Source organism: Bidens hawaiensis, unplaced genomic scaffold, assembly GCF_021521415.1.
Source record: "Bidens hawaiensis isolate Kalapana, Puna unplaced genomic scaffold, B.hawaiensis_p1.1 tig00019659_1, whole genome shotgun sequence".
NCBI classification, from domain to species: domain Eukaryota; kingdom Viridiplantae; phylum Streptophyta; class Magnoliopsida; order Asterales; family Asteraceae; genus Bidens; species Bidens hawaiensis.
In genome coordinates this window covers 45,144-117,232 of record NW_027505014.1, presented here as the reverse complement: position 1 = coordinate 117,232, position 72,089 = coordinate 45,144, and the positions used below count along the sequence as shown (strand labels likewise).

General features: G+C 39.3%; 6 protein-coding genes and 2 pseudogenes across 6 annotated transcripts; 5 read left to right on the top strand and 3 right to left on the bottom strand.

Annotated features, from left to right (window-relative positions):
- Positions 1 to 13,406: 13,406 nt before the first annotated feature.
- LOC143609902 (uncharacterized) lies at positions 13,407 to 15,167 on the top strand. The gene is made up of 2 exons (XM_077084524.1): positions 13,407 to 13,626; positions 13,845 to 15,167. Exons 1-2 carry the CDS (start codon positions 13,407 to 13,409, stop codon positions 14,624 to 14,626), a joined length of 1,002 nt encoding a protein of 333 aa, XP_076940639.1. The 3' UTR covers positions 14,627 to 15,167.
- Positions 15,168 to 16,573: 1,406 nt separating this feature from the next.
- LOC143609894 (uncharacterized) lies at positions 16,574 to 18,048 on the top strand. The gene is made up of 2 exons (XM_077084519.1): positions 16,574 to 17,053; positions 17,267 to 18,048. Exons 1-2 carry the CDS (start codon positions 16,768 to 16,770, stop codon positions 18,046 to 18,048), a joined length of 1,068 nt encoding a protein of 355 aa, XP_076940634.1. The 5' UTR covers positions 16,574 to 16,767.
- A 14,377-nt stretch (positions 18,049 to 32,425) lies between these two features.
- On the top strand, positions 32,426 to 33,720 carry LOC143609901 (uncharacterized). The gene is made up of 2 exons (XM_077084523.1): positions 32,426 to 32,723; positions 32,939 to 33,720. Exons 1-2 carry the CDS (start codon positions 32,438 to 32,440, stop codon positions 33,718 to 33,720), a joined length of 1,068 nt encoding a protein of 355 aa, XP_076940638.1. The 5' UTR covers positions 32,426 to 32,437.
- A 679-nt stretch (positions 33,721 to 34,399) lies between these two features.
- On the bottom strand, positions 34,400 to 38,291 carry LOC143609891 (internal alternative NAD(P)H-ubiquinone oxidoreductase A1, mitochondrial-like; annotated as a pseudogene).
- Positions 38,292 to 42,714: 4,423 nt separating this feature from the next.
- LOC143609895 (uncharacterized) lies at positions 42,715 to 44,189 on the top strand. Its single transcript, XM_077084520.1, has 2 exons — positions 42,715 to 43,194; positions 43,408 to 44,189. The coding sequence occupies exons 1-2, from the start codon at positions 42,909 to 42,911 to the stop codon at positions 44,187 to 44,189; spliced, it is 1,068 nt and encodes a 355-aa protein (XP_076940635.1). The 5' UTR covers positions 42,715 to 42,908.
- Positions 44,190 to 56,150: 11,961 nt separating this feature from the next.
- On the top strand, positions 56,151 to 57,370 carry LOC143609899 (uncharacterized). The gene is made up of 2 exons (XM_077084522.1): positions 56,151 to 56,373; positions 56,589 to 57,370. The coding sequence occupies exons 1-2, from the start codon at positions 56,151 to 56,153 to the stop codon at positions 57,368 to 57,370; spliced, it is 1,005 nt and encodes a 334-aa protein (XP_076940637.1).
- Positions 57,371 to 58,049: 679 nt separating this feature from the next.
- LOC143609897 (internal alternative NAD(P)H-ubiquinone oxidoreductase A1, mitochondrial-like) lies at positions 58,050 to 61,941 on the bottom strand (annotated as a pseudogene).
- A 3,707-nt stretch (positions 61,942 to 65,648) lies between these two features.
- LOC143609898 (endonuclease 1-like) lies at positions 65,649 to 69,665 on the bottom strand. The gene is made up of 9 exons (XM_077084521.1): positions 69,498 to 69,665; positions 69,226 to 69,406; positions 68,983 to 69,090; positions 68,055 to 68,110; positions 67,894 to 67,977; positions 67,463 to 67,558; positions 67,136 to 67,200; positions 66,927 to 67,000; positions 65,649 to 65,779 (listed from the first exon to the last, which is right to left on the bottom strand). Exons 1-9 carry the CDS (start codon positions 69,636 to 69,638, stop codon positions 65,649 to 65,651), a joined length of 936 nt encoding a protein of 311 aa, XP_076940636.1. The 5' UTR covers positions 69,639 to 69,665.
- Positions 69,666 to 72,089: the final 2,424 nt, after the last annotated feature.

Sequence of the window (72,089 nt, the reverse complement as noted above, 5' to 3'; positions counted from 1 at the left end):
ACTAAATGAAAGTGCCGGTCCTAACCGCACAAATCATGAGAGGAAACCGAACCTATTGACAACCGCGCGTCGAGCGGTTAACTTACTCAAAATACTTTAGAAAATTTCGAACAAAAGGATGAGGAAAACCTCCACGCAGGTCAGATATAGGTAAAGTTTAGCCATCCTACTAAGTGCAAGTGACGGTCTTACCCGCACAATCACGAACGAGGAAGCAAAACTTCAACCTATTATCTACCACGTTCAAAGGTTAACTTATTCTAAACACTTAGCAAATTTCAAAGGAAAAGATGAGGAAAACTTCCACGCAGGTCAGATATAGGTAAAGTTTAGCCATCCTACTAAGTGCAAGTGACGGTCTTATCCGCACAATCATGAAAGAGGACGCAAAACTTTAACTTATTATCTACCACGTTGAAAAGTTAAATTATCTAAGTACTAAAGAAATTGCTAAGTTAAATCAGAATATGCGTGAAATAAACAAGGCAAGGGATTGGCAAATAATCTTTATTCCATCGAAATTCAATTATTACAAAGATTGCTGGGTACATACCCGCATACAAAAGAAGCTATACAAAAATAAAAATCTACTCTAATGGTGGAAAGGGATCTTCAAGATCAAGCCTTAGGACCACTACCACTTGGACCCGCACCATCAGTAGAGTGTGGCGGTTCAAGGAAAGCTTTAAGGATAGCTAGCCCATCATCAGCAGCGGCAACTTCGTTTACCTTCTCCACCACCGGATGCGGGAAGGCGGCATACTGATTCACTGCTTAGTCGTATACAGCTTCAGTATCCACATCAAATAAAGGGAAGTTGGAAGGCGGGATGCCTTTCTCAACGAACCCTAGACCAAGCAGGAAGCCGGCCTTTTCCCCATCCTCATGAGAAGCGTTAAGGGCTGCGCTCATAGCATCGTCATAAGACGTATCCGTGAAGACCCGATGCACAACCTACAAAAAAAGAAAAAATACAAGTATCAAAACATTTTCTATTTACAAAGAAAAGCGTAAAGACATTATGAAGTTAAGCTTACCTGAGACAACGCTTCTCGAAGAAGCCATTCCTTGGCAACCAGAGCTTCTTGGAGGGTGGCTTGAGCTTGGTTACGGGCGTGTTCGGCTTCACTTTTGTTGAGGTTGGCAAGCAACACTTCTTTAGCCGCAGCCTCTTCAACGCCCTTTAGTTTCCGCTCAGTCTGGTCAAGCACCCCCCTCTGGTCCAGGATCTCTTGGAGCTTCTTCGCGTCTTCCATCGCCAAGGCATCATGAGCCTGTTGGAGCGCCTCTAGTTTAGCTTTAAGTTCCTCATTCTCGAGGCGTAGAGGCTCAGCAACAGCTTCAGCCTTGGTGGCCCTTTCAGTTGCGTTCCGAGCAGTTTCCTTAGTCAGCCGAAGCTGTTCGTTAACAGCTTGGGCAGCCTTGGAACGGGCCTCGAGACGGGCCTGAACTTCAACTTCAAGGGCCTTGAACGCCTTCTCCTTCTCCGCAGCAGCCGCGGAGAGCCTCCTATTCTCCTACCGGACAGCCCGCGCCTGAGCTACTCCTTGGATACGAGCTGCTTTTAACTTGTCGTTTTCACGACAAAGCAGCTCGACGCGCGGCTGCATCCGGGCCAGGAGAACCCGAAGCTCATTGGTTAGCCTACCCTCCTGGTAGCTAGCCATGGCTTCCCCCAACGCACCACTGGGAGCTGTGTGACGAGCCCACTCCACGCACTCCACAGGTGTGCGAAGGGTTGTTCCTCGGCGGATGTTCCATCATGGAACATACACTTCATTGGAATCCGACACTGCAAAAAACAAAAAGCAGTTAGGAAAAGATGATATATAAAAAAAAAAAAAAAAAAAGAGGCCAAAAGAACCCTACGCACCTGTAGGGTCAACAACAGGCCGATAGCCGCCAAACCCATCACCTGAACCCAAGGGAAATCCGTCCAAGAGGTCAGGTAGATGGGAAGGAGGCAGAGGTTGGCGAGAAGCCCCATGCATACCTGAAGGATCGGCCGTCGTTGCCGATGACGGAGGAGGCATGGTGAAGGCCGCCGCGGTGGTAGAAACCAACGGAGGTGAACTCACCGTAGGTGAACTCACAACCGTGGTCGCCGCTGCAGAGTCCGCAGAAAAAGTAACCGCCGGCTCAGTGAAAGATGCGGTAAATATGGCACTGACAGCCGGCGGTGATGTCATCGTAGTTGGAACAGTTGGCTCAACTGGGTGAGCAACTGAACCAACGGAAGCAGGCGCAGCCGCCTTGGTCGTCGCCTCAGGTAGGCTGACCAAGCCTACCGTCATGGGTCCGGAGGTACTCCTCCCCGCTCCACCCTGGAATGCGGTAGCATCCACGCCTGCAAAAAGAAGATAAGTATTAATGATGGAAAGCTATGAAGTTAAAAATAAAGTTTGTACTTACGGGTTTTCTTGAGCCTAAAAGTGCGGACAGGCGGGGATGAACCCGATGGAGCCGGCCTCTTCACGCCGCTCACCGTTGTCATCCTGGGCTCTCCGGAGGTGACAGTCGTCGCAGCCTCCGGAGCAGTGGTCTTATCACCACCGGGGTTCCCCGCCACCTCCTCGCTCTCGGTCTCTGAATCAGACCGAGGCACTGGATCGGCAGTGGAGGCCACCTTCGCCTTCCCCTTCCCGCCGGCAGCCTTCTTCTTCCGCACCAACGAAGGACCATCTGCGGATTCCTCATCAGAACACAAGATTAGAGGAATTCCAGCAGAGGTTTCAGCATTGAGGGGTCGAGGGTTGAATAACGCCTTACCTGGCCGCCTGGCGCTCAGGATCTCGTGGCCTGGCGGGTAGACCTCCACGAACCGATCCACCGTCTGTTCAAGGATGGGCAACTCGTTCTCGTCTAGAGCACGAGTACCCATCCGAGCGGGACTATCGGCCTCCAGCGGATACAGGAGCGACTGCAAGTCATTCCCCTCTGAAATAAAAGGAAAACAGTTAGAAGACAAACCTATATAAACAAAGAAGACAGAGCGTACCGTAAGGGACAGAGTTCAAACCGTATTCAAGGACGATCGGGATCTTTTGCGTATCCGCATCCTTCTACACCCGGCTCATCCCGAGCATCACCATCCCGGACTCCGCAAAGCGGTAAACCGGAGATTGGACTCGGGATATCTTTGAGAACCATTCCGCCTCCTGGTAGTTGGAGGCGTGAAGGCTGGGGAGTGCTTGCCATTCTTGAACTTCATGGCAAGGGGGATGGCGCGAGCGGAGATAAAAAAGAACTCCCGCTTCCATGAACGAAGACTGCGCTCGGTTGCGCAAATCTTCAAACCCTTGATCCGGGTTATCAGAGTATACCACCCCTTGATGCACCTCCAGGAGTAGAAGGTCATCAGGCGGTCGACGAAGGGCTCAACGCCCAGAATACGGCACACCCACTAGAAGTGGCGAATCTTCGCGATCGCCATCGGGTGCACCTCGGTCAGGTGTACACCGTGCCTCTCTAGGACACGGTACACAAACTTTGTCAGAGGGAACCTAAGATTCCCATAGACAAAGAATGCGGCATATACCCCGATCTTGCCTCTGGGGGCATCATACACCGTCTGATGAGGTTCAGGAAACTCAGGCTCGAGAGACTCGAGCATGAACTTCCTGACGATGTACTGATATAGATCGACAGGCAGAGCACACTGGCACTCGCCAGCAGTACTCTTGTCATCCTTGTCGGACGTGGATGACGGGTGCTCGGCGTACACCCCAGCCTCCTGGGCTGTAGCCTCAAGATCGTGAGCAGAAGACATCTTGCAGGTATGAAAAAGAGAACGATTTCAAGAGAATGCTCGACTGAAAAGGTGAGTATTCGCCGGAAATCGTTTTGAAGATGAAGAGAAGAGTGAAAGTGTGGATTACAAAGGACCCTCTCCCCCTTTATATACTAATCGCAATTAATGCGATGAATTTAATGCGGAAGAGAGAGAAATCGCAGGTGCAATGAAACTATGACACGTAGCAAAAAGCAAGCTGGCAACAGCTGTTGAAAGGACGCGTGCCAGTAATTTCGCGGCCACGCGCCCGAAATTCGCGCCCACGCGCCTGAAAAAGCGTCTGGAATGACCATATACTGTCACGTCGCCATAACTTCCTGCACGTCCTGACACTGTCAGAAGAAACCGTCGGACGACGTTTCAATAGTTTGAACTGTTCTTATCCTTTCACCAACTCTTCGAATTTCAAAATTTCAAAAAGATTCAAAAGCGGGAAAATACCCCTTACCTTGGCAACCAAGTAACTGTAAGACAGGTGCGAGTACAGTGTTAAGGCAAAACCCTTCACATACTTAGCACCTGCAGGGAATTGAAGCCAAGAATACCTCGGCGACCAAGTAACTATAAGACGGGTACGGGTACAGTGTTAAGGCAAAACCCTTCACATACTTAGCACCCGCAGGGAATTGACGCCAGGAATACCTTGGCAACCAAGTAACTGTAAGACAGGTGCGAGTACAGTGTTAAGGCAAAACCCTTCACATACTTAGCACCCGCAGGGAATTGACGCCAGGAATACCTTGGAAGTAAAGTAACCGTAAGACGAGTGCGGGTACAGTGTCAAGGCAAAACCCTTCACATACCTAGCGCTCCGCAGGGAATTGAAACCAAGAAGGATCTTCTGGGCAATGCTTGCGGAAACGGGAATAACATCCCCGCATAGCGGGAACGTCGAGAACTACATTGTTTGAAGCTCCAAGATGGAATTGGTGGTTTTAACATAATTGATTACTATGTTCAAAACTACCAAAACCTCATGGAGAATCCACACAAGTGGGACTCAACGCTCCTGACTTGCGAGGAGGTTACAGACCTACCCGCATCATACCCAAAGATCAAGCAGGAAAGTCGGGAATTTCTGCAAGTGACATAAGGACTTCCGTGGGAATAATCCCCATGGAAAACCTTAAAACCAAAACCCCTTTTCAAAAACCCTTTGCTTAAGTCCAAAAGTTCACCTCACTCATTAAACCCTCATGAGAAGAACATTGGACTGGGGGGACTTGAAGAGGTAGGTCCCAGCAGAGCCCAGTTGGACCCACAGGACTCACCTTGAAGAGAGACGTCTGCGCAGAAACCAACTGGATCCGCAGGACCCACCATGCTCAGAGACGTGACGTCCTTACGCGCAGTACGCAAGCTGTTCCCGCAGGAAATGCCTCCCAATGGTGAAGTACTCTGTCTGTTCCCGCAGCTGCGGATACAAGCCATCAGGGAAGGCCACCCGCGCAGCAAGGCTACACGCACAAGGCACTTAGCTCTCAATAATTCAGTAGTCACCTGAAGGAATGAGCAAAGCCGGGAACAATCCCGCACAAAGGCGGGAGGGGGAATACTCCCGCCCAAATGAGCCAGTCCGTACGATACTGGAAGATCTTTTGTACTGTACCTGACGAGGTATGGGCAAAAGATCTGACCAGAGATACGACAGCCCATTGACAACAGTATGGCGAGCAGCATGCTCTTGTACTGTATGTCACTATTAGCAGCTACCTACTCACCAACTCCTGTCATACCACGTGCATAGCCTGCAGTTGGTGGAAAAGGAATAGTACACAGCAGGCCTGGTCACTGTCAGCCGCTGCCTACCCACCAACTGCCAGCATGGCACGTGCGTAGGCCACAGTTGGTAGAACAGGAATACTATTCAGCCGGCTATACCCTCTTGGAAACCTACCTTCGGCTATAAATACCCCAAATGGTATGATCATCTGATCTTATCTTGTATCTTACATCTTATACCTGATATCTGCTCTAGCAATCTCTTAATATACATTTATATTCAAGAGCAATCTAGTCTGATTCTCACGCCGGAGGGTGGTCACAAGGAGGAACCCCCCCTTCTCAGTGACGAGCTTACGGTGTCTGTTTTGCAGGTTATCAGAAGAACCATCTTTGCCGGATCTAACCCCTCGTGGGAAACATCTATTTAACCCCCAGATTATCTGTAATCTGCCCGGGGTCGATTAGTGTTTCTTCAATCGGTAAAGGATTAATATTTAACATTGTGTTTATTTTAAATATAACAAAATTTGATGAACATACCAACGTAATAAGTTCAAACTAGGAGTGTTCATGGTTTGGTTCGAAACCGCGAAACCGCCCAAACCGGCCATCGGTTTGGTTTCGCGGTTGGTTTTTTTTCTTTACTCTTGGTCGGTTGGTTTGAAAATTTCCAAACCGTAGTGAACGGTTTGGTTTACGGTTTGAACCGAAAACCAACCGCATAAAACCGGACCGTTGATTTATTTATTTATATGTATTTTTGAAATATTTCATAATATATATATATATATATATATATATGTATATAAATTTATAACTAGACACATAGTATTTTGTATTATATATATGTGTGTATATACACATATACACTACTAAATATTGACAAATATTGATAAACAAAAAAAAGTGAGCTAAGCCCAAATTGAAAATGCAAGAAACATTAATGGCCTTTTATTTTGTTAAATGAGATCATGAAAAGGTAAAAATTAGTTGTTTGTTAAATTATATAAATCATTGTGAGTTGTGTAATATTTACATATCATGAATTATTTTGAACACATTGTATAAAGATCGAACAAGACCAAACCGCGAAACCAAACCGGAACCAAACAGTTATTAACGGTTCGGTTTGGTTCGGTTTTATAGTTCCTCGGTTTTGGTTTACAAAAATCAAAAACCGTTACTAACGGTTCGGTTCACGGTTTGACATAAAAACCGCAAAAACCGGACCGTGAACACCCCTAGTTTAAACTTATAAATATAAATTTAAGTAAGTGTATAGATAAATAAGTTTTTTATTTTTCACAAAATATAAGATAATTATAAATTTCAAATAAATAGAAAGTAAATATAAATTAACAATTTTTAAAACAGAAACATTTGAAATGAAGTATCAGGATATTTTGTTTAACAGTATTTTTTTCATAGATTGTGATAAATATTATATATATATATATATTTTTACTATTTAATTTTTTAATATTTTATCAGACTAAATTATTAGCCTATAAACTAAAATGATGGTTTTTATTCTCTTCAATCTACTTTTTCTTTTAAATAATTATAATATTTAACAAACTATATTTTAAACATTAAAATTGGGCAAGTGTCGGCTTTACATGTTTTATTTGTCAGTTAAATGATTTCAACTTTGCTTTCGATATTTTACGGCCCGTCTTTACAATGACCAAAACTTTTTTCATAATTTAAAGATATCCTATCGTTGTATACTTTTATATCCGCATTTCAACGTTTGATACCGCGTCTTTAAAATATTTTTTTGGCTTACTAATTTATGTTTACGAATTTGTGTTGGCTCTGCTGATATACACTAACCGAAACTGTGTTGGTTCGCGGCTGTAACATGTCGTTTTTTTGTACCACATATGATAATTTGTTGTAAATTGGCATTTACGTGTTTATTTCTTTTGTTTAGTTCTGATGTCGTAATCTGATACAGACACTGACTTCACGTCGATTCACAGCACATTCGTGATTTTACATTTTTACGTATTTTTTTGTTCGATTTAATGGCCCCGTCGCGAAACGCGAGGTCCTAAAACCTAGTTGTTATTAATTAATTTAAGATAAGTTTTAAAAAGGTAAGGTTTAACATAAGAATTACAAGTGACACAATTTGTAGTTTGTATTAGAGAGTATAATAATGTATGTATGTTTAAAACATTAAGCTAAATTTATAATAATTAGCTATAAGTTATAATAACTTATGGTTGATATGTAAGTCTTATTAACTTATATTAAGATTGATGACTTGAGGTTAACCATCTAACAGTATATTTTTAATTTACAAGAATTGCTCTTACATATAAATTTTAGAACTTTTCTCAATGTGTAAACTCAAAAAAAATTATCTTTTAACGAACATGAAACATGAAAATTAGGCATTTTTTAATCTTAAATTCTTTTTGTGACATGATAACTAACTAAGTTGTGTAATTTATATTTATCTTGTTTATGAATCGGCGCAAAATGTCACAATTAAATGTCAAGTAATTTTGACTCTTTTCTTAGGACGACAACGAGGCGAACCAAAGTACGAGAATTCAACGAAGACCACCGTCCATTAGTTATCCAAATTGGATAATGTAATTTTGCATGGGTAGGTAGTTAGTTACTTACCAGTTAAGATAGCTAAAACAATATTAACTGGGTCAAGCTGATCCACTAATGTGTGAGTGACTTAAATAATATGCACACTTATAAAAAAAAGTATGTTATTTGTAATATTACCGTTGGATGGTTGGTTTGATTTGTTTTAAGGTTTTTGCATCATCGTTGGACTTTTTGTATTAGCCGGTAGGTGGTTGTTGGAGTTTTTATATTAAATATATAAAATTATCAATCATAATCATGTTGGTGTTACTTCGTTTTTAGTTTTTTAGTTAGAAAGGAAATCCATCAAACTAACTATAGACAATTTTGTCACACAGTGATAACAACTTAATCTTTGACTATGTGTAATGGTTTTAACTATTTGTTTAGTTAAACTGACACCTAGACGTCATGTAGACAAAAATAAATTCACTAAAATCCCTTTTAAATCAAATGTAATGGTTTTAACTAATTTATTTACTCAATCATTTTGTTATTTACCTAATGTTTAATTATTTGATGAACATAACATTTTTTATGAGCAAATAAACATAACATAGATGATGCATATTTTGTTATAATAATAAGTATTCATAGATGTAATTATTTTCGTGTAGGAAAAATCTTTCTCTATCACACAGCATCATTCTCACACAGACATATTTTAATAAGTTACTTGATTTCTCAACCAAGTAATATAAAAGTTCTAGAAATACGGTCTATTAATTATTACATTAAATCACATATATCATACCAAGTTAAAAAAACGACAAAAAATTTACGTAATATTATTCTAATAAATCACAATGGCTTGGTTGTAACTTCCAATAAAGCGAGACCCACGCATTTTCAATTAGACATTGGCGCCGCTAAAGGAATGGCGAGCAAAGACTTTAGCAATGAAATAACCAAACATGTAATGGTTTTAACAAAGTATTTAAAAGCCATGTCACCATTTAACGTCTTGTTTTTGTACCACTACGTGTAGTCTACAAAAATATAAATGTCAAACTAACTAGTCATTTGACCAACTTAAATCAGTTATATTTTTATGTTGATAAAAATAGTCGAAGGATAATATGATCAACTCAATCTAAAAATACAAATATCTAAAACTACATGATGTCGTTGAATTTATCTTTAAATTTATCCTATAATACTGTGCCATGCAGTACTAACTGGACACTCTCTAAAACCACCGCTGAAGCCGCTTGAGCCTGTTGTGGTTCAGGCGAACAGTGGCTTCAGCGAATATTCTGATTTCTTTTGTTTTTTCTTAATATAACACAATAATATAACTAAAAAAACTAATGTATATAATAAAAAAACATTAAACATTCTAAAAACATAAAAAAAATAAATAAAAAAAGATTAAACATCCTAAAAACATAAAAAAAATTACAAATTCATTCCCTATCTCCGCCGCTTCTTGATCTTCGCCTTTGTTCTTGGTTTACTTTGATTTCCTTTAGAACAAGCGCATGCTCTTGTTCGAATAGCCCTTGACGCATGGGATCAAGGTGCTTTAGTCATTGGTAAGAAAGTCTAACTTCCTAAACCTTTCTTTTGAAACTTTCACCTCGGCCGCCATCTCGATACTACTCGATATATTGTGGACGTCTTCGACAAATTCCGGATTGACCTCAGTACTTGTAGATGATTGTTTTCCCCGGTCCCTTCCAAGTGGACGATGTAGGACTTGTGGTTGATCTTCATGGTCAACCACGTTTAGGTCGATCCCTACATGAGCATCAGAGTTACTAGATGAGACCTGTGCACCGGTCGAAGTAGTTTTCATACGCTTTGGCATTAAGCCACCATCATCGTCTGATGCAAGTAACTCGACTCATTTCGAGCACGACTTGAGTATTTGTCACAAGTAGTCCTCATCCCACGTTTTTAACGTTCCGTACTTGTTGAACACTTCGGCTTTCCATTCGTCGCATGTAAATTTGTAGACCTGAAGATCATCACTCTTGCTCACAATCGACGACTGTTTCTGTTATGTAAATTTGTAAAAAGTCCGACAATTTGCGAGTTTCGGACCATCTTCCGATATAATATTTTTGGTACGGTCTATACTTCCCACCATTGTGTAGAATAGCTCTCACACTTTACCCCAAAATATACGGTGCTTTTGATAGCCCGCTATAATTAAATAAAGATTAACAAATGTTTAAAATATATTTTAAAATTTTATACAAAACAAAAAGGTTAAATAAAATTCCGGCATGTCTATCTTTGGATATTTTAACACAAGCATGAAACAAAGCCGTTTTCTCTTCTTTGGTCAAAGGAGTTGTTTTTCTTTTTGGAACGACCACCTTGATCGCTCTGCTCGAGCCTCCCACTCCTCCTTGGTTCTCCTTTTTTGGGTCTAGTTTGCCCTTGGCAGCCTCCTTACGAATCTCTTGTGTCTCCTGAACAAAAAAGTCAGAACGATCCGACAGTTGACTCATGTTATGCTCCATCTCAGTGGTGCCAAACACGTAGTCGCCGCCTTGACCGAAAGACATATCCAGTCGGTAACACCCATCCTATTGATCCATATTTTTGAAAAAAGGAAGATGGGTAATATGATATTTTTTTGAAGCAGTGTAGAGAGAATTGAAAGTGTTGGTAATTTTTTAAAGTTAATGAGGTTTATATAGTAAATAATTAAAAAAAAGGTTGTTTTTTTTAAAGTTCCTTTCAAGCCCAACGGTCAAAACACGCCCCTCTAGACCCAACGTTCACTTTAGCCCACGCAAGCCAGCTCGCGGCTGCGCTTGTGGGAGGGCGTTGCAGTGTGCGTGGCCTACGTGGCTCACGCAAGCCGCTTACGTGCGACAACACATAAACTAAGGTATATGGTCAAAATGGCAAGATACCATCATTGGAAGCAACATTTTCCAAGCAAATAGTAAACACATGAATTTCATGAACATGTCGTGCTATTCAATTGGTTCCGTCTTTGGTGATATTTTGCCATGAACTAAAAAGCGTAACAAATGCCATTAAAAAGTTGATTTATATCATCAAATAGTGCCAAAAAACACCGTGATTTTTTGCTTGAAAATTCCTAAAATGTGTGCTAGTTTATAATTTTTGATATACATTAATTTGTGACTTGACAAATGGTGCGATTATTTCAAAATGTTAGGCCATTTAGATAAATTGTTTGATCAAAGTAACTATTTCTTATACTTTCTTAATAAACAAGTGAATCCATTCTTAGTCGTAGAGTTGGTGAATTTTTTTTTATTTTTTATTTTTAAATTTACATTAAAAAGTATACCTATTATGTATATAGCTAGAATAGATTCTTAAGAATCAAGTTTATTTATGACCCTCAACATTCTTTATAGTTTATTCCTTTATATTTATACTTCAATACTTTTCTTATTTATAATCATTGATACTTGGAAGAAAGATTTATAAGAGTAGAGTAACATAATAAGAGACACATATTTATTTCTTAAACGACCCACATAAGAGAAAACAAACGTTACATTGCGTAGGTCTTAAACCGGACCGGTGGGGTTCTGGACTTCTGGTGGTCCAAGATTGGTGTGGGTTGGGCGTCAGACAAAAGTCGGTTTAGGCCTAACTTCTTTTTAGTGTATGGGCCTATACGGATTGGAGCCTTAGAGGTCATCACTCATCAGAATCAGATTCGCTATTGAAATATTGGGCCTAGGCTTTGCATAAATGGAGTGGTACATTCACAACAACGGGCCATCAAACAAGGCCTTGTACAGGTGTATAAGTACAGGTGTACAACTGAATTCACTAAAAAAGAAAACCGAATATTCTGTAAAATAACTATCCATAAAATGTTAAAACGATCAGCTTTTCTTTCACAAAATATCCATAAAAAAATTGTTTGTATATTGATGAGAGTTTGGCACAAATCCATTATCAAAACCCTTAATCTAAATTTCTTACAACTATTTCTTATAACTTTTTGCGGCACAACTTTTTACCCGCTTACATGCCTCTATATTGTAATCGAATCCTTTTATTATAATATAAAAATTTTGCTTAATGAAATAACAATTGACTGAACAATAGATAAGTCTCTTTCAAATTCCAATCTTGTCACAACTTTTGTGCGACAAGTTCCTTCAAATTTCTTTTAAAACCTGTGGCTGTTGTCTTTTCAATCACATAACTTCGAGTATCAATATTTTATTAACCTTAGTCCCATTTTGGATATGGTTTGATTCACTATGGGTGAACCGCGGCACGAAGGAAGGCTCAAAGTAATGATATCAACCCCTTAGTCCACCGTTGCTCTAGTTCGTTTTCTGATAATCCCAATTTGGGTTTGTCATCTTTCTTGAGTGGTTTATCGGGATTCATCTTACAAGAAGTGAGTTATGAATTGTTTCTTAAATTTGATCACTATTAATTAAATCCCATATAAAACGTTTTAAGAGTCTAAATTAGTGAGTTAATTTAATGTTAACAATTTTTTATTTTTATTTTTTATACACCTTTAGCCTTATTTAAGTGTAGAATAAGATTTTATTTATTTTTTTCTTTTCATATGATTAACGTTCAAGCCTTGCAATTGTAAAAAAAAAATGTGTGTAATTCATGAATATAGTTTAAAAGTGTGTGATGTTGTTCTATTTTTTTTTCTTCTAATTTTTCATATTGAATTTATTAGATTCAGAAGCAAGTAAAAAAAAAACATATGATAATTGATAACAAATTTAGGGATATCCCGAATTTCTTAAAAACTTGGTATCGAAAATGCTTGGTTCGGTATCGGTATCGTAGGCAAAATTCAATAAACACCAGTACCGATTTTATTTTTTTAAAAACTTGATACTGGTACCGACACAGTCGATACCAGTACCATTTGCTTATCGGTTAACAAATTCCTGTGGTAAACAAAGCATACAAAGGCGTTTGACTTTTCAAATTTCAAGGTTACGTGTGAAAACATGCACTTTCAAATGTCCGTTTATTAATTCATTGACTGCTTAAGAACTACATGTAACTATTAGTGTTACAATTAGGTGATATAGCACTATTGACATTGATTCAAATACATTTGACCAAACTTGACCAAACACAGCTTGCACCACTTCAATATTTCAAAATTAGTTCAAGACTCACCGAGTAGACTTATATATATATATAGAGCTTGGACATTATCTATTTCTTATATCATTCCATATTTTCTTTTGTATTTTGCAAAATAAAGTTTTCAAAAACTATGAGGATGATATACATTAAAACCCTCCTCACAATTTTAGTTTTACATGCAATGTTGGCGTCCATGATGACCGACGCTGCAAATGGTAACAAGTTTAAGCGTGCTAAGCCTCCTAAGCCCGTCAAATCCATACAAGAGCTTTTAACCTGCAAGAGCCATAAAAGCAAGTGTTTCATGAAACGTATCAAATGCCCCATAGAGTGCCCGAAAGTTAAGCCCAAGAACCCGAAAGCCAAAGCTTGCTTTCTTGATTGTTACTCACCCAAATGTGAAGCAGTGTGCAAAAGTAAGTGACAAGTTAACTTTCATATTTTCATTTTAAGATTTTAAGAAAGCAACATTTCGGCATATCTACTTATGTGTCGTTAATACATGAATGTGATTTCAGTTTTTATTTGACATAAAGAGCTAAAACCAAAGAAAAACTTAACTGATTAATGATAATATATATATAATATTATATCTATATGTCTGAATGTTAAACTATATATTTCCATTTGGTAGCACGTAAACCAAACTGCAATGGACGTGGAGCTGCATGCTATGACCCAAGATTCATAGGTGGCGATGGAATTGTATTCTATTTTCATGGAAAGAGCAACGAACATTTCAGCCTGATATCTGACTCCGATCTTCAAATCAACGCACGCTTTATTGGGCTTAGGCCTGAAGGTAGAACCCGCGATTATACATGGATCCAAGCATTGGGTCTCAAGTTCGGTCATCACAATTTCACTCTTGAAGCCACAAGGACCAAAAAATGGGATGAAAACGTTGATCACCTAAAGTTATCACACGATGGAATGGAAGTTATCATTCCGGAGGGCCATTCATCTGAATGGAATTCACCCAAAGGTGATATACAAGTTGAAAGGACTTCAACAACTAATAGTCTAACTGTCACAATACCTGATCTTGCGGAAATATCCGTTAATGTGATCCCAGTATCAGAAGAAGATAGTACGATACATAATTATCAGATTCCTGCAAATGATAGCTTTGCACATTTAGAAGTACAATTCCGATTCCTTGGGTTGTCATCTAATGTGGAAGGAATTCTTGGTAGAACCTACCGTCCTGATTTTGAAAACCCAGCAAAACCAGGAGTGGCAATGCCGGTGGTAGGGGGTGACGACAAGTACAAGACTAGTTCACTCCTCGCCTCGGATTGTGCTTCGTGCATGTTCTCTCCTGATAATATCAAGAGTGAAAATGACTCCCTAATGACGAAATATAATATGCTAGACTGCAAAGGTGGACATAATGGAATTGCATGCAAGAAATAAGTATATCATGTTCTTTAATGTGTTCTCTCAATTTATGGTTCTTATTGTATGATTGTATTGATTAATTTGTATTTGAAATTAATGTGTGTTTCTTATTTTTCTTTTAAAATATGTCATTATTTTGTGTGTATTGATTGATACAATGAAATCAAATTATAAATCTTTTAAAAGTTACATATTTGGCTTTTAGCTATATATGCTTGATGACGACCCTTGTCCCCTAATTTCAAGTTGTTCCATTTTTGGCGTTATATACTACGGATTCCATTGAGTAACAGATTGGGAAAATTATGAAATGGGAATAAGTTTTAGTATTTTATTTATTGGTTCGGGTTTGGTTTCCTTGGTTATAATACTTTTTGATTGAAGCTGAAAACTTAACCGAATTAAATTCAAGATTTGCATGCCAAACCGAATACTAAATTTTTGTCTAGTATTGCTTTCAAACTTAAAAATCCAAATTTTATAACATGATAGGTGTTCATTAGTTTGAATTTTGGGTTTCTCAAGATTCCTTGGTTCAACATTCTCGATTTTGTGATGGGTAAATGTTTAACGAATTCTACATATAGGAAAATCCGTAACCCTACTAGACCATTCATGCAATTATGATTCCTCAGTTTTAATTGAATTGAGTTTCCGGAAAAATACTGAACTAGCAATCGTAGTGTTAATTTTGCTTTAGAGAATCTTTGGGCCCTTTCGTACTATTCCAAAGCCCTTGGTTTGAACGCTAGTTAAAGCACTATTCGTTCAAACGCCAACCGCTTTATTTGGTTGGTATTAATTCTTACAATTTATGGACATGAAGTTAAAAACAATAGCTATGCAAGTTATAATTTATGTTTTAGTGTTGATTGTTTCTTTGAGAAACTTTGTCCTTATACAACTTCATGTATCTATCTTCTTAACCGAACCAATCTAGACCTACACGACCGATCATTCATTATGGATACTATTAGGCACCGTCAACTGAGTGACTTAAAAGTTAGTTAAAAGTATAATTGAGTTGGTTGTTAAATAATTTATCCAAAAAGAAAGAAAACAAAGTAAACAGGATAAATCATATGCGGGGGATTCGAATAACAAATTGGATCATCTATTGTAAAAGACCCCTCATACTATTCAAGAATACACTATACCACAATATTTCTTACCGCAACACATCCTAACTATGTACACTTAAGCCCATCGTTGATTCCTTATTTTCTTACCTTGTTCTTGCGACTTATCAATACCCTATTCCTACTATATCCAAAGGTTTTAATTACACAAATTTTCTAAAAGATAAAGGAAGCATTTTTTGTAATTCAAACATCTAAACAAATAGTTACTAATTTGAATTTTCTCTATAAAACAAAATGACTCATGTCATTTGTACCAATTTATTTGACATTTCTCAAAAAATATGGTACACTCCCTTACGTTGAATTAACCAACTGGATCTGGATTTCATTGGCCCTGTATCATCATTACAAATAGGCCCCATCCGGTGTTGACAAAGTTTGATACTTTTATTTGGCATGAATCCATTCATCCAACTATCATAACGTATATATTTAATATATTTGGTAACAAGACATAATGTAGGGACGTGTTTATATATTATTAATACTATTAAAAGGGTTCATAGCAGACGGGTCGTGTTTTGAAAAATGGACCGGGCCGATCATCAACACGGGGTACCGTCTGGTGTTGCCCGTTCAGTTACGAGCTAATAGACCAGGTATAGATGAACCAATTGGCTTTAAAACTAGAGCAAACTTGATGGAAACTCGCTCATACTTGCCTCATTCATTTGTGACCGCGCTATGATTAGAATCAACGAACCACCATTGAAAACCAGATGACTTTCATCATAAGTCAAAACAATAAATAAAAATTTCAACTGTTTTAAATAAATACATTTGTGTAACTTGAACGTTTTTTTAACGCAATTACAATTTGGTCATATAACACAATTGACTTCAAGAAATCTTTAAAACCAAATTTGGCCAAACAGTCAAACACAACGTGGAACATTCATTATAATAAAATAAAATTAGTTCATGATTCACCAAATAGGTTGTATATATAGAGCTTGGGCAACATCTTTTTCTTATACCATTTCATATCTTCTTTTATAACTTCCAAAACCAGAAATGAAGATGTTAGCGTTGAAAACACTACTCGTGGTTTTACTTTTGCATGCAATGTTGGCGTCAACGGTAACTGAGGCTAAATCTAGCAATAAGGTGAAGCGTGTTAAGCCTCCGAAACCAGTAAAACCCATACAAGAGCTTTTAACGTGCAAGAGTCGTAAAAGCAAGTGTTTCATGAAGCGTGTCAAATGTCCCGTAGAATGCCCAAAAGTTAAGCCGAAGAATCCGAAAGACAAAGCTTGCTTTCTTGATTGTTACTCGCCTAAATGTGAGGCTGTGTGCAAATGTAAGTAATAACATAACTTTTATATTCTCAAGATCTTAAATACGAATAACATTTCTTTTTTATTTATGTCCTCTAACTATAAGTGACTTGGTTTTAAGTCTAACTTATTTGACATAAGGAATTCTAATCAAGGAAAACCTTAACTTAAGTGAGCAATAATATAATTTTACATCTAGATGTTGGAATGATAAATTATCTGTTTGCATTTGATAGCACGTAAACCAAACTGCAATGGACCCGGAGCTGCATGCTATGACCCAAGATTCATAGGTGGAGATGGAATTGTATTTTACTTTCATGGAAGGAGCAACGAGCATTTCAGTCTGATATCTGATTCCGATCTCCAAATCAACGCACGTTTTATTGGACTTAGACCTGAAGGTAGAACCCGCGACAATACATGGATCCAAGCATTGGGTATCAAGTTCGGCCACCATAATTTCACCCTTGAAGCCACAAGGACCGCTAAATGGGAGGATGGTGCTGATCACCTAAAGTTATCGTACGATGGAACGGAATTGCACATTCCAGAGGGACATACATCGGAATGGAATTCAACCAAAGGCGATATACAAGTTGAAAGGACTTCAACAACCAATAGTCTAACCCTCGCTATAATTGATCTTGCGGAAATATCTATTAATGTTATTCCAGTATCAGCAGAAGACAGTAAGATACATAATTATCAAATTCCCACAAATGATAGCTTTGCACATTTAGAAGTACAATTCCGATTCTTTGGGTTGTCATCTAATGTGGAAGGAATTCTTGGTAGAACTTATCGTCCAGATTTTGAAAATCCAGCAAAACGAGGAGTAGCAATGCCGGTGGTTGGTGGTGATGACAAGTACAAGACTAGTTCACTCCTATCAGCAGATTGTGCACTTTGTGTGTTCTCTCCTGATAATATCAAGGATGAACACGATCCGCTAATGATGAATTATGGCATGCTAGACTGCAAAGGTGGGGTGAATGGAATCACATGCAAGAAATAAGTTTATTGGAATTATTTTACATGCTTTTGAATGGTTCTTATTATACGATTGTATTGATTAATTTGTGTTTAAAATGTATGTGTGTTGTTTCTGTCACTTTGTACTTGGCAATTGATCGCTAAAATCGATCTCTGAATTAATGTTTCTTTCATTATTAGCTCCGTTTCATCTTTTAACAACATTCGCTTTAAAATAGGAATCTCTGTCATGTATCTGGTTAAACAACGTGTTTTCATGATTTTAAAATTTGAAAGTCGAGTGAGTTTGATTTTGGCAAAGAACTAGAGATTTATGAAAATCATGATGACTACTTAGATTTTGAATAAAAATTAGTTCAAGAATTCCAGCATGCCACAAATTTTATAAGAATGTCAAATTGATGATGATTCATATTGCCTTTCAAGTTGTTCGACTTTTGATTTTTTCTACCATATATTCCGTTGAATAGTTCAGGGAGAAAAACATGATATAACAAGTAAACATAACATCATTTTTGAAAAAAAAAAGCAAAAAGAAAAAAAAAGGTTTCATAGACTAAACATTGCATTGATTAAACGTCACCTAAACTTCTTAATGTTATGTTCTGCTCTAATTTCCATGCATACTTCCTCGAGTTAATTGTGCTAAAGCTTCAGGGTTCATGCGCAAATTATTCATCAAGTATTTTGCCATGTCTTTGTAATAAATGAAATCATGCATTTTGGTACTTGAATGCATTCATGATGGAAGCTTTAGTTTCGAGCATTCTCACTAATATTCACTATTCCCTCCTCACCGCCTTTAGATGATCCGAACCTCGCTTTCACCTTGGCCATTTTAGCCACAATTGACCACAAGGTTCTTCAACTTCATCCGTCACATAGTTATAAGTACCAACACCGTATTGTAATACTCTAGGAATATCTCACATCAGGCGTGGACAGAGATCGATACAGAAAACTTTTGAATGAGGGGCACAGTATAGGTCGTCTGAGGGGCGATGCGACGTGATGGCTAGCAGTATATAAGAAGTCGGAGTGGTGTCTGGACGACAAAAGTTGATTCACGATGGCAGGATGTATTCAAATATCAAAATTAAACAATCAAGATTAAATTTTAATTAGTTTAGGCCTTGGACTTCAAGTTTTGGATGGTGGACATTTTGACTAAAACATGAAAATTGGACAGTTTATTAGACTATAAATTAGGGCTTGACATTATAAATTATGGATGGGCGGTGGCCCATCCTTCCACACCTATAAATTAAACATTTAACTGATAAGGTATTGATTTTGGAGTTTTATAGGGTGGGCCCTTAAACTAAACAATAAAATTGGGCCGTTAACTACACTACAAATATACGTTGTAGTGGACGGTGGGCTGAGACCACCCTCATTAAGCCTTATCTCCGCCTCAAGCCGTGGATATAAAAGATTTATTTAGTTCATATTTCATAAGGATTATTCTTCCTAAATAACGTGCCTTGAGCACATTGACTTAGTAACTTGTTTGAAAAAAAAAAAGTGGCATACGGGATCAATTAAATACCAAATGGCAGAATTTAGTTTATCTAATTTATATATTATTTTATTACGCACCTTCATACGTTTCTCTAATTTAGTTTATCTTAAAAGTAACTATGCACTTTCATACCTAAAGTTTACCAAATTTCATGTTACATATTACATGGATTTCCCATTTGCAATAATGCCATATACCAAATCACAAATAGGCCCCATGCCCCCATAGATTTTGGTAGTCCCAGACTCCTAGTGATGAGGTTTGAACGGTTTTTTGGCACGAATTCCAGTTTATCATAACATAACTAATAAATTTGGTAATCAAACATAATGTAGCCATACATGTTGGGATGTATTTACACAACATAATGCAACGAAACCAAACGTAACACAACACAGTGTAATGTAATGCAACAGAACGTACACACGTAAAATAAAATAATTAGAAACTTGATGGGATACAGTACACATGCTGTTCATGTCAACGGTTCAGTTGCAAGCTAAATCGACATTTTCGAACATTAGTCTTTATCAAAATAATAAATGATTTTTCAAATGTTTAGAATAAGTACATTTATAAAACATATTTTTATTGTAATTACAATTTGGTGATGTAACACTTTTGACTTCAAGAAATCTTTAAAACCAAACTTGGCCAAACACAACTTGGAACATTTAAATATATCAGTATTAGCTGAAAACACACCGAGTATACTTGTATATATAGAGTTTGGACATCAACTAATTCTTATACCATTCTAAAGAGGTAGGTCCCAGCAGAGCCCAGTTGGACCCGCAAGACTCACTTTGAAGAGGGACGTCTGCGCAGAAACCAACTGGATCCGCAGGACCCACCATGCTCAGAGACGTGACGTCCTTACGCACAGTACGCAAGCTGTTCCCGCAGGAAATGCCTCCCAATGGTGAAGGACTCCGCCTGTTCCCGCAGCCTCGGATACAAGCCATCAGGGAAGGCCACCCGCGCAGCAAGGCTACACGCACAAGGCACTTAGCTCTCAATCACTCAGTGTCACCTGAAGGAATGAGCAAAGCCGGGAACAATCCCGCACAAGGGCGGGAGGGGGAATACTCCCGCCCAAATAAGCCAGTCCGTACGATACGGGAAGATCTTCTGTACTGTACCTGACGAGGTATGGGCAAAAGATCTGACTAAAGATACGACAGCTTATTGACAACAGTATGACGAGCAGCATGCTCCTGTACAGTATGTCACTATTAGCCGCTGCCTACTCACCAACTACTGCCATACCACGTGCATAGCCGGCAGTTGGTGGAAAAGGAATAGTACACAGCAGGCCTGGTCACTATCAGCCGCTGCCTACCCACCAACTACCAGCAGGGCACGTGCGTAGGCCACTGTTGGTTGAACAGGAATACTATTGCAGCCGGCCACACCTCCTTGGAAACCTACCTTCGGCTATAAATACCACAAATGGTATGACCATCTTATCATATCTTAACATATCTTATCATATTATACCTGATATCTGCTCTAGCAATCTCTTAATATACATTTATATTTAAAGAGCAATCTAGTCTGATTCTCACGCCGGAGGGTGGTCACAAGGAGGAACCCCCCCTTCTCAGTGACAAGCTCACGGTGTCTGTTTTGCAGGTTATCAGAAGAACCATCTTTGCCGGGTCTAACCCCTCGTGGGAAACAGCTATCTAACCCCCAGGTTACCCGTAATCTGCCCGGGGTCCGGTTAGTGTTTCTTCATTGGCGCCATCCGTGCATAAAGCTAGAACTTCATTTTTTCTCCAGTTTTTTCAAACTTTCTGAAAGATGGTTAAAGAAACTCCGGTAACCACAACCCCAGCTACTGGGGGGAATACCGGCTACACAGTCTTTACAAATACTACCCCGGTTACCCAAGCCGGGGCAAGTGAAGTAAATTTTACGAACACTACCCCAGTTACCCAAGCTGGGGCAAGTGCAGTAAATAATCGCTCACTGGGATTCACCGATACCCAGTTAGAGAAACGAACAAGACTCCCCCGCCAAACACTCGATGAAGTTAAGGCATGGGCGGAGGCACGTCAGAGGGAATTCCAAGCTGAGTTGGACGAACGCTTGCGTTCCGTTCAACAGGCTGACGAATTCGAAGAATACTTGGACGATGACTCGGAGGAATCCGACTCCGACGCCTCGCCATAGGGCAAAAGGGAAGCGTAAGGAAACGGACTCCCAACCGAGAAGGCATTTTGGAGAAGCCTTCAAACCAAAAAACACAGGTGGAAGTCCACGTGACTTCTCAAAAACATTCAGACCAAACGTTGCAAATGCGGGAACGTCCAAATTTGCAAGGGACATTGCAGAAGCAATTGCCCCAAAAAGTGCCAAACAAATGTCCAGCATAGGCACATATGATGGTATATCCGACCCAGATGATCATTTTAACAGATTCATAGCGGGGGCAACCGTCAGTAGTTGGACGGAACCTACGTGGTGTTACATGTTCCAAATGACGCTTGTCGGGGCTGCTAGAGCGTGGTTCGATCGTCTACCGGTCAACCACATCTACGACTGGGCAGACTTCCAACAGAAGTTTAGCCAACACTTCAGCCAACAACGAAAGTATACCGAGGAGCAATGGACAATCCTCAAGTGCATTCGAGAAAAAGATGAATCTTTGCTAGACTTTATCACTCGCTTCAATTCGAAGAAGCTAAGTCTGGGTAACATTAGCGAAGATCTTGTTCGCGCTGCCTTTATTCAGGGCGCGAACGACCCAGAGCTCATCCGCACCTTAACGGGTAAAGATGGCATGCCATCCACATGGGATGCCATCATGACAGCAGCTAAACGCTTTGCGGAAACGGAGAAGCAACTGGGCAGAGATCTCCCACAGAGCACAAACCTCTACACCCAGAAAACAAGAGAAGACAACGTCCTTACCGCCCGATTAAACAAAAAGCGGAAGCTAGGCATTTGGCAGTCAAGGGTAAACTTTGACACCTCATCCGGCTTGCAGCATCGGTTAGGCGGAAGGGATAACGTACAGTCAAACAAGAACTCCAGATGGACGCCGCTCACCAAAAGCGTCACCGAGATATTCGCTACTGAGGAGCTCCCATGGCCAAAGCCTCAAATAATCCGACATCGTCACAATGCTGATCGGAGTAAATACTGTGACTTTCACAGGACGAAAGGCCACAACACCGAAGAATGCATAGACGTAAAGGACATGGTCGAAGCATTTGTCAGAGATGGGACGCTCGCGCACCTCGTGGCGCAATGAACGCTGAGCAAGCTGATGCGTGTAGAACCCCAGCTGGGGAAAACACGAATAAAAATTCCAGCTTCAATGTGGAGACTACATGCTGCGTAAAGAACGAGATCCCGAACCAGGTGCGTATCGGCTCGATGGCACTCCCATCCCAACAACATGGAAGGGAGCTCAATTACACAGTTTGCATGTAAATCAATTCCAAATTTGTAAAGAAAAGGCCCAGAGCCACTTCTAATGGAAATGATTCTCTTTAAAACATCGACGCTGATGATTTTACATTTATACTTTATGAACTATCAACACTGATGCCGGTTTTCACCGCATACATAAGTGAGTCTTTGCATGGGGAAGGCGGCAAAACCCGCATAAACCCAAAAAACGGCAAACCTTCACGCAGGTCAGTTGAAGGGGAAAAGTTCAGTCATCCTACTAAATGAAAGTGCCGGTCTATCCGCATGAATCATGAGAGGAAACTGAACACTAACCTATTAACAACCGCGCGTCGAACGGTTAATTTATTCAACACGGATATGCCGGTTTTCACCGCATAATTACGTGGAAAGTCGTTGCGTGGGGAAGGCGGCAAAACCCGCATAAACCCAAAAAATGGCAAACCTTCACGCAGGTCAGTTGAAGGGGAAAAGTTCAGTCATCCTACTAAATGAAAGTGCCGGTCTATCCGCATGAATCATGAGAGGAAACTGAACACTAACCTATTGATAACCGCGCGTCGAATGGTTACTCAAAACAGAATTTCTAACAAAAGGATGAGGAAAACCTACACGCAGGTCAGATATGGGTAAAGTTTAGCCATCCTACTAAGTGCAAGTGACGGTCCTACCCGCACAATCACGAAAGAGGAAGCAAAACTTCAACCTATTATCTACCACGTTCAAAGGTTAACTTATCCTAAACACTTAGAAATTTCAAACAAAGGATGAGGAAAACCTACACGCAGGTCAGATATAGGTAAAGTTTAGCCATCCTACTAAGTGCAAGTAACGGTCCTACCCGCACAATCACGAAAGAGGAAGCAAAACTTCACCTATTATCTACCACGTTCAAAGGTTAACTTATCCTCAAAAGATGAGGAAAACCTACACGCAGGTCAGATGTAGGTAAAGTTTAGCCATCCTACTAAGTGCAAGTGACGGTCATACCCGCACAATCACGAAAGAGGAAGCAAAACTTTACACCTATTATCTACCACGTTCAAAGGTTAACTTATTCTACACTTTAAAAATTGCTAATTTAAACTAAAGTATGTAAGTCATATAACGTTTATAAAGCAAGGAATCCAGAGAAAGTAGCGGTCTTACCCGCACAAAGATTTATATTTCATAAATATTCATTACAAGAATGGCCGGGTAACTACCCGCCTACAAGAAAATAAATCTATACAAGCTAAATCTATCCTAGCAGTGGGAAGGGATCTTCAGGATCAGGCTTCAGGGCCACTTCCACTTGGACCAGCACCATCAGTAGATCGTGGCAGTTCAAGGAAAGCTTTAAGGATAGCTAACCCATCATCAGCAGCAGCAACTTGATTCACCTTCTCCACCATCGGATGCGGGAAGGCGGCGTACTGATTCACTGCTTGGTCGTAAACAGCTTCAGTATCAACATTGTACAAAGGGAAGTTGGAAGGCGGGATGCCTTTCTCAACGAACCCTAGACCAAGCAGGAAGCCGGCCTTTTCCCCATCCTCGTGAGAAGCGTTGAGGGCTGCGCTCATAGCATCATCATAAGAGGTCTCTGAGAAGACCCGATGCACAACCTACAAGAAAATATACAAGTGTCAACCTTTTCTACTTACAAAGAAAAGCGTAAAGACATGAAAAACATACCTGAGACAACGCTTCTCGAAGAAGCCATTCCTTGGCAACCAGAGCTTCTTGGAGGGCAGCTTGAGCTTCGTTACGGGCGCGTTCGGCTTCACTCTTGTTGAGGTTGGCAAGCAACACTTCTTTAGCCGCAGCCTCTTTGACGCCCTTTAGCTTCCGCTCAGTATGGTCAAGCACCCCCCTCTGGTCCAAGATCTCCTGGAGCTTTTGGCGTCTTCCATCGCCAAGGCATCATGAGCCTGCTGGAGAGCCTCTAATTTGGCTTTAAGCTCTTCATTCTCCACGCGTAGAGGCTCAGCAACAGCTTCAGCCTTGGTGGCCCTCTCGGTTGCGTTCCTTGCAGTTTCCTTAGCCAGCCGAAGCTGTTCATTAACAGCTTGGGCAGCCTTGGAACGGGCCTCGAGTCGAGCCTGAACTTCAACCTCGAGGGCCTTGAAGGCCTTCTCCTTTTCCGCAGCCACTGCGGAAAGCCTTTGGTTCTCCTCCCGGACAGCCCGCGCCTGAGCCACTTCTTTAAGGCGAGCTGCTTTTAACTTGTCGTTTTCACGACAAAGCAGCTCGACGCGCGGCTGCATCCGGGCCAGGAGAACCCGAAGCTCATTGGTTAGCCTACCCTCCTGGTAGCTAGCCATGGCTTCCCCCAACGCACCACTGGGAGCAGCGTGACGAGCCCATTCCACGCACTCCACAGGGGTGCGAAGGGTTGTTCCTCGGCGAATGTTCCATCGTGGAACATACACTTCATTGGAATCCGACACTGCAAAAAACATAAAGCAGTTAGGAAAAGATGATAAAGAAAAAATATATATAAAATGGGCCAAAAGAACCCTACGCACCTGTAGGGTCAATTACAGGCCGATAGCCGCCAAACCCATCACCTGAACCCAAGGGAAATCCATCCAAGAGGTCAGGCAGATGGGAAGGAGGCAGAGGTTGGCAAAAAGCCCCATGCATACCTGACGGATCGGCCGTCGTTGCCGATGACGGAGGCATGGTAGAAGCCGCCGCGGTCGCCGCCGCGGAATCCGCAGCAAAAGTAACCGCCGGCTCGGTGAAAGATGCGGTAAAAATAGCACTCACAGCCGGCGGTGACGTCATCACAGCTGGAACAGTCGGCTCAACGGAGTGAGCAACTGAACCAGCGGAAGCAGGCGCAGACGCCTGGGTCGTCGCCTCAGGTAGGCTGACCGGGCCTACCGTCATTGGCGGGGAGGTACTCCTCTGCGCTCCACCCTGGAATGCGTCAACATCCACGCCTGCACAAAGAAGATAAGTGTTAAAATGATATTAAGCTATGAAGATAAAAGCTAAAGGAAGTTGTACTTACGGGTTTTCTTGAGCCTGAAAGTGCGGACGGGCGGGGATGAACCCGATGGAGCCGGCCTCTTCACGCCGGTCACCGATGTCATCCTGGGCTCTTCGGTGACAGTTGTCACAGCCTCCGGAATGGTGATCTTATCACCACCGGGATTCCCCGCCACCTCTTCGCTCTCGGTCTCCGAATCAGACCGAGGCACCGGATCGGCAGTGGAGGCTGTTGGGTTATGAAGGCCTTTGGGCCGGTTTTATTAGAAGGCCCGGTTTTGGCTCCTAATTATGTTTAACCCTAATCTTGTTTATTATATATATCCCATCATGTAATTGTAATCTTGGTTCTGAGCGAATAAGAAAACCTAGTTGCAGCCCGTGGACGTAGGTCCCCTCGCGGGGACCGAACCACGTTAAATTCTTGTGTCGTTTATATTTTCGTTTATGTGTGTTTATCGTTGTGCATGTGTGTGCTGTTTCGCTTCCGCGCGCCGCTTTGTTCCTAACAAGTGGTATCAGAGCTTTGGCTCGTTGTTTACACACGGTTTTGCACGGGTATCGATCGAAAAAAAAAAAAAAGGTAGAAGAGGCTGGTTTGAGAAGGGCTGCTACAGTGCCGCCGCTACAGTGCCGCGGTGAACAGTATCCGGCATGAACAGTGTTTCCGGCCGTGAACAGTGATTCCGGCGGTGAACAGTATTGTCAGAGATCTTCGTTTTTCTGGTTAACAGGGCTGTTCGGGGCTGTTTTTCAGGGCTGTTTGGGACGGTTTTCCGGGTGATTTTGCAATTAGAATTCCTGTTTTGGACTTCTTGGAGTTGCAGGTTTCACTCGGGCGTTGCAGGTGAAGCACCGGGTCGGGTGTTTCGGGTTTTAGGGTTTTTCTTTGGAGGTTGCTCGGCTTCAGGGAACCGGGTTTTGTGAAGACCATTTAGGTTCGGGTTCAGATTTGTTTGCAAGAGATTAGTCTGAGGTAACTTTATATAGTTTATTTACAGTTAGTTGATTTATCGGTTATTGCAAGAGCAAATCGGTTTATTTGGCAGTGTTCTGTTGAACAATCGTCAAGTTTAGGCCCGTGCCCTTGTTGTGTCTGTTCACTGTTTTCGATTTGTTCTCGTTTGTTATTGTTATAACTGAAGACGAGGTGGTTATGATCGGAATGTTTGACGGTTTGGATTTTGGTTGATTGGTTTGTCATGTGAACTTGGATATAGTACTGGTGATGGATAAACTTGGAGAAAATGGAACCAGCGGGTGTGCTGGTGACGGCATAAGTGAAAAAAAAAAATGAGGTTAGTGGCAAGTCATGTTAACTATTGCTCGTTTGGATGATCTTTCGGTTAGGGTTTGAGTTAACTGATCGTGTGTACGGTCATAGAACCCTTGGTACCGCTTGATTTCATGAAAGTTCTACTGTTGTTATAGCTGTTTGCCTGTTAGCTGGTTCGAAACTGTGATTATTACTTCTTGTTCGTTTGGAATTGTGAAGTTATATCTTGTTTGGTGGTGATCAGTGGTACACCATTTGAGAGGTTCATAATCTCATGTTGGGTAAAGTTATTTGCCGGGATAGTACGAGTGGGGTTCATCTCATGGAGTGTTGGTGTGGCATGGGTTGGGATAACAGGAACAGTGGGAGCTGGGCATAGTCGACTTGGTAGGTTGCGTAGAGGTGAGACATTTTAAGAGTCGATGTCGAAAGGTTTGGAATTCTGCTTTTGAGAATGTATCTGGGGTTGATGCATTGAGACTCAGTGAAGGCGGTGAAGACTCTTGGGTTCAAGATTCTAGTTTGCTTTATTTCTTGTTACTCACTTCAATGAAGCATTTGTTGAATCTTTTAGTTAAAGACTTTTGGAAGATACGGTCTCTGTATCGTCGGAAGAAGTGAACCAACTTCCGAGTTATAAGGTCTTGGCTCGCTGAATCGGGTAGAGCTAAGGGGTTTCAGTTTGCAGACATGAAGCCTGGAGCCACAGTGATGTTAGCTTGAGCGTATTCGGAGGTCTGAACATGTTCGGGGTTTTGGTAACAGTGGGAGCACGCGGTGTGTTCTAGGTTTGTTTCCAAAGGGACGTTGAGTTCGGAAGACTGGGAAATCCGAATGTGAAAATCTCTCCTGGTATAGTCTGCTGATTTTTGGAGAGTGATTATCCTCTGGAAGTCTTTGGAGCCGGTAGTGTGAGTAAGTGAGGGCCGGTTAAGATTGAGGATGAGCCATTGGCGGGTTTTGTCATGGCTGGGTCTGTGATGACCGGATTGGAGCTCTCGGGAGCTTCAATGGGCCTTTCAGGTAACTGATGGGAAGGGGCGCTGCAACTGGTGTGGATTGGTAGAAATCTTAGTTTGTTCCTAGAGAACTGGAGGCTTGGAGAACTTCTTTTGTTGAAGTTTTAGCTTGTTCTTGGAACTGGAGGCTTGGTTGATTTCTATTACTGAAGATTACTAGAGTTACTGGATGAATGAGATTGTTATATTTACTTGGATGGCAGGCTGGAATTTATCGCAAGGCCTTCAAGTGGGAGATTGTTGGGTTATGAAGGCCTTTGGGCCGGTTTTATTAGAAGGCCCGGTTTTGGCTCCTAATTATGTTTAACCCTAATCTTGTTTATTATATATATCCCATCATGTAATTGTAATCTTGGTTCTGAGCGAATAAGAAAACCTAGTTGCAGCCCGTGGACGTAGGTCCCCTCGCGGGGACCGAACCACGTTAAATTCTTGTGTCGTTTATATTTTCGTTTATGTGTGTTTATCGTTGTGCATGTGTGTGCTGTTTCGCTTCCGCGCGCCGCTTTGTTCCTAACAGAGGCCACCTTCTCCTTCCCCTTCCCGCCGGCAGCCTTCTTCTTCCGCACCAACGGAGGACCATCTGCGGATTCCTCATCAGAACATACGATTAGAGGAATTCCAGCAGAGGTTTCAACATTGAGGGGTCGAGGGTCGAATAGCGCCTTACCTGGCCGCCTGGCGCTAAGGATCTCGTGGCCTAGCGGATAGACCTCCACGAACCGATCCGCCGTTTGTTCTAGGATGGGCAACTCGTTCTCGTCTAGAGCGCGAGTACCCATCCGAGCGGGACCGTCAGCCTCCCGCGGGTACATGAGCGACTGCAAGTCGTTCCCCTCTGAAATAAACAGGAAAGAAGTTAGAAGAAATTCTAAATCAACAAAAAGAAACAAAGCATACCGTAAGGAACAGAGTTCGAACCGTATTCAAGGACGATTGGGATCTTTTGCGCATCCGCAGCCTTCCACACCCGGCTCATCCCCAGCATCACCATCCCGGACTCCGCAAACCGGTAAACCGGAGATTGGACTCGGGATATCTTCGCAAACCATTCCGCCTCCTGGTAGTTGGAGGCGTGAAGGCTGGGAAGTGCTTGCCCGTTCTTGAATTTCATGGCAAGGGGGATGGCGCGAGCGGAGATGTAGAAGAACTCCCGCTTCCACGAGCGAAGACTGCGCTCGGTTGCGTAAATCTTCAAACCCTTTATCCGGGTTATCAACGTATACCACCCCTGGATGCACCTCCAAGAGTAGAAGGTCATCAGACGGTCAACATAGGGCTCAATGCCCAGAATCCGGCACACCCACTCGAAGTGGCGAACCTTGGCAATCGCCATCGGATGCACCTCGGTCAGGTGCACACCGTGCCTCTCAAGGACACGGTAAACAAACTTTGTCAATGGGAACCTAAGATTCCCATAGACAAAGAATGCAGCATAAACCCCGATCTTGCCTCTGGGGGCATCGTACACCGTCTGATGGGGTTCAGGAAACTCAGGCTCGAGAGACTCGAGCATGAACTTCCTGACGACGTACTGATACTGATCGACAGGCAGAGCACACTGGCACTCGCCAGCAGTACTCTTGTCATCGGCTGTAGATTCGAGATCACGTGAAGACATCTTGCAGAAAGAAGAAAACGATTTCAAGGGAATGCTCGACTGAAAAGATTAGTATTCGCCGGAAATCGTTTTGAAGATGAAGAGAAGAGTGAAAAGTGTGGATTACAAAGAACCCTCTCCCCGTTTATATACTAATCGCAATTAATGCGATGAATTTAATGCGGAAGAGAGAGAAATTGAAGGTGCAATGAAACTATGACACGTGGCAAAAAGCAAACTGGCAACAGCTGTAGACAGGACGCGTACCATTAATTTCGCGGCCACGCGCCCGAAAAATCGCGCCCACGCGCCTGAAAAAGCGTCTGGAATGACCATGTACTGTCACGTCACCATAACTTCCTGCACGTCCTGACACAGTCAGAAGAAACCGTCGCACGACGTTTCAGAGGTTTGGACTGTTCTTATCCTTTCACCAACTCTTCGAATTTCAAAATTAAAAAAGATTCAAAAGTAAGCGGGAAAATACCCCTTACCTTGGCAACCAAGTAACCGTAAGACGGATGCGGGTACAGTGTCAAGGCAAAACCCTTCACATACCTAGCACCCGCAGGGAATTAAAGCCAAGAATAACTTGGCAACCAAGTAACCGTAAGACGGATGCGGGTACAGTGTCAAGGCAAAACCCTTCACATACCTAGCACCCGCAGGGAATTAAAGCCAAGAATAACTTGGCAACCAAGTAACCGTAAGACGGATGCGGGTACAGTGTCAAGGCAAAACCCTTCACATACCTAGCACCTGCAGGGAATTGAAGCCAAGAATAACTTGGCAACCAAGTAACCGTAAGACGGATGCGGGTACAGTGTTAAGGCAAAACCCTTCACATACCTAGCACCCGCAGGGAATTGAAGCCAAGAGTACCTCGGCAACCAAGTAACCGTAAGACGGGTGCGGGTACAGTGTTAAGGCAAAACCCTTCACATACCTAGCACCCGCAGGGAATTGAAGCCAAGAGTACCTCGGCAACCAAGTAACCGTAAGACGGGTGCGGGTACAGTGTTAAGGCAAAACCCTTCACATACCTAGCACCCGCAGGGAATTGACGCCAGGAATACCTTGGAAGTAAAGTAACCGTAAGACGAGCGCGGGTACAGTGTTAAGGCAAAACCCTTCACATACCTAGCGCTCCGCAGGGAATTGAAACCAAGAAGGATCTTCTGGGAAATGCTTGCGGAAACGGAAATAACATCCCCGCATAGCGGGAACGTCGAGAACTACATTGTTTGAGGCTCCAGGATGGAATTGGTGGTTTTAACATAATTGATCACTATGTTCAAAACTTCCAAAACCTCAGGGAGAATCCACACAAATGGGACTCAACGCTCCTGACTTGCGAGGAGGTTACAGACCTACCCGCATCATACCCAAAGATCAAGCAGGAAAGTCGGGAATTTCTGCAAGTGACAAGGACTTCCGCGGGAAGAATCCCCATGGAAAACCTTAAAAAACCCTTTTCAAAACCCTTTGCTTAAGTCCAAAAGTTCACCTCACTTTATTAAACACTCATGAGAAGAACATTGGACTGGGGGGACTTGAAGAGGTAGGTCCCAGCAGAGCCCAGTTGGACCCGCAAGACTCACCTTGAAGAGGGACGTCTGCGCAGAAACCAACTGGATCCGCAGGACCCACCATGCTCAGAGACGTGACGTCCTTACGCGCAGTACGTAAGCTGTTCCCGCAGGAAATGCCTCCCAATGGTGAAGGACTCCGCCTGTTCCCGCAGCCTCGGATACAAGCCATCAGGGAAGGCCACCCGCGCAGCAAGGCTACACGCACAAGGCACTTAGCTCTCAATCACTCAGTGTCACCTGAAGGAATGAGCAAAGCCGGGAACAATCCCGCACAAGGGCGGGAGGGGGAATACTCCCGCCCAAATAAGCCAGTCCGTACGATACGGGAAGATCTTCTGTACTGTACCTGACGAGGTATGGGCAAAAGATCTGACTAAAGATACGACAGCTTATTGACAACAGTATGGCGAGCAGCATGCTCCTGTACTGTATGTCACTATTAGCCGCTGCCTACTCACCAACTACTGCCATACCACGTGCATAGCCGGCAGTTGGTGGAAAAGGAATAGTACACAGCAGGCCTGGTCACTATCAGCCGCTGCCTACCCACCAACTACCAGCAGGGCACGTGCGTAGGCCACTGTTGGTTGAACAGGAATACTATTGCAGCCGGCCACACCTCCTTGGAAACCTACCTTCGGCTATAAATACCACAAATGGTATGACCATCTTATCATATCTTAACATATCTTATCATATTATACCTGATATCTGCTCTAGCAATCTCTTAATATACATTTATATTTAAAGAGCAATCTAGTCTTATTCTCACGCCGGAGGGTGGTCACAAGGAGGAACCCCCCCTTCTCAGTGACAAGCTCACGGTGTCTGTTTTGCAGGTTATCAGAAGAACCATCTTTGCCGGGTCTAACCCCTCGTGGGAAACAGCTATCTAACCCCCAGGTTACCCGTAATCTGCCCGGGGTCCGGTTAGTGTTTCTTCACATTCCGTATTTAATTTATTTCACAATTTTCAAGAGTAAATTTTCAAAAACAAGAAATGAAGATGTTAAGCGTTAAAACCCTACTCATGATTTTGTTTTTGCATGCATTGTTGGCGTTGATGGTAACCGAAGCTGCTTCAGGTAATAAGGTTAAGCGAGTTAAGCCTCCAAAACCCGTCAAACCCGTACAAGAGCTTTTAACTTGCAAGAGCCGTAAGAGTAAGTGTTTCAAGAAGCGCGTCATATGCCCCATAGAATGTCCGAAAGTTAAACCGAAGAACCCAAAAGACAAAGCTTGCTTTCTTGATTGCTACTCACCTAAATGTGAGGCCGTGTGCAAATGTAAGTACTAGTCTAACTTTCATTTAATCATTTTCCCCAGATTTTATATAGTTATCATTTCAACATATATATGTAATTGGAGTTATAATAAGAAATAAATAGGCTTTTAAGATCCTATATATTTATTTGGCATAAAGAACTAAATACAAGTAGATGATACTACAGATTTTACATCTAGATGGTGGAATGATAAATTATTTGTTTGCACTTGATAGCACGTAAACCAAACTGCAATGGTCCTGGAGCTGCATGCTACGACCCACGATTCATAGGTGGAGATGGAATTGTATTCTACTTTCATGGAAGGAGCAACGAGCATTTCAACTTGATATCTGATACCAATCTCCAAATCAATGCACGTTTTATTGGACTTAGACCCGAAGGTAGAACTCGGGACTATACATGGATCCAAGCATTGGGTCTCAAGTTTGGTCATCATAACTTCACTCTTGAAGCCACAAGGACCGAAAAATGGGATGAAAACGTTGATCACCTAAAGTTATCACACGATGGAATGGAAGTTATCATTCCAGAGGGCCATTCATCTGAATGGAATTCAACCCAAGGCGACATACAAATCGAAAGGACTTCAACAACCAATAGCCTAACTGTCACTATACCTGACCTTGCAGAAATATCCGTTAATGTGATCCCAGTATCAGAAGAAGATAGTACGATACATAATTATCAGATTCCTGCAAATGATAGCTTTGCACATTTAGAAGTACAATTCCGATTCCTTGGGTTGTCATCTAATGTGGAAGGAATTCTTGGTAGAACCTACCGTCCTGATTTTGAAAACCCAGCAAAACCAGGAGTGGCAATGCCGGTGGTAGGGGGTGACGACAAGTACAAGACTAGTTCACTCATATCGACAGATTGTGTCCTTTGTGTGTTCTCTCCTTATAATATCAAAGATGAACATGACCCTATGATGATGGAATATGGCATGCTAAACTGGAAAGGTGGGGAGAATGGAAACGCATGCAAGAAATAAGTCTATAACATGCCTTCCTATTTTCGTATTGTTCTTATCATATGTGTCTTGAAAATGTATGTGCATTGATTAATGTGTTGTTCTTTCACTTTTGTACTTGGCAATTGATTGATAAAGTCTTTGAATAAATGCTTCTTTTGATTAATATGTTGCATCTGACTCGTATATTGTTTTGAACAAAACTGTGAATTAGAAAAAAAAAGCATATATAACAAACTTTTCTAATAACTAAACTAAGCACTTTTCTAATAATTAAATCTAAGACAGATCATCAAATGGAAAAAATCATAGATGTTAGTCACTACCCTGAAAGATTTGCGTACCATAGCAAAGGATGTGCCAAATTTACATCAAAATAAAACGATTAGAAGTACTTTTACTTCTGCAATATTTTTGGTTCATGGAATGTTTTAGTTTGTATGATAATGTTTGTATAAATCAATGGCAAAGCCAGTGATGACAAGTACAAGACAAGTTCACTCCTATTGACAGATTGTGCCCTTTGAATGTTCTCTCATAATAATATCAACGATGAACATATATGACTCGCTAATGATGGAAAAACGGAGGGAAATGGAATAACAAGAAAGATAAAGTGGAAGGCGTTATTTAATGTCTTCTTAATGGTTGTTATTATGATCATCATCATATCGCTTAACTTGCGTTCAAAATGCTTCAATACTAATAATCAGAATCCATAATTCTGAAGCTAATGCAGACTAACTAGTTCATCCAATTCTTGTATTATCTCTCCCAAAGACCAAAGTTGTTGCCCAATTGATCATGACATACAACCTGTTTCTCCAACTCAAGACACGTGTCAAATAAGCAGACCGCCAATCAGCCAACTCGAAAACCCTGCCATTGCTACCCCCTTTGCATCCTGTAGTAAACAAGATGGTAAATGTTATAAAACATCAAAAACATAATCAATGATATTATTATTATTAATACCTTTGTCTGGCTAAGGTCAACAAGTGCCTTATACCGCCCAACAGAAGCCATGCTTCCAAGATGTTTGTACACAAACGGATCTCCAAGATTGACATCGTTTGCAGAACTCGCCTTTCCTGCATTTTGCTTCCCAAGCTTTTTGTTAAACAATTCAACAAGATACTTTCCTTGTCTTTAAGCAACCTGTTGTTTCACATTAAGCTTCACTAGTCAAAAAATGGTGTCTTTTGACTTTTAAAGTCAACATGTGTCAAGTGAAAAGTCAAACCTGAGCTAGAGCAGGAAGGACTGGCCTTCCTGTGTGTTCAAGGAAACCAGCACAGTCTCCAAGTGCGAATACATCTTCAACCGAAGGAACCCTTAACCATTCATCAACACCAATCCTGCATATTTGAAAAAAGATTTCTTGTAATTATCAAAAGTGGAAATTTCAGCCCGTTTACTAAAAAAGGTTTAATTTTTTTTATAACAGGTCAGATTTAACAAGCGATTTCTTGACATAATTAGCTCCAAATTAGTATGACTTTCAGTCCAAAATAAGAAGAAATTTACCTTCCACCAGGAGATTTAGGAAGATTTAGCTGTTTTGTAAACTCAGAGGGGCCGACACCAGTTGACCACACCAAAAGTCCATAAGGTACAACACTCCCGTCACTAAGAATAAGCTTTTTCGCGTGCACCTCTTTAACAACACCACGAACAAGACGTACACCATACTAATATGCAATTTCTTATTTAGATATAATTAAAAACATACGACTAAAATACGATTTTTTTCACTCAAATCTTTATAAAGTTACCTTTGTTAAGTGTTTGGTAGCATATTGGCGTAGCCCAATTACATACATGAAACAAGAGCAATAGTTACCTCAATAAGAGTGACACAAACATAGTTTTTAACATGTGCGTAACGTTGATAAACATCTCTCACTATAAAATCACTCAATTCACCACTAAACTCAACTCCAGTTGGGCCTCCTCCAATAACAACGCAGTGCAACATTTGCTCCTTCTCTTCCTCGGATATGCCTGAAAAAGTTGTTTGATCGCTAAAGATACATCATGACCTGAAATTCGTAAATCTAAAATTAAATGGTAAAACTAGTTACCTGGAGTTTCAGAGAGCATCAAGTTCAAAAGAAGTCTTTTTCTTATTTCTTGAGCATGACTAACTTCACGAAGAAAATATGCATGCTCCTTCACACCCTTTATGCCAAACGTTAATGGCTCAGATCCTGAAGCGATTACAAGCTTGTCATAAGCAACTTTGAACCGATACGGTTCATACAGTTCCTCGTTATCACTAACCGTCTCACAATACACCTGTTCAATAAAAAATATGTAATTATGAATATACTGATTTTATATTTTATCTGTATGGGTTTAAACAGGTATAATGTAAAAATAACTTAAACAGGCCAAACAAGACAAAACTAGCACTTAGTGGATTTTTAATGCATAAAAACTAGGGGCATCAATTTCTGACATGACCCAAAACACGACTAGAACACGGCACAAAAGTAATTAGGTTTTGGGCTGGCATATCATGGTTGACTTGTTTAGTTTAACAAGGCGACCCAATAACCCCTTTACGACCCATTTAACCCACTTTTTACAACCACCAATTTGATTATAACAAGTTTACAACTTGGTTATCACCCGCCAACCCGTTTGACACGTTTAAAAATGTGGGCTATACGGGTCGTGTTCAGGTTACATGATTTAAAGTGTGTGCAGGTTAGGGTTGATGTTTTCGACACGGATCAAAATATGGGTTGTGTTCGGGCTGAACAATTCAACCCACCAACCTGACACGATTGACACCCTTTATATAATTATTGATAAGAAACTATTTCTATAATCATAAATGATAAACTATTATTCATTAAATGTGAAATTCTGGACAAAAATCTGCATCGGGTGAACCCAATTCGTCATGACCCGCACCAAAAATTACCCACTACCCAACCTAACCCGCCCATTGTGCCACCTCTATCGAAACATGAAAACCTTAATTTGCTTACCTCATGTTTGTCTGTATCAACGGATGTGCACGAAGCAAGATAAAAGTAGGAATTTGGATCCTTAGCCAAAGCTGTTTGAACACGCACAACGGGCTCAGCAACAGACCGAAACTCAAGAGTTCCAACACAAGTTGATGCTAACAAAGGAGTGAAAACCATGTGATTCCTAGGTGAAATGCAAACAACATTGTACATTGAGGTATCGATTCCTTTAAGGAATCTACACGCTGCCCATCCAGTACCAAGAACCACAACTCTAGGTTTGTCACCCGGTTTAGTAGCCTCAAGATTACCATACCGAAACTTCTCGTTTTTTGAATCAGAATATTCTTCGGGCACCCTCTCAGCATGAGCAAACCTATAACCTTGAATTGGCCGTGTTCCCCTGCTTTCAATTCTCATGTGATCGGTTTTCTTATGGTTTGTTGGTACAGCATCCGGTCAACTGTTTCAGCATTGCGGTTAAAAGGAAGAACATCTTTTGGAACATCCTTTTCTGTTATGCAGCGGTTAATGGCGTATGTTCCTGAGGATTGCTTCCAGTTTCTTGAAATTCTTGCTAATGCCATTACCAGAAGCTAAATGTGATGGTTTTCTGATGCATGCAATAATATAAGATAGGTGAATTTGTATACAATGACAGTAATATAGGTAAGGAAACATTATATCATAAACAAATAGAGAAAACTTAACTTTTCTGCCGCATTAGTAGACAGTAACATAGATTTGTTCATCAATCGATGAAAACTACAGATTTTTGATTTTGTGATATTGTTTTAACAATCTCCCAGTAACTTGGGCTGTTTTTTTAATCAACTTGTCCAATCTAAATGTTGCATAAGTAATCAAAATTATGGATCTTCTTGTTCATGTACACATCAATACAAATCAAATCATATTTTTAATGGCTAAATATTTTAGTAGGAAAATTGGATTTTAAAAATCCAAGCTATCACCTATTGGCCGATAATCATCCATACTTATACTTTAACCAATAATGATCCTAACTTTCATCTTTTTTGCCAACAGCAATCCCGGTAGCATAATTATCATAAACTTTACATTCAGTTTACATTTGATTTATACTCGATTTTGCTACTACGTTTCTCTTTTCATTCATAATCACTATTTGATTATGCTAACGGGATTGCTTTTGTCAGCAAAAGTGGAAGTTATGAACTATCATTAGTTAAATTGTATATATGGATTATTATCGGGTAATAGGTCGTAATATCCAATTTTCTGTTTTATGACCAGATTAGCAAGAAGCTAGTCAGAATACTACAAAGAAAAAACCAGCCTAACACCCAAAAACAAATGAAACGACCCCGAACCACGAACCTAAGAGTATTCCATCCACCAAAAGTAAAACCCCACAATACAAATCAAATCTGACTGAGTCAATGTATGCACATAAATATGAACGAATATGTGTTGTATATGCTTGAAGCTCAAAATCATGTTCATATATATTACCTGACGTAAGAGATGAATGAATATTCAGTACTTCACAAAACCCTGCATAAGACAAAGAAAAATAGGCTTCAATCTTGGTTGAGGCAATATCACAAACACTTGATGGGCATACAAAATACACGATTAAAATACATACATCAATATAAAAAAAATGTCTGAATCAAATCAAATATTGACATTAATTAGCAGAAAAAAGAAATATATTTATTACAAAAATAGTTGCCATAATTTTGTTAAGAGATCATCAAAGATTTGCAATGTGTAACATATTTACTACATATTTCCATGGATTGAAGATATATATACATATACATTGAAATGGGTATTACCAAGAACACATTTGAGGAGGTGTTTTGTTTTGTGTGTGCGAGAATTAGAAAGAATTAAGGAGGTGTAACAACAGTGACAATGACAGGTTGATTGGTGTTGTAGAAACGCGAGAAAAAAACCATGTGTTTGATACTTGTTGCCAAAGTTACGTTTCATAGCGTTTGATCTAGTAATAAATAAAATAAATTTACCTTTTTTATTATTATTTGTCACTAAAGTAGGGATGAGCAAAAGGTACAAAACCGATACCGGTATCGTCAATACTGATTTGTTGGCGTTTGGTATCAGTACCGGTAGCATACCAATACCTATATGAGATTTTCGATACCTATACCGGTATCAAGATTTTAGAAAAATCGGGATCAAAATTTTCGGTACCGAATTCATCCCTACTAAAAGTAACTCCAAAACCCTCTCGGTTATGTTTCTTTTCTTCACCATCTAAAAATATAATCTAGCACTAACATACCGGATATGTAAATACAAGAGCATTATACTAGAAATACATGACTAGTTTATCCGGTTTACATTCCCTACACGAGTAGTTTAATAGTGGTTAACTCGTCGCGACTAGTTCAACCTTATAATCTACTTGTCGCGACTAAAGGGCTTATGAATTACTCGTGGACGTTGATTATGAGGCATGAAACTCTTTTAGTCGTGACGAGTAAATGATTAGTGAACATGCTCGTTACGGTTAGTTTAAGGACACACGACAAGTTTTAATTGGTTCTACAAACTACTCTTTGCTATTAGTTTATAATACATATTTTCTAATTTTTTCAAATAATAGCTAAAACTAGAAATTTTTTTCATAATTAAATGCTTATTTTAGAAATTTTCCCTTTACTAAATAACATATAACCATAATTTTATAAATATTTTCTTAAACAAACGTATCATTTCAAAAAGGTGTATTCTGATTCAATAGCTTGTCGCCACCTGTTATTTGCTGGTTATTAAATACCACATCACGTTATCATAGAATGAAGATGTTTTTCTATTTATTTTAATACATGTGACATATTATGTTATTTATATTTATTTTTAAATATTATTTTTGTGATTCTACGTGATTTTATCAAATATTGTAACTAACAGTTATTAAACATGGCATAATATTAAGCAACTATTATAGAGTACACGGTTGTAAACTGTAAACATAAAAAATATTACAACGCAAATTACAAGGAGAACGACAAAGAAGTTGGAATATTAAACCATCTCAATCAAGTGGGAAATATTTATATTGGGAAAAATTCTTAAAATAACCCATTTTAAAGAGAGTTTCCAAAATAGTCATTTTTTTCTTAAAATCTTTTAGAATTTGACTTTCCAGACGTATTGGGAAAATATAATAATGTAGGGGTAGCAGGCCAAATTTCTAAAGAAAGTTAGGGAGGAGACCAGATTTGGAAAAATAATAAAAAGAAATTCCAAATTATTTTGAAATCTTAGAGTAAAAGTTCAAATTTTTTCAAAACTTTTTTTCTCAACAAACAGTCTCCCAAGACTTTTTTTATGTTTCCTACCTTTTCTATCCATATTTTCAAATTCTAGGAAAAAGAAATTTCAAATCTCGTCTTGATCGACGCATTTAGGATGAATTTGTTCTTAATAGACGAGATTCTTTTCTTTCTTCCAACCTTCATGCTACACACACACACACTTATACATACATACATACATATACTTACATATATATGTATACATATGTGTGTGTGTGTGTATATATACGGAATATATATACACACGTGTAAATACTGAATTTATATATATATGTATGTATGTATATGTATGTATGTATAAGTGTCTGTGTGTAGCATGAAAGTTGGAAGAAAGAAAAGAATCTCGTCTCTTAAGAACAAATTCATCCGAAATGCGTCTCTTAATGCAAGATTTGAAAATCTTTTTTTCCTAGAATTTGAAAATATGGACTAGGAAACATAAAAAAAACAGTTTTGGGAGACTGTTTTTGAGAAAAAAAGTTTTGAAAAAAATCTGAACTTTTATTCTAAAATTTCAAAATAATTTGGACTTCCCCTTCATTATTTTCCCAAATCTGGTCTCCTCCCTAACTTTCTTTAAAAATTTGGCCTGCTACCTCTACATTATTATCTTTTCCCAGTACGTCTGGAAGTCCAAATTCTAAAAATCTTTTAGAAAAAAGGAGCTATTTTAAAAACTCTTTTTAAAAGAAGCTATTTTAAGAATTTTCCATTCATATTATCTTTTTTAGTTTTCTATGTATCGGAGCACTCTGTCAAAACTTAATAATGGTATTTTGAAAACTATAAATTTACCACCATTTTTCGATAATAGTGTTAAAGTTACAATATAAACAGGTGGTACATTTACTGCTTTGCCTTGCATAGTTGCATGTGATGAATTAACACTCACAAGTCAAAACTAATGATTGTTCATTGTTAGCCTAAAGGACGAGATGTGTTGTAAAATTGAAACGTTAAGGATGAAAACTGTAAGGTTTTATTTTATTTATTTTTCTTTATGCATTTTCATAAGTTTGAAACGCTTTTCTAGAGACACCTGTAACCAAAAAAATTTTACTTATTAAAAGTTTTAAACTCATAACTTGTATTTTAGTAACAACGAAGCCTATCATCACATCAATATATTACTTTGAGATTACTTTACCTATTATAATATATCTATATATAAAGTTTTTTTTGGATTTAGAGGTCTTAATTAAGTGTGAGTCTAAAACCCTAACTTGTTTTCGCTGTTCCACGAGTCACCCCTGCCAGTAACTTCTCTCAAACAAAACATGAGACACTAGATAGGAAACAAATAACTTTATAAACAAGTCGGCAAGAATCACCAATAACTTTACAAATGAGTCTAGAGAAATTCAAATATTTGATACAACAAAACTCACAACTCACTTCCTTTTTTAGGTCATCTGGCTATTCGAGGAATAATTGTTTGAAGTTTTGAACATATATCAGGCTATCAGCACTCCAACTATGACAGGGGACAAGTTATCAAAAAGGCTTGAGTTTTGATGCTTTTGTGAATAAACCTAACAAGGCACATGCGATCCACACTTTGCTCTCTTTGTTGTTGGTTGAAGTATTTAGGCTTACTTTGGCCGGAGGCTCAACTGGCTCTACACATGGAGAATCATAGACTCGAGGTCCAAACCTTATGCAATTTGATTGCTCTCAATTAAGAGTGAAAGCTTTGTGAAGAGTGTACAAAGCGTTGACGGTATAGTTCGCAGAGTATTAGAAGAAGAGGTTGGAGTGACTATTAGAAAGGCTTGCTTATTATTACCATCTAGTAAGTTATAATTAATCAAAACAAAGTAAACAGGATAAATCATATGCGGGGGATTCGAATAACAAATTGGATCATCTATTGTAAAAGACCCCTCATACTATTCAAGAATACACTATACCACAATATTTCTTACCGCAACACATCCTAACTATGTACACTTAAGCCCATCGTTGATTCCTTATTTTCTTACCTTGTTCTTGCGACTTATCAATACCCTATTCCTACTATATCCAAAGGTTTTAATTACACAAATTTTCTAAAAGATAAAGGAAGCATTTTTTGTAATTCAAACATCTAAACAAATAGTTACTAATTTGAATTTTCTCTATAAAACAAAATGACTCATGTCATTTGTACCAATTTATTTGACATTTCTCAAAAAATATGGTACACTCCCTTACGTTGAATTAACCAACTGGATCTGGATTTCATTGGCCCTGTATCATCATTACAAATAGGCCCCATCCGGTGTTGACAAAGTTTGATACTTTTATTTGGCATGAATCCATTCATCCAACTATCATAACGTATATATTAACAAGACATAATGTAGGGACGTGTTTATATATTATTAATACTATTAAAAGGGTTCATAGCAGACGGGTCGTGTTTTGAAAAATGGACCGGGCCGATCATCAACACGGGGTACCGTCTGGTGTTGCCCGTTCAGTTACGAGCTAATAGACCAGGTATAGATGAACCAATTGGCTTTAAAACTAGAGCAAACTTGATGGAAACTCGCTCATACTTGCCTCATTCATTTGTGACCGCGCTATGATTAGAATCAACGAACCACCATTGAAAACCAGATGACTTTCATCATAAGTCAAAACAATAAATAAAAATTTCAACTGTTTTAAATAAATACATTTGTGTAACTTGAACGTTTTTTTAACGCAATTACAATTTGGTCATATAACACAATTGACTTCAAGAAATCTTTAAAACCAAATTTGGCCAAACAGTCAAACACAACGTGGAACATTCATTATAATAAAATAAAATTAGTTCATGATTCACCAAATAGGTTGTATATATAGAGCTTGGGCAACATCTTTTTCTTATACCATTTCATATCTTCTTTTATAACTTCCAAAACCAGAAATGAAGATGTTAGCGTTGAAAACACTACTCGTGGTTTTACTTTTGCATGCAATGTTGGCGTCAACGGTAACTGAGGCTAAATCTAGCAATAAGGTGAAGCGTGTTAAGCCTCCGAAACCAGTAAAACCCATACAAGAGCTTTTAACGTGCAAGAGTCGTAAAAGCAAGTGTTTCATGAAGCGTGTCAAATGTCCCGTAGAATGCCCAAAAGTTAAGCCGAAGAATCCGAAAGACAAAGCTTGCTTTCTTGATTGTTACTCGCCTAAATGTGAGGCTGTGTGCAAATGTAAGTAATAACATAACTTTTATATTCTCAAGATCTTAAATACGAATATCATTTCTTTTTTATTTATGTCCTCTAACTATAAGTGACTTGGTTTTAAGTCTAACTTATTTGACATAAGGAATTCTAATCAAGGAAAACCTTAACTTAAGTGAGCAATAATATAATTTTACATCTAGATGTTGGAATGATAAATTATCTGTTTGCATTTGATAGCACGTAAACCAAACTGCAATGGACCCGGAGCTGCATGCTATGACCCAAGATTCATAGGTGGAGATGGAATTGTATTTTACTTTCATGGAAGGAGCAACGAGCATTTCAGTCTGATATCTGATTCCGATCTCCAAATCAACGCACGTTTTATTGGACTTAGACCTGAAGGTAGAACCCGCGACAATACATGGATCCAAGCATTGGGTATCAAGTTCGGCCACCATAATTTCACCCTTGAAGCCACAAGGACCGCTAAATGGGAGGATGGTGCTGATCACCTAAAGTTATCGTACGATGGAACGGAATTGCACATTCCAGAGGGACATACATCGGAATGGAATTCAACCAAAGGCGATATACAAGTTGAAAGGACTTCAACAACCAATAGTCTAACCCTCGCTATAATTGATCTTGCGGAAATATCTATTAATGTTATTCCAGTATCAGCAGAAGACAGTAAGATACATAATTATCAAATTCCCACAAATGATAGCTTTGCACATTTAGAAGTACAATTCCGATTCTTTGGGTTGTCATCTAATGTGGAAGGAATTCTTGGTAGAACTTATCGTCCAGATTTTGAAAATCCAGCAAAACGAGGAGTAGCAATGCCGGTGGTTGGTGGTGATGACAAGTACAAGACTAGTTCACTCCTATCAGCAGATTGTGCACTTTGTGTGTTCTCTCCTGATAATATCAAGGATGAACACGATCCGCTAATGATGAATTATGGCATGCTAGACTGCAAAGGTGGGGTGAATGGAATCACATGCAAGAAATAAGTTTATTGGAATTATTTTACATGCTTTTGAATGGTTCTTATTATACGATTGTATTGATTAATTTGTGTTTAAAATGTATGTGTGTTGTTTCTGTCACTTTGTACTTGGCAATTGATCGCTAAAATCGATCTCTGAATTAATGTTTCTTTCATTATTAGCTCCGTTTCATCTTTTAACAACATTCGCTTTAAAATAGGAATCTCTGTCATGTATCTGGTTAAACAACGTGTTTTCATGATTTTAAAATTTGAAAGTCGAGTGAGTTTGATTTTGGCAAAGAACTAGAGATTTATGAAAATCATGATGACTACTTAGATTTTGAATAAAAATTAGTTCAAGAATTCCAGCATGCCACAAATTTTATAAGAATGTCAAATTGATGATGATTCATATTGCCTTTCAAGTTGTTCGACTTTTGATTTTTTCTACCATATATTCCGTTGAATAGTTCAGGGAGAAAAACATGATATAACAAGTAAACATAACATCATTTTTGAAAAAAAAAAGCAAAAAGAAAAAAAAAGGTTTCATAGACTAAACATTGCATTGATTAAACGTCACCTAAACTTCTTAATGTTATGTTCTGCTCTAATTTCCATGCATACTTCCTCGAGTTAATTGTGCTAAAGCTTCAGGGTTCATGCGCAAATTATTCATCAAGTATTTTGCCATGTCTTTGTAATAAATGAAATCATGCATTTTGGTACTTGAATGCATTCATGATGGAAGCTTTAGTTTCGAGCATTCTCACTAATATTCACTATTCCCTCCTCACCGCCTTTAGATGATCCGAACCTCGCTTTCACCTTGGCCATTTTAGCCACAATTGACCACAAGGTTCTTCAACTTCATCCGTCACATAGTTATAAGTACCAACACCGTATTGTAATACTCTAGGAATATCTCACATCAGGCGTGGACAGAGATCGATACAGAAAACTTTTGAATGAGGGGCACAGTATAGGTCGTCTGAGGGGCGATGCGACGTGATGGCTAGCAGTATATAAGAAGTCGGAGTGGTGTCTGGACGACAAAAGTTGATTCACGATGGCAGGATGTATTCAAATATCAAAATTAAACAATCAAGATTAAATTTTAATTAGTTTAGGCCTTGGACTTCAAGTTTTGGATGGTGGACATTTTGACTAAAACATGAAAATTGGACAGTTTATTAGACTATAAATTAGGGCTTGACATTATAAATTATGGATGGGCGGTGGCCCATCCTTCCACACCTATAAATTAAACATTTAACTGATAAGGTATTGATTTTGGAGTTTTATAGGGTGGGCCCTTAAACTAAACAATAAAATTGGGCCGTTAACTACACTACAAATATACGTTGTAGTGGACGGTGGGCTGAGACCACCCTCATTAAGCCTTATCTCCGCCTCAAGCCGTGGATATAAAAGATTTATTTAGTTCATATTTCATAAGGATTATTCTTCCTAAATAACGTGCCTTGAGCACATTGACTTAGTAACTTGTTTGAAAAAAAAAAAGTGGCATACGGGATCAATTAAATACCAAATGGCAGAATTTAGTTTATCTAATTTATATATTATTTTATTACGCACCTTCATACGTTTCTCTAATTTAGTTTATCTTAAAAGTAACTATGCACTTTCATACCTAAAGTTTACCAAATTTCATGTTACATATTACATGGATTTCCCATTTGCAATAATGCCATATACCAAATCACAAATAGGCCCCATGCCCCCATAGATTTTGGTAGTCCCAGACTCCTAGTGATGAGGTTTGAACGGTTTTTTGGCACGAATTCCAGTTTATCATAACATAACTAATAAATTTGGTAATCAAACATAATGTAGCCATACATGTTGGGATGTATTTACACAACATAATGCAACGAAACCAAACGTAACACAACATAGTGTAATGTAATGCAACAGAACGTACACACGTAAAATAAAATAATTAGAAACTTGATGGGATACAGTACACATGCTGTTCATGTCAACGGTTCAGTTGCAAGCTAAATCGACATTTTCGAACATTAGTCTTTATCAAAATAATAAATGATTTTTCAAATGTTTAGAATAAGTACATTTATAAAACATATTTTTATTGTAATTACAATTTGGTGATGTAACACTTTTGACTTCAAGAAATCTTTAAAACCAAACTTGGCCAAACACAACTTGGAACATTTAAATATATCAGTATTAGCTGAAAACACACCGAGTATACTTGTATATATAGAGTTTGGACATCAACTAATTCTTATACCATTCTAAAGAGGTAGGTCCCAGCAGAGCCCAGTTGGACCCGCAAGACTCACTTTGAAGAGGGACGTCTGCGCAGAAACCAACTGGATCCGCAGGACCCACCATGCTCAGAGACGTGACGTCCTTACGCACAGTACGCAAGCTGTTCCCGCAGGAAATGCCTCCCAATGGTGAAGGACTCCGCCTGTTCCCGCAGCCTCGGATACAAGCCATCAGGGAAGGCCACCCGCGCAGCAAGGCTACACGCACAAGGCACTTAGCTCTCAATCACTCAGTGTCACCTGAAGGAATGAGCAAAGCCGGGAACAATCCCGCACAAGGGCGGGAGGGGGAATACTCCCGCCCAAATAAGCCAGTCCGTACGATACGGGAAGATCTTCTGTACTGTACCTGACGAGGTATGGGCAAAAGATCTGACTAAAGATACGACAGCTTATTGACAACAGTATGACGAGCAGCATGCTCCTGTACTGTATGTCACTATTAGCCGCTGCCTACTCACCAACTACTGCCATACCACGTGCATAGCCGGCAGTTGGTGGAAAAGGAATAGTACACAGCAGGCCTGGTCACTATCAGCCGCTGCCTACCCACCAACTACCAGCAGGGCACGTGCGTAGGCCACTGTTGGTTGAACAGGAATACTATTGCAGCCGGCCACACCTCCTTGGAAACCTACCTTCGGCTATAAATACCACAAATGGTATGACCATCTTATCATATCTTAACATATCTTATCATATTATACCTGATATCTGCTCTAGCAATCTCTTAATATACATTTATATTTAAAGAGCAATCTAGTCTGATTCTCACGCCGGAGGGTGGTCACAAGGAGGAACCCCCCCTTCTCAGTGACAAGCTCACGGTGTCTGTTTTGCAGGTTATCAGAAGAACCATCTTTGCCGGGTCTAACCCCTCGTGGGAAACAGCTATCTAACCCCCAGGTTACCCGTAATCTGCCCGGGGTCCGGTTAGTGTTTCTTCATTGGCGCCATCCGTGCATAAAGCTAGAACTTCATTTTTTCTCCAGTTTTTTCAAACTTTCTGAAAGATGGTTAAAGAAACTCCGGTAACCACAACCCCAGCTACTGGGGGGAATACCGGCTACACAGTCTTTACAAATACTACCCCGGTTACCCAAGCCGGGGCAAGTGAAGTAAATTTTACGAACACTACCCCAGTTACCCAAGCTGGGGCAAGTGCAGTAAATAATCGCTCACTGGGATTCACCGATACCCAGTTAGAGAAACGAACAAGACTCCCCCGCCAAACACTCGATGAAGTTAAGGCATGGGCGGAGGCACGTCAGAGGGAATTCCAAGCTGAGTTGGACGAACGCTTGCGTTCCGTTCAACAGGCTGACGAATTCGAAGAATACTTGGACGATGACTCGGAGGAATCCGACTCCGACGCCTCGCCATAGGGCAAAAGGGAAGCGTAAGGAAACGGACTCCCAACCGAGAAGGCATTTTGGAGAAGCCTTCAAACCAAAAAACACAGGTGGAAGTCCACGTGACTTCTCAAAAACATTCAGACCAAACGTTGCAAATGCGGGAACGTCCAAATTTGCAAGGGACATTGCAGAAGCAATTGCCCCAAAAAGTGCCAAACAAATGTCCAGCATAGGCACATATGATGGTATATCCGACCCAGATGATCATTTTAACAGATTCATAGCGGGGGCAACCGTCAGTAGTTGGACGGAACCTACGTGGTGTTACATGTTCCAAATGACGCTTGTCGGGGCTGCTAGAGCGTGGTTCGATCGTCTACCGGTCAACCACATCTACGACTGGGCAGACTTCCAACAGAAGTTTAGCCAACACTTCAGCCAACAACGAAAGTATACCGAGGAGCAATGGACAATCCTCAAGTGCATTCGAGAAAAAGATGAATCTTTGCTAGACTTTATCACTCGCTTCAATTCGAAGAAGCTAAGTCTGGGTAACATTAGCGAAGATCTTGTTCGCGCTGCCTTTATTCAGGGCGCGAACGACCCAGAGCTCATCCGCACCTTAACGGGTAAAGATGGCATGCCATCCACATGGGATGCCATCATGACAGCAGCTAAACGCTTTGCGGAAACGGAGAAGCAACTGGGTAGAGATCTCCCACAGAGCACAAACCTCTACACCCAGAAAACAAGAGAAGACAACGTCCTTACCGCCCGATTAAACAAAAAGCGGAAGCTAGGCATTTGGCAGTCAAGGGTAAACTTTGACACCTCATCCGGCTTGCAGCATCGGTTAGGCGGAAGGGATAACGTACAGTCAAACAAGAACTCCAGATGGACGCCGCTCACCAAAAGCGTCACCGAGATATTCGCTACTGAGGAGCTCCCATGGCCAAAGCCTCAAATAATCCGACATCGTCACAATGCTGATCGGAGTAAATACTGTGACTTTCACAGGACGAAAGGCCACAACACCGAAGAATGCATAGACGTAAAGGACATGGTCGAAGCATTTGTCAGAGATGGGACGCTCGCGCACCTCGTGGCGCAATGAACGCTGAGCAAGCTGATGCGTGTAGAACCCCAGCTGGGGAAAACACGAATAAAAATTCCAGCTTCAATGTGGAGACTACATGCTGCGTAAAGAACGAGATCCCGAACCAGGTGCGTATCGGCTCGATGGCACTCCCATCCCAACAACATGGAAGGGAGCTCAATTACACAGTTTGCATGTAAATCAATTCCAAATTTGTAAAGAAAAGGCCCAGAGCCACTTCTAATGGAAATGATTCTCTTTAAAACATCGACGCTGATGATTTTACATTTATACTTTATGAACTATCAACACTGATGCCGGTTTTCACCGCATACATAAGTGAGTCTTTGCATGGGGAAGGCGGCAAAACCCGCATAAACCCAAAAAACGGCAAACCTTCACGCAGGTCAGTTGAAGGGGAAAAGTTCAGTCATCCTACTAAATGAAAGTGCCGGTCTATCCGCATGAATCATGAGAGGAAACTGAACACTAACCTATTAACAACCGCGCGTCGAACGGTTAATTTATTCAACACGGATATGCCGGTTTTCACCGCATAATTACGTGGAAAGTCGTTGCGTGGGGAAGGCGGCAAAACCCGCATAAACCCAAAAAACGGCAAACCTTCACGCAGGTCAGTTGAAGGGGAAAAGTTCAGTCATCCTACTAAATGAAAGTGCCGGTCTATCCGCATGAATCATGACAGGAAACTGAACACTAACCTATTGATAACCGCGCGTCGAATGGTTACTCAAAACAGAATTTCTAACAAAAGGATGAGGAAAACCTACACGCAGGTCAGATATGGGTAAAGTTTAGCCATCCTACTAAGTGCAAGTGACGGTCCTACCCGCACAATCACGAAAGAGGAAGCAAAACTTCAACCTATTATCTACCACGTTCAAAGGTTAACTTATCCTAAACACTTAGAAATTTCAAACAAAGGATGAGGAAAACCTACACGCAGGTCAGATATAGGTAAAGTTTAGCCATTCTACTAAGTGCAAGTAACGGTCCTACCCGCACAATCACGAAAGAGGAAGCAAAACTTCACCTATTATCTACCACGTTCAAAGGTTAACTTATCCTCAAAAGATGAGGAAAACCTACACGCAGGTCAGATGTAGGTAAAGTTTAGCCATCCTACTAAGTGCAAGTGACGGTCATACCCGCACAATCACGAAAGAGGAAGCAAAACTTCACACCTATTATCTACCACGTTCAAAGGTTAACTTATTCTACACTTTAAAAATTGCTAATTTAAACTAAAGTATGTAAGTCATATAACGTTTATAAAGCAAGGAATCCAGAGAAAGTAGCGGTCTTACCCGCACAAAGATTTATATTTCATAAATATTCATTACAAGAATGGCCGGGTAACTACCCGCCTACAAGAAAATAAATCTATACAAGCTAAATCTATCCTAGCAGTGGGAAGGGATCTTCAGGATCAGGCTTCAGGGCCACTTCCACTTGGACCAGCACCATCAGTAGATCGTGGCAGTTCAAGGAAAGCTTTAAGGATAGCTAACCCATCATCAGCAGCAGCAACTTGATTCACCTTCTCCACCATCGGATGCGGGAAGGCGGCGTACTGATTCACTGCTTGGTCGTAAACAGCTTCAGTATCAACATTGTACAAAGGGAAGTTGGAAGGCGGGATGCCTTTCTCAACGAACCCTAGACCAAGCAGGAAGCCGGCCTTTTCCCCATCCTCGTGAGAAGCGTTGAGGGCTGCGCTCATAGCATCATCATAAGAGGTCTCTGAGAAGACCCGATGCACAACCTACAAGAAAATATACAAGTGTCAACCTTTTCTACTTACAAAGAAAAGCGTAAAGACATGAAAAACATACCTGAGACAACGCTTCTCGAAGAAGCCATTCCTTGGCAACCAGAGCTTCTTGGAGGGCAGCTTGAGCTTCGTTACGGGCGCGTTCGGCTTCACTCTTGTTGAGGTTGGCAAGCAACACTTCTTTAGCCGCAGCCTCTTCGACGCCCTTTAGCTTCCGCTCAGTATGGTCAAGCACCCCCCTCTGGTCCAAGATCTCCTGGAGCTTTTTGGCGTCTTCCATCGCCAAGGCATCATGAGCCTGCTGGAGAGCCTCTAATTTGGCTTTAAGCTCTTCATTCTCCACGCGTAGAGGCTCAGCAACAGCTTCAGCCTTGGTGGCCCTCTCGGTTGCGTTCCTTGCAGTTTCCTTAGCCAGCCGAAGCTGTTCATTAACAGCTTGGGCAGCCTTGGAACGGGCCTCGAGTCGAGCCTGAACTTCAACCTCGAGGGCCTTGAAGGCCTTCTCCTTTTCCGCAGCCACTGCGGAAAGCCTTTGGTTCTCCTCCCGGACAGCCCGCGCCTGAGCCACTTCTTTAAGGCGAGCTGCTTTTAACTTGTCGTTTTCACGACAAAGCAGCTCGACGCGCGGCTGCATCCGGGCCAGGAGAACCCGAAGCTCATTGGTTAGCCTACCCTCCTGGTAGCTAGCCATGGCTTCCCCCAACGCACCACTGGGAGCAGCGTGACGAGCCCATTCCACGCACTCCACAGGGGTGCGAAGGGTTGTTCCTCGGCGAATGTTCCATCGTGGAACATACACTTCATTGGAATCCGACACTGCAAAAAACATAAAGCAGTTAGGAAAAGATGATAAAGAAAAAATATATATAAAATGGGCCAAAAGAACCCTACGCACCTGTAGGGTCAATTACAGGCCGATAGCCGCCAAACCCATCACCTGAACCCAAGGGAAATCCATCCAAGAGGTCAGGCAGATGGGAAGGAGGCAGAGGTTGGCAAAAAGCCCCATGCATACCTGACGGATCGGCCGTCGTTGCCGATGACGGAGGCATGGTAGAAGCCGCCGCGGTCGCCGCCGCGGAATCCGCAGCAAAAGTAACCGCCGGCTCGGTGAAAGATGCGGTAAAAATAGCACTCACAGCCGGCGGTGACGTCATCACAGCTGGAACAGTCGGCTCAACGGAGTGAGCAACTGAACCAGCGGAAGCAGGCGCAGACGCCTGGGTCGTCGCCTCAGGTAGGCTGACCGGGCCTACCGTCATTGGCGGGGAGGTACTCCTCTGCGCTCCACCCTGGAATGCGTCAACATCCACGCCTGCACAAAGAAGATAAGTGTTAAAATGATATTAAGCTATGAAGATAAAAGCTAAAGGAAGTTGTACTTACGGGTTTTCTTGAGCCTGAAAGTGCGGACGGGCGGGGATGAACCCGATGGAGCCGGCCTCTTCACGCCGGTCACCGATGTCATCCTGGGCTCTTCGGTGACAGTTGTCACAGCCTCCGGAATGGTGATCTTATCACCACCGGGATTCCCCGCCACCTCTTCGCTCTCGGTCTCCGAATCAGACCGAGGCACCGGATCGGCAGTGGAGGCCACCTTCTCCTTCCCCTTCCCGCCGGCAGCCTTCTTCTTCCGCACCAACGGAGGACCATCTGCGGATTCCTCATCAGAACATACGATTAGAGGAATTCCAGCAGAGGTTTCAACATTGAGGGGTCGAGGGTCGAATAGCGCCTTACCTGGCCGCCTGGCGCTAAGGATCTCGTGGCCTAGCGGATAGACCTCCACGAACCGATCCGCCGTTTGTTCTAGGATGGGCAACTCGTTCTCGTCTAGAGCGCGAGTACCCATCCGAGCGGGACCGTCAGCCTCCCGCGGGTACATGAGCGACTGCAAGTCGTTCCCCTCTGAAATAAACAGGAAAGAAGTTAGAAGAAATTCTAAATCAACAAAAAGAAACAAAGCATACCGTAAGGAACAGAGTTCGAACCGTATTCAAGGACGATTGGGATCTTTTGCGCATCCGCAGCCTTCCACACCCGGCTCATCCCCAGCATCACCATCCCGGACTCCGCAAACCGGTAAACCGGAGATTGGACTCAGGATATCTTCGCAAACCATTCCGCCTCCTGGTAGTTGGAGGCGTGAAGGCTGGGAAGTGCTTGCCCGTTCTTGAATTTCATGGCAAGGGGGATGGCGCGAGCGGAGATGTAGAAGAACTCCCGCTTCCACGAGCGAAGACTGCGCTCGGTTGCGTAAATCTTCAAACCCTTTATCCGGGTTATCAACGTATACCACCCCTGGATGCACCTCCAAGAGTAGAAGGTCATCAGACGGTCAACATAGGGCTCAATGCCCAGAATCCGGCACACCCACTCGAAGTGGCGAACCTTGGCAATCGCCATCGGATGCACCTCGGTCAGGTGCACACCGTGCCTCTCAAGGACACGGTAAACAAACTTTGTCAATGGGAACCTAAGATTCCCATAGACAAAGAATGCAGCATAAACCCCGATCTTGCCTCTGGGGGCATCGTACACCGTCTGATGGGGTTCAGGAAACTCAGGCTCGAGAGACTCGAGCATGAACTTCCTGACGACGTACTGATACTGATCGACAGGCAGAGCACACTGGCACTCGCCAGCAGTACTCTTGTCATCGGCTGTAGATTCGAGATCACGTGAAGACATCTTGCAGAAAGAAGAAAACGATTTCAAGGGAATGCTCGACTGAAAAGATTAGTATTCGCCGGAAATCGTTTTGAAGATGAAGAGAAGAGTGAAAAGTGTGGATTACAAAGAACCCTCTCCCCCTTTATATACTAATCGCAATTAATGCGATGAATTTAATGCGGAAGAGAGAGAAATTGAAGGTGCAATGAAACTATGACACGTGGCAAAAAGCAAGCTGGCAACAGCTGTTGACAGGACGCGTACCATTAATTTCGCGGCCACGCGCCCGAAAAATCGCGCCCACGCGCCTGAAAAAGCGTCTGGAATGACCATGTACTGTCACGTCACCATAACTTCCTGCACGTCCTGACACAGTCAGAAGAAACCGTCGCACGACGTTTCAGAGGTTTGGACTGTTCTTATCCTTTCACCAACTCTTCGAATTTCAAAATTAAAAAAGATTCAAAAGTAAGCGGGAAAATACCCCTTACCTTGGCAACCAAGTAACCGTAAGACGGATGCGAGTACAGTGTCAAGGCAAAACCCTTCACATACCTAGCACCCGCAGGGAATTGAAGCCAAGAATAACTTGGCAACCAAGTAACCGTAAGACGGATGCGGGTACAGTGTCAAGGCAAAACCCTTCACATACCTAGCACCCGCAGGGAATTAAAGCCAAGAATAACTTGGCAACCAAGTAACCGTAAGACGGATGCGGGTACAGTGTCAAGGCAAAACCCTTCACATACCTAGCACCCGCAGGGAATTAAAGCCAAGAATAACTTGGCAACCAAGTAACCGTAAGACGGATGCGGGTACAGTGTCAAGGCAAAACCCTTCACATACCTAGCACCCGCAGGGAATTGAAGCCAAGAATAACTTGGCAACCAAGTAACCGTAAGACGGATGCGGGTACAGTGTTAAGGCAAAACCCTTCACATACCTAGCACCCGCAGGGAATTGAAGCCAAGAGTACCTCGGCAACCAAGTAACCGTAAGACGGGTGCGGGTACAGTGTTAAGGCAAAACCCTTCACATACCTAGCACCCGCAGGGAATTGAAGCCAAGAGTACCTCGGCAACCAAGTAACCGTAAGACGGGTGCGGGTACAGTGTTAAGGCAAAACCCTTCACATACCTAGCACCCCCAGGGAATTGACGCCAGGAATACCTTGGAAGTAAAGTAACCGTAAGACGAGCGCGGGTACAGTGTTAAGGCAAAACCCTTCACATACCTAGCGCTCCGCAGGGAATTGAAACCAAGAAGGATCTTCTGGGCAATGCTTGCGGAAACGGAAATAACATCCCCGCATAGCGGGAACGTCGAGAACTACATTGTTTGAGGCTCCAGGATGGAATTGGTGGTTTTAACATAATTGATCACTATGTTCAAAACTACCAAAACCTCAGGGAGAATCCACACAAATGGGACTCAACGCTCCTGACTTGCGAGGAGGTTACAGACCTACCCGCATCATACCCAAAGATCAAGCAGGAAAGTCGGGAATTTCTGCAAGTGACAAGGACTTCCGCGGGAAGAATCCCCATGGAAAACCTTAAAAAACCCTTTTCAAAACCCTTTGCTTAAGTCCAAAAGATCACCTCACTTTATTAAACACTCATGAGAAGAACATTGGACTGGGGGGACTTGAAGAGGTAGGTCCCAGCAGAGCCCAGTTGGACCCGCAAGACTCACCTTGAAGAGGGACGTCTGCGCAGAAACCAACTGGATCCGCAGGACCCACCATGCTCAGAGACGTGACGTCGTTACGCGCAGTACGTAAGCTGTTCCCGCAGGAAATGCCTCCCAATGGTGAAGGACTCCGCCTGTTCCCGCAGCCTCGGATACAAGCCATCAGGGAAGGCCACCCGCGCAGCAAGGCTACACGCACAAGGCACTTAGCTCTCAATCACTCAGTGTCACATGAAGGAATGAGCAAAGCCGGGAACAATCCCGCACAAGGGCGGGAGGGGGAATACTCCCGCCCAAATAAGCCAGTCCGTACGATACGGGAAGATCTTCTGTACTGTACCTGACGAGGTATGGGCAAAAGATCTGACTAAAGATACGACAGCTTATTGACAACAGTATGGCGAGCAGCATGCTCCTGTACTGTATGTCACTATTAGCCGCTGCCTACTCACCAACTACTGCCATACCACGTGCATAGCCGGCAGTTGGTGGAAAAGGAATAGTACACAGCAGGCCTGGTCACTATCAGCCGCTGCCTACCCACCAACTACCAGCAGGGCACGTGCGTAGGCCACTGTTGGTTGAACAGGAATACTATTGCAGCCGGCCACACCTCCTTGGAAACCTACCTTCGGCTATAAATACCACAAATGGTATGACCATCTTATCATATCTTAACATATCTTATCATATTATACCTGATATCTGCTCTAGCAATCTCTTAATATACATTTATATTTAAAGAGCAATCTAGTCTTATTCTCACGCCGGAGGGTGGTCACAAGGAGGAACCCCCCCTTCTCAGTGACAAGCTCACGGTGTCTGTTTTGCAGGTTATCAGAAGAACCATCTTTGCCGGGTCTAACCCCTCGTGGGAAACAGCTATCTAACCCCCAGGTTACCCTTAATCTGCCCGGGGTCCGGTTAGTGTTTCTTCACATTCCGTATTTAATTTATTTCACAATTTTCAAGAGTAAATTTTCAAAAACAAGAAATGAAGATGTTAAGCGTTAAAACCCTACTCATGATTTTGTTTTTGCATGCATTGTTGGCGTTGATGGTAACCGAAGCTGCTTCAGGTAATAAGGTTAAGCGAGTTAAGCCTCCAAAACCCGTCAAACCCGTACAAGAGCTTTTAACTTGCAAGAGCCGTAAGAGTAAGTGTTTCAAGAAGCGCGTCATATGCCCCATAGAATGTCCGAAAGTTAAACCGAAGAACCCAAAAGACAAAGCTTGCTTTCTTGATTGCTACTCACCTAAATGTGAGGCCGTGTGCAAATGTAAGTACTAGTCTAACTTTCATTTAATCATTTTCCCCAGATTTTATATAGTTATCATTTCAACATATATATGTAATTGGAGTTATAATAAGAAATAAATAGGCTTTTAAGATCCTATATATTTATTTGGCATAAAGAACTAAATACAAGTAGATGATACTACAGATTTTACATCTAGATGGTGGAATGATAAATTATTTGTTTGCACTTGATAGCACGTAAACCAAACTGCAATGGTCCTGGAGCTGCATGCTACGACCCACGATTCATAGGTGGAGATGGAATTGTATTCTACTTTCATGGAAGGAGCAACGAGCATTTCAACTTGATATCTGATACCAATCTCCAAATCAATGCACGTTTTATTGGACTTAGACCCGAAGGTAGAACTCGGGACTATACATGGATCCAAGCATTGGGTCTCAAGTTTGGTCATCATAACTTCACTCTTGAAGCCACAAGGACCGAAAAATGGGATGAAAACGTTGATCACCTAAAGTTATCACACGATGGAATGGAAGTTATCATTCCAGAGGGCCATTCATCTGAATGGAATTCAACCCAAGGCGACATACAAATCGAAAGGACTTCAACAACCAATAGCCTAACTGTCACTATACCTGACCTTGCAGAAATATCCGTTAATGTGATCCCAGTATCAGAAGAAGATAGTACGATACATAATTATCAGATTCCTGCAAATGATAGCTTTGCACATTTAGAAGTACAATTCCGATTCCTTGGGTTGTCATCTAATGTGGAAGGAATTCTTGGTAGAACCTACCGTCCTGATTTTGAAAACCCAGCAAAACCAGGAGTGGCAATGCCGGTGGTAGGGGGTGACGACAAGTACAAGACTAGTTCACTCATATCGACAGATTGTGTCCTTTGTGTGTTCTCTCCTTATAATATCAAAGATGAACATGACCCTATGATGATGGAATATGGCATGCTAAACTGGAAAGGTGGGGAGAATGGAATCGCATGCAAGAAATAAGTCTATAACATGCCTTCCTATTTTCGTATTGTTCTTATTATATGTGTCTTGAAAATGTATGTGCATTGATTAATGTGTTGTTCTTTCACTTTTGTACTTGGCAATTGATTGATAAAGTCTTTGAATAAATGCTTCTTTTGATTAATATGTTGCATCTGACTCGTATATTGTTTTGAACAAAACTGTGAATTAGAAAAAAAAAGCATATATAACAAACTTTTCTAATAACTAAACTAAGCACTTTTCTAATAATTAAATCTAAGACAGATCATCAAATGGAAAAAATCATAGATGTTAGTCACTACCCTGAAAGATTTGCGTACCATAGCAAAGGATGTGCCAAATTTACATCAAAATAAAACGATTAGAAGTACTTTTACTTCTGCAATATTTTTGGTTCATGGAATGTTTTAGTTTGTATGATAATGTTTGTATAAATCAATGGCAAAGCCAGTGATGACAAGTACAAGACAAGTTCACTCCTATTGACAGATTGTGCCCTTTGAATGTTCTCTCATAATAATATCAACGATGAACATATATGACTCGCTAATGATGGAAAAACGGAGGGAAATGGAATAACAAGAAAGATAAAGTGGAAGGCGTTATTTAATGTCTTCTTAATGGTTGTTATTATGATCATCATCATATCGCTTAACTTGCGTTCAAAATGCTTCAATACTAATAATCAGAATCCATAATTCTGAAGCTAATGCAGACTAACTAGTTCATCCAATTCTTGTATTATCTCTCCCAAAGACCAAAGTTGTTGCCCAATTGATCATGACATACAACCTGTTTCTCCAACTCAAGACACGTGTCAAATAAGCAGACCGCCAATCAGCCAACTCGAAAACCCTGCCATTGCTACCCCCTTTGCATCCTGTAGTAAACAAGATGGTAAATGTTATAAAACATCAAAAACATAATCAATGATATTATTATTATTAATACCTTTGTCTGGCTAAGGTCAACAAGTGCCTTATACCGCCCAACAGAAGCCATGCTTCCAAGATGTTTGTACACAAACGGATCTCCAAGATTGACATCGTTTGCAGAACTCGCCTTTCCTGCATTTTGCTTCCCAAGCTTTTTGTTAAACAATTCAACAAGATACTTTCCTTGTCTTTCAGCAACCTGTTGTTTCACATTAAGCTTCACTAGTCAAAAAATGGTGTCTTTTGACTTTTAAAGTCAACATGTGTCAAGTGAAAAGTCAAACCTGAGCTAGAGCAGGAAGGACTGGCCTTCCTGTGTGTTCAAGGAAACCAGCACAGTCTCCAAGTGCGAATACATCTTCAACCGAAGGAACCCTTAACCATTCATCAACACCAATCCTGCATATTTGAAAAAAGATTTCTTGTAATTATCAAAAGTGGAAATTTCAGCCCGTTTACTAAAAAAGGTTTAATTTTTTTTATAACAGGTCAGATTTAACAAGCGATTTCTTGACATAATTAGCTCCAAATTAGTATGACTTTCAGTCCAAAATAAGAAGAAATTTACCTTCCACCAGGAGATTTAGGAAGATTTAGCTGTTTTGTAAACTCAGAGGGGCCGACACCAGTTGACCACACCAAAAGTCCATAAGGTACAACACTCCCGTCACTAAGAATAAGCTTTTTCGCGTGCACCTCTTTAACAACACCACGAACAAGACGTACACCATACTAATATGCAATTTCTTATTTAGATATAATTAAAAACATACGACTAAAATACGATTTTTTTCACTCAAATCTTTATAAAGTTACCTTTGTTAAGTGTTTGGTAGCATATTGGCGTAGCCCAATTACATACATGAAACAAGAGCAATAGTTACCTCAATAAGAGTGACACAAACATAGTTTTTAACATGTGCGTAACGTTGATAAACATCTCTCACTATAAAATCACTCAATTCACCACTAAACTCAACTCCAGTTGGGCCTCCTCCAATAACAACGCAGTGCAACATTTGCTCCTTCTCTTCCTCGGATATGCCTGAAAAAGTTGTTTGATCGCTAAAGATACATCATGACCTGAAATTCGTAAATCTAAAATTAAATGGTAAAACTAGTTACCTGGAGTTTCAGAGAGCATCAAGTTCAAAAGAAGTCTTTTTCTTATTTCTTGAGCATGACTAACTTCACGAAGAAAATATGCATGCTCCTTCACACCCTTTATGCCAAACGTTAATGGCTCAGATCCTGAAGCGATTACAAGCTTGTCATAAGCAACTTTGAACCGATACGGTTCATACAGTTCCTCGTTATCACTAACCGTCTCACAATACACCTGTTCAATAAAAAATATGTAATTATGAATATACTGATTTTATATTTTATCTGTATGGGTTTAAACAGGTATAATGTAAAAATAACTTAAACAGGCCAAACAAGACAAAACTAGCACTTAGTGGATTTTTAATGCATAAAAACTAGGGGCATCAATTTCTGACATGACCCAAAACACGACTAGAACACGGCACAAAAGTAATTAGGTTTTGGGCTGGCATATCATGGTTGACTTGTTTTGTTTAACAAGGCGACCCAATAACCCCTTTAAGACCCATTTAACCCACTTTTTACAACCACCAATTTGATTATAACAAGTTTACAACTTGGTTATCACCCGCCAACCCGTTTGACACGTTTAAAAATGTGGGCTATACGGGTCGTGTTCAGGTTACATGATTTAAAGTGTGTGCAGGTTAGGGTTGATGTTTTCGACACGGATCAAAATATGGGTTGTGTTCGGGCTGAACAATTCAACCCACCAACCTGACACGATTGACACCCTTTATATAATTATTGATAAGAAACTATTTCTATAATCATAAATGATAAACTATTATTCATTAAATGTGAAATTCTGGACAAAAATCTGCATCGGGTGAACCCAATTCGTCATGACCCGCACCAAAAATTACCCACTACCCAACCTAACCCGCCCATTGTGCCACCTCTATCGAAACATGAAAACCTTAATTTGCTTACCTCATGTTTGTCTGTATCAACGGATGTGCACGAAGCAAGATAAAAGTAGGAATTTGGATCCTTAGCCAAAGCTGTTTGAACACGCACAACGGGCTCAGCAACAGACCGAAACTCAAGAGTTCCAACACAAGTTGATGCTAACAAAGGAGTGAAAACCATGTGATTCCTAGGTGAAATGCAAACAACATTGTACATTGAGGTATCGATTCCTTTAAGGAATCTACACGCTGCCCATCCAGTACCAAGAACCACAACTCTAGGTTTGTCACCCGGTTTAGTAGCCTCAAGATTACCATACCGAAACTTCTCGTTTTTTGAATCAGAATATTCTTCGGGCACCCTCTCAGCATGAGCAAACCTATAACCTTGAATTGGCCGTGTTCCCCTGCTTTCAATTCTCATGTGATCGGTTTTCTTATGGTTTGTTGGTACAGCATCCGGTCAACTGTTTCAGCATTGCGGTTAAAAGGAAGAACATCTTTTGGAACATCCTTTTCTGTTATGCAGCGGTTAATGGCGTATGTTCCTGAGGATTGCTTCCAGTTTCTTGAAATTCTTGCTAATGCCATTACCAGAAGCTAAATGTGATGGTTTTCTGATGCATGCAATAATATAAGATAGGTGAATTTGTATACAATGACAGTAATATAGGTAAGGAAACATTATATCATAAACAAATAGAGAAAACTTAACTTTTCTGCCGCATTAGTAGACAGTAACATAGATTTGTTCATCAATCGATGAAAACTACAGATTTTTGATTTTGTGATATTGTTTTAACAATCTCCCAGTAACTTGGGCTGTTTTTTTAATCAACTTGTCCAATCTAAATGTTGCATAAGTAATCAAAATTATGGATCTTCTTGTTCATGTACACATCAATACAAATCAAATCATATTTTTAATGGCTAAATATTTTAGTAGGAAAATTGGATTTTAAAAATCCAAGCTATCACCTATTGGCCGATAATCATCCATACTTATACTTTAACCAATAATGATCCTAACTTTCATCTTTTTTGCCAACAGCAATCCCGGTAGCATAATTATCATAAACTTTACATTCAGTTTACATTTGATTTATACTCGATTTTGCTACTACGTTTCTCTTTTCATTCATAATCACTATTTGATTATGCTAACGGGATTGCTTTTGTCAGCAAAAGTGGAAGTTATGAACTATCATTAGTTAAATTGTATATATGGATTATTATCGGGTAATAGGTCGTAATATCCAATTTTCCGTTTTATGACCAGATTAGCAAGAAGCTAGTCAGAATACTACAAAGAAAAAACCAGCCTAACACCCAAAAACAAATGAAACGACCCCGAACCACGAACCTAAGAGTATTCCATCCACCAAAAGTAAAACCCCACAATACAAATCAAATCTGACTGAGTCAATGTATGCACATAAATATGAACGAATATGTGTTGTATATGCTTGAAGCTCAAAATCATGTTCATATATATTACCTGACGTAAGAGATGAATGAATATTCAGTACTTCACAAAACCCTGCATAAGACAAAGAAAAATAGGCTTCAATCTTGGTTGAGGCAATATCACAAACACTTGATGGGCATACAAAATACACGATTAAAATACATACATCAATATAAAAAAAATGTCTGAATCAAATCAAATATTGACATTAATTAGCAGAAAAAAGAAATATATTTATTACAAAAATAGTTGCCATAATTTTGTTAAGAGATCATCAAAGATTTGCAATGTGTAACATATTTACTACATATTTCCATGGATTGAAGATATATATACATATACATTGAAATGGGTATTACCAAGAACACATTTGAGGAGGTGTTTTGTTTTGTGTGTGCGAGAATTAGAAAGAATTAAGGAGGTGTAACAACAGTGACAATGACAGGTTGATTGGTGTTGTAGAAACGCGAGAAAAAAAGCATGTGTTTGATACTTGTTGCCAAAGTTACGTTTCATGGCGTTTGATCTAGTAATAAATAAAATAAATTTACCTTTTTTATTATTATTTGTCACTAGAGTAGGGATGAGCAAAAGGTACAAAACCGATACCGGTATCGTCAATACTGATTTGTTGGCGTTTGGTATCAGTACCGGTAGCATACCAATACCTATATGAGATTTTCGATACCTATACCGGTATCAAGATTTTAGAAAAATCGGGATCAAAATTTTCGGTACCGAATTCATCCCTACTAAAAGTAACTCCAAAACCCTCTCGGTTATGTTTCTTTTCTTCACCATCTAAAAATATAATCTAGCACTAACATACCGGATATGTAAATACAAGAGCATTATACTAGAAATACATGACTAGTTTATCCGGTTTACATTCCCTACACGAGTAGTTTAATAGTGGTTAACTCGTCGCGACTAGTTCAACCTTATAATCTACTTGTCGCGACTAAAGGGCTTATGAATTACTCGTGGACGTTGATTATGAGGCATGAAACTCTTTTAGTCGTGACGAGTAAATGATTAGTGAACATGCTCGTTACGGTTAGTTTAAGGACACACGACAAGTTTTAATTGGTTCTACAAACTACTCTTTGCTATTAGTTTATAATACATATTTTCTAATTTTTTCAAATAATAGCTAAAACTAGAAATTTTTTTCATAATTAAATGCTTATTTTAGAAATTTTCCCTTCACTAAATAACATATAACCATAATTTTATAAATATTTTCTTAAACAAACGTATCATTTCAAAAAGGTGTATTCTGATTCAATAGCTTGTCGCCACCTGTTATTTGCTGGTTATTAAATACCACATCACGTTATCATAGAATGAAGATGTTTTTCTATTTATTTTAATACATGTGACATATTATGTTATTTATATTTATTTTTAAATATTATTTTTGTGATTCTACGTGATTTTATCAAATATTGTAACTAACAGTTATTAAACATGGCATAATATTAAGCAACTATTATAGAGTACACGGTTGTAAACTGTAAACATAAAAAATATTACAACGCAAATTACAAGGAGAACGACAAAGAAGTTGGAATATTAAACCATCTCAATCAAGTGGGAAATATTTATATTGGGAAAAATTCTTAAAATAGCCCATTTTAAAGAGAGTTTCCAAAATAGTCATTTTTTTCTTAAAATCTTTTAGAATTTGACTTTCCAGACGTATTGGGAAAATATAATAATGTAGGGGTAGCAGGCCAAATTTCTAAAGAAAGTTAGGGAGGAGACCAGATTTGGAAAAATAATAAAAAGAAATTCCAAATTATTTTGAAATCTTAGAGTAAAAGTTCAAATTTTTTCAAAACTTTTTTTCTCAACAAACAGTCTCCCAAGACTTTTTTTTATGTTTCCTACCTTTTCTATCCATATTTTCAAATTCTAGGAAAAAGAAATTTCAAATCTCGTCTTGATCGACGCATTTAGGATGAATTTGTTCTTAATAGACGAGATTCTTTTCTTTCTTCCAACCTTCATGCTACACACACACACACTTATACATACATACATATACTTACTTACATATATATGTATACATATGTGTGTGTGTGTATATATACGGAATATATATACACACGTGTAAATACTGAATTTATATATATATATGTATGTATGTATATGTATGTATGTATGTATAAGTGTCTGTGTGTAGCATGAAAGTTGGAAGAAAGAAAAGAATCTCGTCTCTTAAGAACAAATTCATCCGAAATGCGTCTCTTAATGCAAGATTTGAAAATCTTTTTTTCCTAGAATTTGAAAATATGGACTAGGAAACATAAAAAAACAGTTTTGGGAGACTGTTTTTGAGAAAAAAAGTTTTGAAAAAAATCTGAACTTTTATTCTAAAATTTCAAAATAATTTGGACTTCCCCTTCATTATTTTCCCAAATCTGGTCTCCTCCCTAACTTTCTTTAAAAATTTGGCCTGCTACCTCTACATTATTATCTTTTCCCAGTACGTCTGGAAGTCCAAATTCTAAAAATCTTTTAGAAAAAAAAAGCTATTTTAAAAACTCTTTTTAAAAGAAGCTATTTTAAGAATTTTTCATTCATATTATCTTTTTTAGTTTTCTATGTATCGGAGCACTCTGTCAAAACTTAATAATGGTATTTTGAAAACTATAAATTTACCACCATTTTTCGATAATAGTGTTAAAGTTACAATATAAACAGGTGGTACATTTACTGCTTTGCCTTGCATGTGATGAATTAACACTCACAAGTCAAAACTAATGATTGTTCATTGTTAGCCTAAAGGACGAGATGTGTTGTAAAATTGAAACGTTAAGGATGAAAACTGTAAGGTTTTATTTTATTTATTTTTCTTTATGCATTTTCATAAGTTTGAAACGCTTTTCTAGAGACACCTGTAACCAAAAAAATTTTACTTATTAAAAGTTTTAAACTCATAACTTGTATTTTAGTAACAACGAAGCCTATCATCACATCAATATATTACTTTGAGATTACTTTACCTATTATAATATATCTATATATAAAGTTTTTTTTGGATTTAGAGGTCTTAATTAAGTGTGAGTCTAAAACCCTAACTTGTTTTCACTGTTCCACGAGTCACCCCTGCCAGTAACTTCTCTCAAACAAAACATGAGACACTAGATAGGAAACAAATAACTTTATAAACAAGTCGGCAAGAATCACCAATAACTTTACAAATGAGTCTAGAGAAATTCAAATATTTGATACAACAAAACTCACAACTCACTTCCTTTTTTAGGTCATCTGGCTATTCGAGGAATAATTGTTTGAAGTTTTGAACATATATCAGGCTATCAGCACTCCAACTATGACAGGGGACTAGTTATCAAAAAGGCTTGAGTTTTGATGCTTTTGTGAATAAACCTAACAAGACACATGCGATCCACACTTTGCTCTCTTTGTTGTTGGTTGAAGTATTTAGGCTTACTTTGGCCGGAGGCTCAACTGGCTCTACACATGGAGAATCATAGACTCGAGGTCCAAACCTTATGCAATTTGATTGCTCTCAATTAAGAGTGAAAGCTTTGTGAAGAGTGTACTAAGCGTTGACGGTATAGTTCGCAGAGTATTAGAAGAAGAGGTTGGAGTGACTATTAGAAAGGCTTGCTTATTATTACCATCTAGTAAGTTATAATTAATCAAAGTCTCATGTTTTGATTGTATTTGAAAGCGACAGCACGAAAACAAAATGGAACAAGAAGAATAGGCTATATGAAGTCGAATTACATTATAGATCTAATATAATAAAATATGGCCCTAGTCAATTTACAGCCCATAAAAATGTAGATGTTAGATGAGTAACAAATAGTTGATTAATTAGATCACGTAGCTACTAATGTATCTTCCATTAAATATGAATCCCCAAAAACCCGATTTAAAATCATCGACAATCGGACTCCTCCTTGTGCAATTCGCTTCATCACAATAGGCATTCTCGATTCAAAGTAATCATCTGTTAATTTAAATATATGAAAAGGATAATTAAAATTAAAAGGATTGACAGATGCTTTGATAGAAAGTGATTTTTCTGTAAAATGCAAAACTAAAAATAATATATGTGCATCAGGTTTTGGTATTTTTAGTAACATTACATCACTAGCTTTAGAACCCATGTATTACACGGAATTTGTCAATGTGTAAATTAATATAATAAATTATTTGAAATAAATAAGAAAGACTAAATAGAATTTTTAGAAACAAGTCAAATTTTGTTATATTGAATAAATATTGGGTTGATCAGCTATTAATGTTACAAATCCCTAAAATTCTTTTTTTTTATGTAAATCCGTTTTTTACATATGAAAAAAGCTTTTAAATTAGATAATATATTTGTATATATGTTTTTGTTGTTATGTTATAAAATATAGATATTTAAAAAAGTTAAAATATTAAGAAAAAATATTTAATTTTAAATATGCACGTAATCTAAGAAATCTTATATTATTATTAGTATATTTTTTTATATTATTATGCATGACAGTATTATATATTATAAATTAAAATTAGAATTGGCTAAATATTTCAATTCCAATTTTAGGTTTATATTTTCACATGTAAATTGTATTAAACGCTATTTTTTTAATAAGAAACTGTCAAATTTTAAAAATATATAATCTTTATTTATAATATAGAAAGTTTTTAGAATGTCTGTAAATAGATATTAGGAGTTTAAGCGGGAAAATTTAGCCATTAAAGAATATGAAGCTGTCATGTCATCATCATTACTTTCTTTTATTAGTATAGGTAGATTTTTTTTCAAATTAATACAATATTTTTATAGATTTTTAACGATTATTTTTTTATAAAGTATACCAAAAAGTTTATAAATCATTAACTTCTTTTACCTTAAATTTATTTCACTCGAATTGAAAGTTTATTCGTTATATATATATATATTTTTTACATTTTTAATGACAATCACTTGTTTATTATTCATAATGACAGTATAGCTACAGATTAATTATGTTCTTCCTTTAGACCATGCATATGCCGCATACTATGAATTCTTTTTATAATACTAGAAAAGGATGTAAAGTTGATGAATAGTTAAAAAGATATACAGCAAATATTGTTATTAATTATTAATTTATTATCATTACCTGAAAGAGTTTCGCCTTCCTCGACCCCTTTGTAGCCCCATTTGCATGCTAAGTTTATACTTTCCTTCGCATACCTTCCATAAATTTAGATGAACACAATATTTTAAAATAATTTGCTTTTAGTAAAATATTTGTGACAATTTTCTACGGTTGTTTTTTAAGATTTCATCGTGTTTAAAAAAAATATATATATATAGAGAATGACTTACTTATTAATACAGGTGGAAAGATCATCACAATCCTTCCAAGAATGGACATCGTCGGACCATAATCCCTGAAGTTTCATATCCATGATTAACTTTTAATAAAAGTACCCAAGGTTAACTTAATTTCAAATACCAATGTTTTGTAGATAATTATGAGAACTGAAAAATAAAATTATTGAACTTGTGTAGATAAATGACAAACCACGTATAATCAACTCAATTATAAAATTGTTGGATAGAAATTAAACTGATATAAGTTGAATAATTATCTATGAGTAACATGTACTAGTTACGTTACTAACTTTTTAACTAGAGTTCTTATTTTCTTACATGAGTGAAATTAGCTTTAATGGCTTTTTGTAGAGACTCTATATCCTTGTCGTAGAATTGTGCTGCAGCTGTAGCAATTATCTCTCTATCCCATACCTATTTAATCACCAAAATTATTATCAACCTTGTAAATATATCATCCACAAAATATTAATCTAAAATATATAATTTTTTTTTAAACATTCAAAGGTCCCAGTTTTATTTCCTGGAGGACGGAAGCAAAAGAAATTTGTCTTAAAATAATTTAATGTGAGTAGTACGCCCAACCTTACACCACGGGTTTTGTAACAATTAGTTTTCTATATCAAATGCGTTAACTATTAAAGACGAAACTAGTGAATCAAATGTAAACAAATAAAATTTATTGATTTATTGAGTTTAGTATTTTTATAAAGGAAGTAGTAAATAATTAGCAAATTTATGATACTTACATGGTGCAAATTAGATTTATGCCTGAACCATCGCAAATCAATGGTATTTCCTCCTTCGTCGCTGGTGAATCCAACATGCATTGGCTGATCACTTGTTTTTGTAAATTATTTAATTAAACTCAAAAATATTTTCTAGAAAATATTACAAAAATTTGGAGTACCTGATGAATATCCCCCATAAAATGTGATACAAATAACAAGGCCTCGGTCATGTTATCTGCATTCCCAAATTTACAATTAATCCAGTAAATATTTTCAATCGTGTCGGTTTGATAAGTTAACGGGTTGGTAGATTGAATTATTCAACCCGAACATGACCCGTATCTTTATTCGTATCTTTATTCATGTAAAAACATATCAAACCTAATTACACACTTTTAAATTTGCATAACCCAAGCATGACATGTTTAACCCAATGATTTAAACGTGTCAAATGGGTTGGCGGATTATAATCAAGCTGTAAATGTGTTAATCGGTTTAGTGAGTGGTAAAATGAGTTAAACGGGTAATAAATGAGTTAGTGAGTGTACATGTTTAACCAAAAGGTTTAAACAAGTCAACCCCGCTAAATTAAACAAATCGATCCAAACATTATTCATGTTAGGAATTGTGACCCCTAGATATAACAACATAAAACCTAATTATATTCAATTTGTGCTCGTGCTGTGTTTTAGGTCATTTCAAGAATTGTGACCACAATTACTTATACTCTTTCGCATCATATCTTATGCATATATAAAGGCCTTTATTTGTATATGCTTTTGTAAAGAAATATTTGACATATAACAACCTCTAGCTAACTTCAAAATTACACGTTAAGTCACATGTGAATTAACTAATTCACGTGCGAGTGTTCGGTGAAGCTATAAATGACAGCACAAAAGAGTTCCACAAATACAAAATTACTTATAGCTCGCTTAAGTTTATTTGTTCACATGAATAATCCACAAAGCATATGTAAGCTCACACTTAAGTACTAATTAACTAGTATGATTTTGCATTTCTTGTTTAAATCTTCACCCATATTCACATATGAATCGCCTTTAATCACACATGAATTCACACGTAACAGTATAATTAGTAACTTACATCGTCGATCTGAACTTCCCTCATGATAATGTGAAAGCTGAGAGGTGAAATTTTTTATGGCTCCAGCAACACACATATCCTTCCCTCCATGTGTATCATGACAATCCCCTAGTAAAAATTTTCAAATTCAAATTAATATTACTACAAATCAAATGCAACAATAATACCAATACTTGTTTATTTAACAAAACATTTTCATAAGCGAATCATGAAAAAAAATATTGTATGTCTAGAGAATGGTACTTGAATAATCAAAGGAGCAAGCGTCGTCAGGAGTATCGATGAAATGAAGAGGACTAGTCCACCTGTACCGGTACCAGTGCCGAATCTGATCTGGCCACACACACAAAGCCGATAAGTTTCCGTGCACATAATCCGGCAACAACATCCGAACAGCGTGTGCTGCGTTTGGTTCAAGTAAATCCTATGGTACATACACAAAATTAACTCGTTTATAAATATGAATTATGAATGAATATATAGTTATAAATTATATATAAGTAATGAATGCATACTTGTGCTATTTTGCATGTCATGACGTGCCCCTCTTTGCTCCATGCTTGAACACCATTGATTATAAGAAAGCCAAGAAAGGAAATGAAACATATTCTCAAAAACGCCATTGTTTCTTTGTTGGAATGGTGAGGTGATTTCATTTATATATATAGAAACCAAAAAGCAATTCGTTGAGTGCAAGTATAAACTTGTTAATGCTTACCATCAATCAAAACTAGCTAAGAGACCCGGAAGCAAAGCAAAGATTGAGTGTAATCGAATCGATGTGAAACGGTTAATCACTTCTATGTTTATCTATTTTTGTTGGTTAGCAGGGTATTTACAGATTCTGTGTTTCGGTAACACTTTTAGCTGTGAGAATATATATAAATTAAGTATTAAAGTTTACACTTGAATAAAAAGGAGAAACCGCATATAAAAGGAATTAAGCTATGATTGATTTATCCTCATTGATAATTGGCAATACATAAGAGTGGACTTAGATTAAAAACTCTAAATTGTTTTGAAAAGGCTGGAATGGGGTATAATAATGTATGCATTGACATAAAAATAGTATTTTAATTTGGTATATGTTAGGTTTGTTAAAAAGTGACTAAAAAAGTTGATTCAAAGCATACTTTGAGGATGGTGATTTCTTCACGTTTTGATTTGGTATTTAATAATTTAAAACAACCTAGGAAAACCAAGGAAATTAGGCTTATTCGGCTCTCAACCAACAGAAAAAGATCTATATATCTATGTAGTTTGATACTTGAGAGTGAATTTGAGCCTTTAACTAAACCTTTTTATATAATTTAACCGTAACGAATTTGGTGGAAGAGATTAAGATTGTTATCTTTTTTGGGTTCCAAAAAGGTCGACTCTATTGATAGCTTTCTTTAGGCTATAAGGTGTTTGCTTGTGGAATTTGCTATGCACTGTATTGTAGGGTGCTTTTCGGGTTATTTATTCGGGTTTTGGATTGTTCGGGTTTGAGCTCAAAACAAATTGACTCAAGAACCGACTCAAATAAGTTTGGTTTGTTCTGGTTTCGGGTTGAACGGGTTGGGTAACTTCAGGTCGGGTTTAACAAATTAAAAAAAAATTATCCACCTTTAACAATATCATAAATTAAAAAAACCATATTTCAAGCCGTTATAAAACCATAATATATAGCCATATACAACAATAACATATATTATTTAGCAAAACATGAAATTTATCATACAAGTATGCATTAGACGGGATGAAGGAGTGTTGTAATATGTGAATCAATACTTGTGTAGATTGACGAAACATGCTCAATACATATTGATTTAAATACTAGACTATTTAAGTTTTTGAATTGAAGATACATTCTCAACATGCTTTATGGTAATTAATACATTGGGATGTGATAGATATAATATTAATTGGAGTATTGAGAACAGTTGAACAAGAATACATAAGGTCACTGTGTTACTTCAATGCTAAACTGCCCTATAAAAATTAGGGATACATGCATCGATGTATTATAGTTCGGGTTATTCGGGTCCACTCGAATTTGGGTATTTCAACCCAAATACCGACCCGAATATTTTATCTAAGGTTCAGGTTAGGAGTTTAATCGGGTCGGATTATTTGGGTCTCTCGTCGCTTCGGATCGGATTCGTTATTCGGACACGGTTAAAAAACACACCGCTACAGTATTAGAGTGTTTTTAATTTTTGTTGGTTGTATTTGTTTCTTAGTAGTTGCTAGCTCAGTTTTCTAATAAAGTATTTGTTGGCTTAAAAAGAAAAAAAAGGAAAAACCCTTATTTTTGAAACTTTGGAAATTGATTTATCAAAAAGTTTGAAATTCGTAGGGTTTAGCCTTATCCTTTTCTTCCATGACTTCGAATCGCATGCAAATCTAATGTATAACATAAATCTAACGTTTTATCTATGTTTTACATGTGAAAAAACATTGGAAAGCAATTGATGCACATCTAATGGGCAATCCATGCGTTAAAACACACAACAAACAAATCATATGCATGAAATGATGCATAGCAATCTTAAGCATTAACATTTGCATAAGAAAACCAAAAATAACGCTTTTGTAGGAGTTCAAATTTAGCCGGTAAGGACTAAGGCTAGGCCTGGAAACGAACTGAACGTTCGGTGAACTATCGTGAACCGTTCGGTGTGAAGTTCGTTTATGTTCGTTTATTTAATAAACGAACGAACATGAACAAAAAATTTGTGTTCGTTTAATTAAACGAACGAACATGAACACATGTTCCGTTTGTTCATTTATGTTCATGAACGTTCGTTTATGTCTGTTTATTTATGTTCATTTATGTATTAATATTAATAGAAAATAATTAAATATTATCTGGATAGGTCATCTGTTTAAAGGTTTTATATTTGTTAATTTGTATTCATTTAAGTGTTTTCATTTAAGTTCGTTTATATTTGTGTTCATTTACCTTTGTTCATACATGTTTGTTTATCTTTGTTCAGTTGTGTTAATTTAGATTTTAAACAAACAAACACAAATGTCCATTTTTAAATAAACGAACATGAACATAAATATTTGTTCGATTAAGTGTCCGTGTTCTTTTAAAGTTAAATTAATGAACACGAACA

Coding starts and splice junctions, on each gene's coding strand:
- LOC143609902 (XM_077084524.1), top strand. CDS start 13,407: ATGACCGACGCTGCAAATGGTAACAAGTTTAAGCGTGCTAAGCCTCCT. Junction 13,627..13,844: donor ATGTGAAGCAGTGTGCAAAA/GTAAGTGACAAG, acceptor TCCATTTGGTAG/CACGTAAACCAAACTGCAAT.
- LOC143609894 (XM_077084519.1), top strand. CDS start 16,768: ATGAAGATGTTAGCGTTGAAAACACTACTCGTGGTTTTACTTTTGCAT. Junction 17,054..17,266: donor ATGTGAGGCTGTGTGCAAAT/GTAAGTAATAAC, acceptor TGCATTTGATAG/CACGTAAACCAAACTGCAAT.
- LOC143609901 (XM_077084523.1), top strand. CDS start 32,438: ATGAAGATGTTAAGCGTTAAAACCCTACTCATGATTTTGTTTTTGCAT. Junction 32,724..32,938: donor ATGTGAGGCCGTGTGCAAAT/GTAAGTACTAGT, acceptor TGCACTTGATAG/CACGTAAACCAAACTGCAAT.
- LOC143609895 (XM_077084520.1), top strand. CDS start 42,909: ATGAAGATGTTAGCGTTGAAAACACTACTCGTGGTTTTACTTTTGCAT. Junction 43,195..43,407: donor ATGTGAGGCTGTGTGCAAAT/GTAAGTAATAAC, acceptor TGCATTTGATAG/CACGTAAACCAAACTGCAAT.
- LOC143609899 (XM_077084522.1), top strand. CDS start 56,151: ATGGTAACCGAAGCTGCTTCAGGTAATAAGGTTAAGCGAGTTAAGCCT. Junction 56,374..56,588: donor ATGTGAGGCCGTGTGCAAAT/GTAAGTACTAGT, acceptor TGCACTTGATAG/CACGTAAACCAAACTGCAAT.
- LOC143609898 (XM_077084521.1), bottom strand. CDS start 69,638: ATGAAATCACCTCACCATTCCAACAAAGAAACAATGGCGTTTTTGAGA. Junction 67,559..67,893: donor ATAAATCTAATTTGCACCAT/GTAAGTATCATA, acceptor GTGATTAAATAG/GTATGGGATAGAGAGATAAT. Junction 67,201..67,462: donor TTAAAGCTAATTTCACTCAT/GTAAGAAAATAA, acceptor ATGAAACTTCAG/GGATTATGGTCCGACGATGT.